At 42.8% G+C, this 72,089-nt stretch overlaps 1 protein-coding gene across 1 annotated transcript; it reads left to right on the top strand.

Annotated features, from left to right (window-relative positions):
* The first annotated feature begins 23,579 nt into the window (after positions 1-23,579).
* On the top strand, positions 23,580-70,987 carry LOC144260667 (ATP-dependent translocase ABCB1-like). The gene is made up of 28 exons (XM_077809351.1): positions 23,580-23,628; positions 25,108-25,192; positions 25,283-25,331; positions 26,198-26,351; positions 27,294-27,378; positions 27,572-27,763; positions 28,837-29,008; positions 29,731-29,855; positions 33,403-33,580; positions 35,455-35,568; positions 36,832-36,942; positions 39,277-39,402; positions 41,296-41,499; positions 42,729-42,899; positions 46,163-46,324; positions 47,173-47,418; positions 50,518-50,664; positions 51,622-51,726; positions 52,394-52,471; positions 53,741-53,824; positions 56,750-56,953; positions 59,516-59,616; positions 62,350-62,490; positions 62,981-63,137; positions 66,208-66,405; positions 67,944-68,150; positions 69,121-69,267; positions 70,790-70,987. Exons 1-28 carry the CDS (start codon positions 23,580-23,582, stop codon positions 70,985-70,987), a joined length of 3,990 nt encoding a protein of 1,329 aa, XP_077665477.1.
* The last annotated feature ends 1,102 nt before the right edge of the window (positions 70,988-72,089 follow it).

Genomic DNA, 72,089 nt, shown 5'->3' with positions numbered 1-72,089 from the left:
CTTTCTTATGCAATGATTCCAGACTACGTGCTACTGGCCAGCCGTGGTAGTGTCCTACCATGGAGGACGCAATAAGGCCGCCCTCCCCAGAAACCTTTTGCAAAGGCTTTAGGAGTACCTCCAGGAGAGCTTCATTGAGATGTCCCTGGAGGATTTCCGCTCCATCCCCAGACACGTTAACAGATTTTTCCAGTAGCTGTACTGGCCGCGAATGCATCCCAAGTCTTCAGGGCAAATTAATCATTAAACACACTTGCTTTTAAACCGTGTATTATATTTACAGAGGTACACTCATCAGAGGTGCCTTCTCCGCCTGCAAAGTCCGGGAGCCAAGGTTGGGAGGGTACTGTCTCCAAGGTGATAAACAGTTCCTGGCTGTCAGGGAGAATGGTTTCTCCACTTGCCTGGTGTGCGCTATCTTCCTCATCCCCAAAATCCTCATCCCTGTTGTGTGAGACTCCCTTGCAGGAGTCCATGTACAGGTATGGGGTAGTTGTAGGGGCACCCCCCAAGGAATTGCATGCAGCTCCTCATAGAAGCACATGTCTGGGGCTCTGACCACGAGTGGGCATTTGCCTCTTGGGTTTTTTGGTAGGCTTGCCTGAGCTCCTTAAGTTTCACACGGCACTGCTGCGGGTCCCTGTGATAGCCTCTGACCTTCATGCCCTTGGAGATTTTTTTCAAATATTTTGGCATTTCGTCTTTTGGATTGGAGTTCTGATAGCACAGATTCGTCTCCTCATACAGCAATCAGATCCAGTACCTCCCGTTTGGTCCATGCTGGAGCTCTTTTGTGATTCTGGGACTGCATCGTCACCTGTGCTGATGAGCGCTGCATGGTAACCTCTGCTGATGAGCTCGCCTCGCTGGCCAAACAGGAAATGAAATTCAAAAGTTCGCGGTGCTTTTCCTGTGTACCTGGCCAGTGCGTCCGAGTTGAGAGTGCTGTCCAGAGCAGTCACAATGGAGCACTCTGGGATAGCTCCCAGAGGCCAATACCGTCGAATTGCATCCACACCATACGAAATTTGACCCAGCGATGTCCCCTCGTCAGGAAGGGGTACAGAAATCGATTTTAAGAGCCCATTAAGTCGACAAAAATGGCTTCGTTGTGTGGACGGGTGCAGGGTTAAATCGATCTAACGCTGCCAAATTCGACCTAAACTTGTAGTGTTATCCAGGGCTACTAATTACATGCTTGGGAAAGAGAATGTAGGAAGTCATGTTCTCCCTAAAAGATGCCAAACACCCAAGTATGTGGTTGCTAAATAGAATATTATGAAAAGTAAACTCTTGTCATCCTAGGGGTCTGGCTGCTTACTGTGGACTGTGAATCTTTCTCTTTCTCTGTCACCTATTCTTTCTTCCATTGCTGTTATTGCAGGTAGGCTTCTTGCAAAGGGGTGTCCATGATCAAGGCTTTGAAAATGGACTGCCCTAGTGTTCTTATCTCTTCAGAGAGTGTGTTCCATTGTAAGGATCCAAGAATATCTTACTTTATCTACAGCACTGACAGGGTTTGCCTTCATTGACTGCACTTGCCTTAATGAGCTGCAAATTAACAGACAGTCTCTGAGCTAGGCTGGTCCAAACCACAAAGGGCTTTGAATGTGGATCCTGAAGCAACTGGAGAGCATGAAGTAATAGTCAAATGTGTTGTCAGAAATTTGGCCCACCTTCACTAGCATCAGTGATCTGTCCCAAGACTGTGCATTCTGGGCCGGACTTACACAGACCCTGTGTGATTGATAACTTTCACAGTTACAGGGGTCGTTGCAACTCCATCCCTTTCTGGTCTCTCTGAGAACAGTTGCATCAGATTTTGGTCCTCTTGCCCTTCCCAGTCTCAGGGTAGAATCCCATAATTCTCTCACTCCTAGATCAGGACATAGAGTCACTACCCTGGTAATGACAACCACTTATCACCCTATAAGCCGAAATGGGCTTGGGACACTGCATTTCTTCTCTTTGGAAAACTGAGCAACGATAATGACCAGTATCCTTCTTAAAACAAAGTATTTTTCTTTAGAAGTTGGAACAAAGCATTGGAGAAGAGGGTTTTAAACAAGCAATCTGTAGAGATGTCTATCTTATCTAAATACTAGTGTCCTATAAGGATGACCCTGGAAGGCTTAATTTTTTTCAGATGCCCTCATGGGTTCCTATTTTTGTGTTTTCTCAGTCTCGTTGCCCCTGAGGGAATGTGTCCTAAATCCTACCAGCATTCTTTGTTCTCCGAGAAGCTTCTTCGACTCTCAGAGGATTTTGGCCTCCCCTGTTCAAGCAGTTCAAGGCTTGGGGGGTGGGGGAGGGATCAAGCAAGAGTTGTCAGAGCTAATAGTTCTGGGCAGTCTCTTACATACCCTTAAGTGGAAGCCGTTGGGTGACTATCTTGAGCCACCTCCCCCTTCCTACCTGGACCATCCCAGATGGTCACCTTTTGGGCAGCATTTAATCACAGATCTTCGTGCAGAAACCACCCTGCCAGAGCCAAGCCAACAAACACTGTTAACCAGATATTAGAGTTTTCCAGTGTTTGTGACGATAACACTCTGCAGCTAAAGCTGTTTTGCCGAGTCTGCAAGTCAGAGGGCCAAAGAAAGCTAGAATTCTGTTTGAAACAGGACTACATAAACACAAACTAGGTACCTCTTCATGGCAGGGTGTATACGGGGAACACTTTAGAGTTCGCTACAATTTACACTCCCATAGATCGGACTGTGGAGCCATGTAGACAAACGCCGAGATTTCTTCCCTCTCACTTTTTATGTGTTGTGGATGCTTTGATGGTAGGTCTGAAGAGGGACCTGTTCTGTATCTAAAATCAGTTTGGAACATGATTCTCTCTCTACCTGTATTTTTCTACTTTTTCTAGTCATGTTCATAAACAGGGTTAGTGTTCATTGTGAGTTTTCTTTTAACATCCCAGAAGCTCCCGTTTTTTGGTTAGTATAACACTGCAGTACTCAGTGATGCAGTAAGGTTTCCTTGAAACCCTTGTGTTTAACATCAAGCAGACTCATTGTGCACCTCTGTGTCTTTAAAAGCCCCAAATGATACATGCTGTCAGTATTTAAAGATTCTCTACATGATAAAACAAATAAGAAATACCCTTTTATAGACCCTATACTGCAAACCTTCTGCATATGAAAGTACCATTGAGTACAATAGGAGTTGCATACAAAGGTTTTGCAGAATCTACATACATTTTAAAGATGGAGTTTAGTTTGGTTTCCTTTTATCGTAAGAGGATAACTGAGAAAACTCTCACACAATCCTAAGTTAATCATAATGTCTCTTCTCATCACACACTCCATCTAGGGGAGGTGAAAGTTGAAGCACAGTCACAAAATGCTGACTGCTAAATTCAGATCACAGCACTTAAGCAATGAGTATATCAGCTGTATAACTTCCTTTGCTCCAAGAATGTTCCCTACCAATAATAATGGACCTAACGTGGGCAATACCTTGTTGAAAATTGGCCCTTAATTAATCCATGCTGTAGAAATCTAAAATTGATTGCATGGAGCAGAAGGCCAATAGTTAATTATTTTCACATTCCTGAGTCACCTAAAATTGAAAAGGAAATATTATTATACATTATTACATATTAGAAGCAAGAGGAAGACCAAGGACAGGATAGGCCCATTACTCAATGAGGAGGGGGAAACAGTAACAGAAAATGTGGAAATGGCAGAAGTGCTAAATGACTCTTTTTGTTTCAGTTTTCACCAAAAAGGTTACTAATGATGGGACATCTAACATAGTGAATGCCAGTGAAAATGAGGTAGGATCAGAGGCTAAAATAGGGAAAGGACAAGTTAAAAATTACTGAGACAAGTTAAATATCTTCAAAGTCACTAGGGCCTGATGAAATACATCCTAGAATATTCAAGGAGCTGACTGAGGAGATATGAGAGACATTCATGATTATCTTTGAAAAACCATGGAAGATGGGAGAGATTCTAGAGGACTGGAAAAGGGCAAATATAGTGCCCACCTATAAAAAAAAGGAAATAAGGACAGCGCGGGGAATTGCAGACCAGTCTGCTTAACTTCACTACCCAGAAAGATAATAAAGCAAATAATTAAGCAATCCATTTGCAAACACCTAGAAGATAATAGGGTGATATGTATCAGTCAGCATGGATATGTCAAGGACAAATTGTGTCAAACCAACCTAATACATTTCTTTGACAGGGTAACAACCTTGTGGATAGGGGGTAAGTGGTAGACCTGGTATATCTTGACTTTAGTAAGGGTTTTGATATTTGTCTCGTATGACCTTCTCATAACAAACTAGGGAAATACAACTTAGATGGAGCTACTATAAGGTGGGTGCATAACTGTTTGCAAAATCATTCCCAGTGGTTCACAGTCAAGCTGGAAGGGCATAACGAGTAGGGTCCTGCAGTGACCAGTTCTGAGTCCAGTTCTGTTCAATATCTTCATCAGTGATTTAGATAATGGCATACAGAGTACACTTCTAAAGTTTGTGGATGATACCAAGTTGGGAGGGGTTGTAAGTGCTTTGGAGGATAGGATTATAATTCAAAATGATCTGGACAAACTGGAGAAATGGTCTGAAATAAATAGGATGAAATTCAATAAGGACAAATGCAAAGTACTCCACTTTAGGAAGGAACAATCAGTTAAACACATACAAAATGGGAAATGACTGCCTAGGAAGGAGTACTGAGGAAAGAGATACGGGGGTCATAGTGAATTGCAAGCTAAATAGGAGTCAACAGTGTAATTAATACTGTTGCAAAAAAAGTAAACATCATTCTGGGATGTACTGTACTACTAGGAGTGTTGTAAGCAAGACACAAGAAGTAACTCTTCTGCTCTACCCCATGCTGATTAGGAACGGGAGTATTGTATCCAGTTCTGGGTACCACATTTCAGGAAAGATGTGGACACACTGGAGAAAGTCCAGAGAACAGCAACAAAAATGAGTAAAATCATAGAATCATAGAATATCAGGGTTGGAAGGGACCTCAGGAGGTCAAAGCAGGACCGATCCCTGACTAAATCATCCCAGCCAGGGCTTTGTCAAACCTGACCTTAAAAACTTCTAGGGAAGGAAATTCCACCACCTCCCTAGGTAACGCATTCCAGTGTTTCACCACCCTTGTCGTGAAAAAGTTTTTCCTAATATCCAACCTAAATCTCCCCCACTGCAACTTGAGACCATTACTCCTTGTTCTGTCATCTGCTACCACTGAGAACAGCCTAGAGCCATCCTCTTCGGAATCCCCTTTCAGGTAGTTGAAAGCAGCTATCAAATCCCCCCTCATTCTTCTCTTCTGAAGACTAAACATCCCCAGTTCCCTCAGCCTCTCCTCATAAGTCCAGTCCCCTAATCATTTTTGTTGCCCTCCGCTGGACTCTTTCCAATTTTTCCACATCCTTCTTGTAGTGTGCGGCCCAAAACTGAACACAGTACTCCAGATGAGGCCTCACCAATGTCGAATAGAGGGGAACGATCACGTCCCTCGATCTGCTGGCAATGCCCCTACTTATACATCCCAAAATGCCATTGGCCTTCTTGGCAACAAAGGCACACTGTTGACTCATATCCAACTTCTCGTCCACTGTAACCCCTAGGTCCTTTTCTGCAGAACTGCTGCCGAGCCATTCAGTCCCTAGTCTGTAGCGATGCATTGGATTGTTCCGTCCTAAGTGCAAGACTCTGCACTTGTCCTTGTTGAACCTCATCAGATTTCTTTTGGCCCAATCCTCCAATTTGTCTAGGTCCCTCTGTATCCTTTCCCTACCCACCAGCGTATCTACCACTCCTCCCAGTTTAGTGTCATCTGCAAACTTGCTGAGGGTGCAATCCACACCATCCTCCAGATCATTTATGAAGATATTGAACAAAACCGGCCCCAGGACCGACCCCTGGGGCACTCCACTTGATACCGGCTGCCAACTAGACATGGAGCCATTGATCCCAACAATCTAGCCAGCTTTCTATCCACCTTATAGTCCATTCATCCAGCCCCTACTTCTTTAACTTGCTGGCAAGAATACTGTGGGAGACCGTGTCAAAAGCTTTGCTAAAGTCAAGGAACAACACGTCCACTGCTTTCCCTTCATCCACAGAGCCAGTTATCTCATCATAGAAGGCAATTAGATTAGTCAGGCATGACTTGCCCTTGGTGAATCCATGCTGACTGTTCCTGATCACTTTCCTCTCCTCTAAGTGCTTCAGAATTGATTCCTTGAGGACCTGCTCCATGATTTTTCCAGGGACAGAGGTGAGGCTGACTGGTCTGTAGTTCCCTGGATCCTCCTTCTTCCCTTTTTTAAAGATGGGCACTACATTAGCCTTTTTCCAGTCATCTGGGACCTCCCCCAATCGCCATGAGTTTTGAAAGATAATGGCCAATGGCTCTGCAATCACATCCGCCAACTCCTTTAGCACTCTCGGATGCAACGCATCCGGCCCCATGGACTTGTGCTCGTTCAGCTTTTCTAAATAGTCCCGAACCACTTCTTTCTCCACAGAGGGCTGGTCACCTCCTCCCCATGCTGTGCTGCACAGTGCAGTAGTCTGGGAGCTGACCTTGTTCGTGAAGACAGAGGCAAAAAAAGCATTGAGTACATTAGCTTTTTCCACATCCTCTGTCATGAGGTTGCCTCCCTCATTCAGTAAGGGGCCCACGCTTTACTTGATTTTCTTCTTGTTGTTAACATACCTGAAAAAACCCTTCTTGTTACTCTTAACATCTCTTGCTAGCTGCAACTCCAGGTGTGATTTGGCCTTCCTGATTTCACTTCTGCAAGCCCGAGCAATATTTTTATACTCATCCCTGGTCATTTGTCCAATCTTCCACTTCTTGTAAGCTTCTTTTTTGTATTTAAAGTAAAAGTCTAGAAAACATGACCTATGACGGAAGATTGAAAAAAAAATTGGGTTTGTTTAATCTGGAGAAGAGAAGAATGGGTGGAGGGAGTGACATAACAGTTTTCAAGTATCAGGGGGTAGCCGTGTTAGTCTGTATCCACAAAAATAACAAGGAGTCCAGTGGCACCTTAAAGACTAACAGATTAATTTGCGCATAAGCTTTCATGGGTAAAAAAACCCACTTCTTCAGATGCATGGAGTGAAAATTACAGATGCAAGCATAAATATACTGACACATGAAGAGAAGGGAGTTACCTCACAAGTGGAGAACCAGTGCTGACAGGGCCAATTCAATCAGGGTGGATGTAGTCCACTCCCAATAATAGATGAGGAGGTGTCAATTCCAGGAGAGCCAAAGCTGCTTTTGTAATGAGCCAGCCACTCGCAGTCCCTATTCAAGCCCAAATTAAAGGTGTTAATTAAAGACATTGAAAAACTGTGCTGCATGTCATATAAAGTCAATGTTAGGGAGACCTGTTTAAAAAAAACAACTGAGTGCAGATGAGGAAGGGACTGCCGCTAAGTTGTGTAACGCTTACAAAATCCCAGAGCTAAGCACAATAAGGAAGTTTATCTTATCTTAGCATCTCCATTCTTCTCCATCTCAGTTTAGTAGGTCATTAGACTACTGGAGTCTATACATGGCTCATTTGATGGGGTGGAGATCATGATGTGTCTCCTCCTTTCAGTTCAGTTCCACTGTGCCTGTGTTATGAACAGTTTCAACATCTGAATTTTAACTGTAACTTTTTTTGGGAAGTGTAACACTAACCAGAGATCTTGCGAGATTTACTAGCAAAGCTCATATTATACAGTGGTCAACCTGTGCATCTTTATCATCCCAAATATGCATTCCCTGCATACCTCAAATTGCCATTGACTTTAACGGGCAGATGTACAGGGCAGGATCTTATAATGGGAAGAGCCTCACACCCCAATCTCTCACTGTCTATTCCATGCATAATATACCAAATGCTTACTGATATGAATGGCAGGAAGGACAGCTGGCCTTGTGACTGCAGGACTGGTACACAGGAGATCTAAGTTCAATTTCATTTTCTGCCACTGACTTCCTTGACAAGCCATTAACCTCTGCACTTCAGTTCCCCCATCCAAAAAGTATTGCTACCTCACTGGAGAGCCGAAGCTAAATTAACCCCATCAAATGTGTCATATATAGACTCCAGTAATCCAATGACCTACTAAAAAAAAATTTTAATTGGTTCCTGTTATTATTTACTATTTCTATTATGCTAAAGACTATGGACCTCCGAGAGGGATAAGGGCCCCATTGTACTAACAAATAACACAGAAAGGCCCTGTCCCAGAGAGCGCAGTCTGACAATATACACCAGATGACGAAATAGACAAACAGGGAAGTACAAGGTAGCCGTAGAGACAAGTTATTTTACATTATTAATCACAATAGTTTATCTTGTCCAAGATACTTACAGGACCCACATTACCATAGTACCTGATTGCTTCACAAACGTTAATGTATTTATCTTCACAACATCTCTGAGGTGGAATCTGCGGGTGCTATCCTGACCAGAGGGAGGTTGTCACCATGTGTCCTACAACCCTAGGTACCTTACAATGCTTTGCTACTGTAGTTCCCATCCTAGGATCCTCACAACCAGCCTACAAGCGTTCAGGTCACACCCTGAAGTGTCTGTGCGCTAGACAACCTTAGTTCAGCAGCTCTGACCCCAGCACCCTGTCTACCACACTACAGCCCCACTGAGACTTCCAGCAGCCTTGGTTACAACCAGCAAGATGACCGCAACACACTCCTGGTCCCGAATTTTCCCAAAACTGTGTGCTATTATTCAGAGCTCTCCTGGATAGTTCAGAGAAATAACAAGGTTCCTGTAAAGACCAAAAAGTATATCACAGCCTATTAACTTTAAAGGGAAGGGTGTACTTATTCCAGTTAACACACCGTAGAGTTAGTTTATAGTAAAAATAAAACAAATGTTATTAACAATAGGACATAAGTTGAGTGATGCCAACTAAAGGGAATATAGTTAGAAAGGGTTACCAGCAAATCTAAGTGAAAACATGCTTCTAAAAGTCTAAAACTTAATCTAGCAAGTTACAGGCTTTGTTCAAGACAGTTTCTCATTCTTCTTCCCAGCCATGGCTAACTTCCTTCAGTCAGGATCTTCCACAAAAGTACAAGGTGCTGGCTTTCCTTTTCTTCTTAAGCTGAAAGATCTTTTCCTAAGCAGGTTTCTCATCTATATTCAGTTCCAAAGACTTCACCCACTCCCCACCCTTGGTTGAAAGACCCATCTTTCTTAGCTTGCAAGAGCTCGGTTGCCTTGTGTGTCTACTGATGGACGCCAAAGGTGGCTTCTGTCTATGCTCATATCTTCCAAAGTTCAATGACTTTGTTTCAAGAGGCAAGATGACCTCATCTTGTTCTTTGCTTCCTATGGGCTTCCCAGCCCCCTATATGTAACTGGAGTTTCCATTGTTTTGATTCCAGCATGCTTAATTTACACAGGAGACAGGTAAATAGTTGCCTTCTCTTCTGTATGGGAGGGAAACTTTTTCTCCCTGTTTTGCTGAAGAATTTAAAACATAACATCATTAAGTATCCATATGTCCTCAGATAGTGGTAATACATACATTTCATAACAACATTATCACTGGTGAGTCATTAGCTTTCATAAAAGACCTTAGTTTATACACTCTTATAGTACAGTAATATTGTATAGAATCCATTAATTCAATTGCTCGTTCACCTACACATCTATCAATGTGATATACGCCATCATGTGCTAGCAATGCCCCTCTGCCATGTACATTGGCCAAACCAGACAGTCTCTACGCAAAAGAATAAATGGACACAAATTAGACATCAAGAATTATAACATTCAAAAACCAGTTGGAGAACACTTCAACTTCCGTGGACACTCAATTACAGATCTAATAGTTGCAATTATTCAACAAAAAAACAAAACTTCAAAAACAGACTCCACTGAGAAACAGCAGAACTGGAATTAATCTGCAAACTGGACACCATTAAATTAGGCTTGAATAAAGACTGGGAGTGGATGAGTCATGACACTAACTAAAAACTATTTCCCCATGCTAATTTCCCCCCTACTGTTACTCACACCTTCTTGTCAACTGTTTGAAATGGGCCATCCTGATTACCACTACAAAAAAGGGGTTTTTTCTCCTGCTGATAACAGCCCACCTTAATTGATTGGTCTTGTTAGAGCTGGTATGGCAATCCCCATTTTTTCATGTTTTCTGTGTGTATATATATATATATATATATATATATATATATATATATCTTCCTACTGTATTTTCCACTACATGCATCTGATGAAGTGGGCTTTAGCCCATGAAAGCTTATGCTCAAATAAATCTGTCAGTCTCTAAGGTGCCACAAGTATTCCTTATTCTTTCTGCTGATACAGGCTAACACGGCTACCACTCTGAAACCTAATTTCCTTTGTTTTCTTTCTCAGCTCTTCCCTGGAGGTGGGGTGAAAGGGCTTGAGGGTAGGCCACAGGGAGGAATTCCCAAGTGCTCCTTCCTGGGTTCAAAGGGGTTTTTTTTTGCATTTGGGTGTTGGCAGCATTTACCACGCCAAGGTCAGAGAAAAGCTGTAACCTTGGGAGTTTAATACAAACCTGGAGTGGCAAGTTTTAATTTTTAAAATTTTTAATTTTTAAAATCCTTGCAGGCCCCACTTCTGCACTCAGAGTGACAGAGTTGGGAATCAGCCTTGACACCCTGTGTGAATTTCGCAGGTTGTCTTTAGAGGAAATATAAAACATTATTATCTCCTCAGTATATGGTGCACCCACCTATTGCTCAATTCAGGCATGCTGTACTTTCAGGTAAAGACCTTACTTTCTCAGGACACACAGGGTGTTTCCTCTTCTCCCCTTTTAAAGTAACAGATAAACTACATTGACCTAAAAAAGCCAGAAGACTACATCCTGCTTCTTTTGAGGAAGAGGTGATCTGAGACCTCTGCAGATTCTTTGCACTTAATTAAATTTCCCCTAGGGCCTACAGCAGACGTGTAAACTTTTCAGGAGGTAAACAGAATGTCATTTCTTTGTTTTTCTTCCTTATACAGATGTGAACTAAAGCGGATGTGAACTAGGAACTCCTGAAAGTCTCTGAATTATCCAAATACCTGTAAGTGATCATGGTGCAGAAGGAATTAATGGGTGAGATCATCCTCATGTGTACAGAGCCTGTGTGAACTGGTTTAACACAGGTGACTGAGGAAGGGGTTGGGCTAAGAGGGGCAGAATCTTATACCGTGACTGCGGCATCAACCCAGAGCTGTTTCCAGGCTGAAATTTAGGCCCAGCAGTATGCCATGGACACCCACCATTGCTGCTTAGACAGCACAACCCAGAGGAGTTGGGAAACAGTTTTTTAAAGTAAACTAACGTCAGGCAGAATTGCCTTAGCTACAGTATCCATCTTGAATCTAAATTGCCAGAAAATTAATAAAGTATATATAAAAAATTATCAGTGAAAAATCAGTCATGTATCCAGGTCTACATACATATCATTATGTATTGATCAACATTTTTAATGAAAAGCTTGTGATGACAAGCTGTTTAGGAGGGATCATCTTTAATGATATCTGTGTACAGTATTTAGTACAACGAGGTTATGTTCTCTGGCTGAGGCCCTGAGGTGCTACCTCCAAACTATAAATGTCATAACAAATGTTGTGTTTTATGTTTCACAATAATGCCCTAGAACTAGGGAAGGTGTGTGTGACAGTGGGGAACGCTGGGATTGTGGAGGTGATCTAGGAAACTTCAGAGTGCTGTGCCATCAGTTTCCTCCTCAGCTCCTGATTTTTAACAAATATTGGAGCAGAAGGATTTTTTGTTGGTTGTGGTGGTGGAGTACTAACTATGTCTCTATTTAAAATGTAGTAGCTTACTCTATCAACTAGAATTGGTACAATGGGCTAAATTCTGCCCTCAGTTACACAACTCTAACCCCGCATGGGTTGCATGGTTGTAACTGAAGGTAGGATTTAGCCACCAAACTCTTAACTCTTTAACAGTTGTCCAACACCAACCAGGTCTGGGTACTGCTGTGAGAGGCACCCAAGAAAGGAATTCTATCTTCCTGGTATTTGCCTACTATCTCAGGGGTGGGTGTGTTAAGCCGAAAACGGTATCTATTATTTTACCATTGCCATATGCAGATATATCATTTTGAGAGTTGCCACACATTGTTGTATTTTCAGCTTAATCACTTCAGGAAAACAAGGTGTAACTTGTTTTTTATTAATATTATAGTGGGTATATTCCAGTTGTAACCAATATTCCCTTTTAGCAGATACCACCCTCCAGTCTCGCCAGTTAGGGCTGATGCTCAGTTAACTCAACTTGACTGATGCTGCACTCAAGTGATTAGGCCCTTCCCATTAGCAGCTGCCTCTCGGAAGGGCAATCAAATACAGTGACATTCTGGAACAGCCTCAGAATAGGAATTGCTGGGACAAGCAACTTAATTTTCAGAGAGAGCTGGACAAATTTATGAGTGGGATTGTATGATGTGGTTGGTTAGGGGATCTGGCTTCCCAGCCCTGAGCTTTCCTTCTGGTTCATGTTTTATGTTCCTAAAATATCAGGCTTAAGGGCATCAGCTGGTCACCCGCAGGCATCTCCCCCCCCACCACCTTTTATTCTGGTGTTTATCTCCTTCCTCTAAAGCATCAGAGATGGCCATGGCTGGAGATGGGGCACTGGATGAGGTGGGCCGCTGATCTCAGGTGTTACTGAGAATTTTCTTATCTGTTTAGCCAGCTGGCTCTTGCTCACATGCTCAGGGTCTAACTGACCATCGTATGTGGAGCTAGGAAGGCATCTTCCCCAGGTCAGATTGGCAGTGAGCTGGGGGCGGGAGGTAGTTGCCTTCCTCTGCAGCATGTGGTACAGTTCTTGTGTTAGAATCACCAGGGTATATCTTATTAACTCAATTCCTTGCCATGCCTGGTGCACCTCCATGCCTCCTACTCTCTGCCTGTGACAGTTTAATCTCCTGAGGGATTTAATACTTTGGTCTAATTTCAGTTGGGGTTTAATGCCTGGGTTTTGGTGGCCTGTGATACACAGCAGGTCAGACTAGATGATCTGGTTGTCGCTTCTGGCCTCAAAGTCTGACATTTTGGACCTGAAGATTGTCTATTTCTAACCAAAGATGATTTTTAAAATTAATTGAGTGGTTTCAGAAAGTAGAACACCTAAAAAGGGAAACGGCATTCTTCCTTCCAAAGTGCACGCTTTCCTTAAATCATAAACAAAACAGTCTACAGCAGGGGCGGGCAAACTTTTTGGCCTGAGGGCCTCATCGGGTTTCGGAAATTGTATGGAGGGCCAGTTGGGAGGGCTGTGCCTCCACAAACAGCCAGGCATGGCCCAGCCCCTGCCCCCTATCCGACTCCCCCACCCCTGCTTCTCACCTCCTGATGACCCCCACGGGACTCCTGCCCCATCCAACCCACCCTGTTCCCTGATGCCCCCCTGGGACCCCTGCCCCATCCACCCCCCCCCCCACTCCCTGTCCCCTGACCGCCCCTGGAACCCTCACCCTGACTGCCCCCCACTGCCCCATCCAACTCCTCTTTTCCTTCTTGACTGCCCCCCAGGACCCCTGCCCAATCCAACCACCCCTTCTTCCTGACTGTCCCCACAACCCCTGCCCCCTGACTGCCCCCCGCTGCGTCATCCAACCCCCAGTCCTTCCTGACTGACCCCCCGGGACTCCTGCCCTCATTCAACCCCCCTGTTCACCGCCCTCTGATCACCCCGACTCCTATTCACCCCCCTGCCCACCACCACCACCCCAAACTCCCCTGCCCTCTATCCAACCCCCCCACTTCCTGACCCCTGACCGTGCTGCCTGGAGCACCAGTGGCTGGTGGCGCTACAGCTGCACTGCCCGGCTGAAGCCAGCCACGCCACCGTGCAGGACAGAGCACCGGGTCAGGCCGGGCTCTGCAGCTGCGCTGCCCCAGGAGCTCGCAGCCCCGCTGCCCAGAGCATTGCGCCAGTGGCGCAGTGAGCTGAGGCTGTGTGGGAGGGGGAATAGCGGGGGCGGGGGGCTAGCCTCCCAGGCCAGGAGCTCAGGGGCCAGGCAGGAGGGTCCCGCGGGCCAGACGTGACCCGCAGGCCGTAGTTTGCCCACTTCTGTCTACAGTATTCTACAGTAATGGCCCAAAATACTGCAGAGACACTACTGTAAACTATAGTGTTGTGGATCACGACAGTTAAATACTGAAGCTTTATTTAGAAGCTTATGTCCGTTCTAGTTGCCATCGCATTTATTTCAGTCCACTACCAGTTCTGTTCAACTTTTAAATAATTATGGTAATCTTTTACTTATAAAGGAGGTTTAAAAAAATAATGCAATTTGCTGTGACTTTCCCTGGTCTTCTACCAAGTGATAAGTGGGACCCTTATTTCTCACCAGGTTACTGCAGGAATTATTTGCCAACTCTTCCCTTTCTCCTCCTCTCACTTTCCCTTTGCTTCCCTGGTTTTGACTTTTTAAATTTGCTTATTAACATTATAGCTGGTCAAAATTTTTTAGATAGAACATTTTTCTGTCATAAAATGCCATTTCATCAAAATCTAAACTTTCTGTGGGACTGTGTCAACCCTGACAAAATTTTGTTTTGAGGCGGGAAAGCATTTTGATAACACTGAACAACGTGTATTTACAATGCCTAGCACAATGTGGCTTCAATCTTGGCTGGGGCTTCTACACACAAAAACAGCAGACTAATTGGGGACTGAAGAGTTCATAACATTGAAAAGTTCATAAAATTGAATATCTCACAATGACAGTAGGTACAGTGTGCGTTGCATTCCTTTCTTCTTGTCCTTCAAACCACAACAAAATATTTTCCAACACACTGAAGGCCTCAAAATGTGAAGGGATGTCAACTTGTTCTTCATCAAATCACATGCATGCTGTGATTTTCTACTTCCTCCCCCCAATCATGGGGAAGGGTGGGAAATGATTCCTGTAACTGGCTGTTCATCAGATTGGTGGTCATAAAATCAAGGTTCTACTGTAATAGTAAAACGGCCTGATTTTCTGATGTGCCAAGCACTCAGCAACTCCTCGAGATTTCAAATAAGAGTTGTGGGTGCTGTGACAGGGTCGGACCAGATGGTTACCGGAGAGTTATCGAAAACAGATATATTAGCCCCAGGTTAAGTAGGTCCCTTTTCCCTGGGTAAGGTAACAGGGAAGGTTTCAGAACAATCAGGAACTTTCTGGAAACAATTAAGGCAGACAGGCTGATTACAACACCTGCAGCCAATCAAGAAGCTGCTAGAATCAATTAAGGCAAACTAATCAGGGCACCTGGGTTTTAAAAAGGACCTCACTTCAGGCTGTGGTATGTGCGAGGAGCTGGGAGCAAGAAGCTGAGAGTGAGAAGGCGTACTACTGGAAGACTGAGAAGTACATGCGTTATCAGACATCAGGAGGAAGGTCTTATGGTGAGGATAAAAAAGGTGTTGGGAGGAGGCCATGGGGAAGTAGCCCAGGGAGTTGTAGCTGTCATGCAGTTGTTACAGGAGCCGCTGTAAACAGCTGCAATCCACAGGGCCCTGAGCTGGAACCCAGAGTAGAGGGCGGGCCCGGGTTCCCCCCAACTCCCTACTTGATACCAGAGGAGTTGAACTGGACTGAGGGTTCCACCAGAGGGGAAGGTCTCTGGCCTGTTCCCCAATCCACTAGGTGAATCGGCAGAGACTGTGGGGATTGTTCTTCTTCCTTTCCCCATGCTGGCCAGTGATGAGGCTAACTGAGTGAACGGCAGATTTGAGCCACGAAAGTGGCCAAACTGAGGGCTGCCGTGAACCTTTGAGGCGAGAAAATCCGCCAATAAGTGCAGAACCCACCAAGGCGGAGGAGGAACTCTGTCACAGTGCTTAGCATCTTCAGACTTCTGGTCAAGACTTTCCTATTTAATTCTGCTTATATTCTTATATGGCATTCATTGCTATAGTATCTGAGTTCAACCATGACCACAACTAAATCTATGGCCAGGTCTACTCTTGAAAAGTCTTTGCCAGTAAAGCTATACCAGTATACTACACTGGCAAAACGCTCCTAGTCTGGATGCAGGAGTTGTTCCTGTGCCTACTGAAATGGCAAAAATCCCACCCACTCCACTGGGATTAACACAGCTGGGGACAATCATGTATTTGTGCTTCTCACCTCCCCCCCCCCCCCCCCCCAAGATCTACAGCCACAGACTTCTGAGCTATGGAAGCCAAGGAGTTTAGAAACTCTTAGGAAGAGTCAGTCCCTGTCCGTTTGTTTTATACAATGCCTATGGGGACTGAAGCTGAGTACTGTAATAAACTTTACAACAAAAAAATAATGTAATGAGAGCGTGGGGCCCGAGAAATAAAGAGATTTGCGGTGTAGGGTTTTGAGCAATATCTAAGTCCAGCTGTAAAGTAAAAGGTGGTGTGGTGAAAAAAGCGAGGGGAAATGTTACCTTTTCTTTCAAAGGATATTATAAATTTTTACCCTGAACGTGGGTGGGGGGATGAAGAGAAATCATCAAACCGGGCCCATTTCTGAACTCTTTAATCAGGCAAAACTACCCCTGGTTTCGCTGACTTTCCAAAAACCCTAGGCACTCAGATTCCAGCATGCTGAGGATGATATCAGCACCCAGATGGTTGGGAAGATAATTATGGGATTTTGTTTTTGCACAGTGGAAAGGAATGGGGGAGCCCCAGGGCATGTGAAGTCTGCTTAAAAGTTTTACCATAGTAACTGATAGAGGTCCCTACAAGTATGAGCTTTGGGGTGCTTTTCTGAATCAACTCTCTGAACTTTTTAGAAGACGTTTAAAATCATTTAAGCAGGAAAGAACCACAATTGGAAGTTTAATCCTTCTACCCATTTCTGGTCCACCCAAGGGCATGTCATCACCAGAAATGGTTTTCTTGTTTTTGGGCAGGGGGTAACTGTGGGAAGGGGGTCACTGACAGGAGATGTGGAAAGGGGCCCGAGCGCATTACCTTGAAACCTGATCCTGCGGGAAACAAGCGAGCTGGAAACGGGGCGGCAGGAAGCAGCCTGCTGTTTTGGGGCAGGGTAAAGCGGGCACTGAGGTTTAGGGAGAGCAGCGTCTGGGACACACCCACCCCGGGCTTGGCTCGCGCGCGAAGGAAGGTGTGGGCACTCGGCGGACACCCCTGGTCTGGGAGCAGCGGGCAGGCGAGGCGGGCTGCGGGAGGGAGACTCGGAACCGCTAGGACGGGGAGAGTCTCCTGCCGAGGAATCTCTCCCGTCCGCCGAGAGAGGCTTTACCCGGCTGCCTCCACAGTCACCCCCCCACCCGGGCCAGAGCGATGGGGGCGCTCCAGCCACTCTGCCGCCAGCAGCGCGTCTGAGCAACCCCCTCGCCCGCCGCAGGGGCGCTCCCCGGGCCGCCGCACGCGCCTCCGGGGCGGGCCGTTAACTGGGGGCTGCTCGCTCCATGGCCAATGGCAGCGCGGAGTGACACGCGCACCAAGGGCGCGCGGGCAGTGGAAGCGAAGGGGTCGTGGCGCTGCGGCAGGGCGCGTGGCTGGTGCCGTGGTCACTCTGAAGCGGGGGGATGCCACGGGTGACCGTGTTGCTGCTGCTCTGACGCTGAGGTATCTCCCAGGGGGCAACACCTCTCTCCAGGAGGCACTGAAGCTGAGAGATCCTCAACTATAGGGTCACTAGTTCTACCTTAGGTTGCACTGAAGCTGAGGGATCCTCTATGGATCCCCTTAAAAAACAGGTGCTACTTCTGTATGCCACTGCCCTGGAGGATCCTTCTGGTTTTTTTTATTTGTCTGTTAGTGGCTGCATGTAAATGTCATTAGGAACCAGGCTGTCTCTAGAAAGTCTGTAGGTACATGGCAGTTGAGGCAATCCTGTAAAGTTCTTTGTCTCTGTGCCTCTTTCTGTGCTTACTTTAGAGCTGAGGGGACGTTGCAGTTGTAGAAAACTCTCATTATGGTTCTATTTATGGCTATATTGAAGCTGGAGAGACCCAACAGGGGGCCTTGTGTCTTGCACTCTCTGTCCCTCCTTTCATCTCTCTGTGGCAAGAAGTAGGTTGGTTTTGAAAGTGGCTGTGATAAATGAGCACATAAATAAGTGTAATCCCTTTTTACAATGGTCATTTGCATCTGTATGGTTGTCCTGGCAGTAATCTATATCCACAGGAGTTTGTGGGAGTGTCCAAACTAAAGGTGAGACTACTGGCCATTACAAAGTTAAAAGATAAACTGAAATAAATTAATTCCAAAATCCAGACAGCAACATACACTAGAAATTGATCTAAAAGGAAGCTGAAGGGTAGAATAAGGATTTTGCACACAATGTTCTTGTTTAGATGTATAGGACAGCTTTAGTTTTGTTTAATTTTTAACATGCCTGGACAGCTGTTGGACCCAGAGTCAAATGTATTGTTCTGTAAACATACGTACGTGCCATATAAAGGAACAAAACCCTGGGGGTAGAATGTTGGTCATCTGTAGAATGTTGGTCATCTGTTTTCTAAGAATTCCACCATTATTTAATTAATTCACAATGCTTTATCCTTTCCAAGTATTATTTGGATCTTTGCACAGTTATCATGATCATGATATAAATGGAAAAAATACTTTAGTCAAACACAAGTTAGTGGGCTCAATACAGAGGTAACAGGGTGACATTTTATGGCCTGTTTTATACAGGAGATCAGATTAGATGATCTAATGGTCTTTTTTGGCATTTAAAATCTATGAAAGTGGTTAGCTGAGTGTGACCAAGGAACCCCTTGGTGCCAACTGACATAGGGCACAGGGTATGCACAGGGTTTTGCAGTGGTCAGATATATGCATATTAAATTACTAAATGGTTGCCTGTAAGATCTCTGTCAAGAGCCAGTAGTCTACTAGCTAATCATTTTGCAATGTATGGGTGGATAATATTTGAGGAGTTATGTATCTGTATTGGAAACTATGATCTCAAAGCTTTGGAGTTAAGACAGGTAACCAAGACATCATGTCTTACATAGGTTCCTTTTAAGCAGGAGGTTTCAGACATAATTCCTCTGTCTGGTCATGTGTGTATTGGCCATTTTATGTCTCCCGTGGATGCCTGTTTGCACACTGAGCCTGATACCACTTGAAAGAATGCGAAATCTACCAGATTTTCAGGAAGACATAAACAGCGGCAAGGGATCCTGTTTATGTGTCCAGACAATGGATTGTGGGGGAATATCTGGGAGTGCAGATGGACACGCAGCATCTTCACCTAGGAGACAAGCTGACAGCATGTCTTCTCTCATGGAAAAGGGTTCATGCCTGGAAGGAAAGCACTGGGGAGCAATCATTTATTAGACATGAGAGTATTTAGTTAATTAAGTCTGGTTTCTAGAATGTGTGTTAGGGTTTATTTTATATGTAAGTATTTGTTTCCAATAGTTCTGCTGGCTACCACTTGACTATGTAGTGCCACTCCCTCCCCCCTTAGCAAGTGGGCTCTATCCCAAAGGAAGAGACATACCTGTGAGGTCCGCAACAGAGTCCTGCACTGTTGACTTCCCCAGCAGCAGGAGGGAAGGGGAGTAGGATGCAATTCTTACCCTGGCAACCATCCTTTTTCAACCAATTGGAGGTGGAGACAACAGCAGTTCTCAGAGGCCAGGAGACAGCTAGGCAAACTGCAAGCAGTCGCTGACCCTGTGGAGAGCCCTGGAGGCCTGGGAAAGCAGGAGGAAGGCTATGAATAGCTCAGCTTTCCCTCCAGGTGGGAGAGACCAGTTGGGAAGCAGAGGGGAGAGCAGGTCTGCCTGCAGTTTGCCAGCACAGCACTTCCAGGCCCACAACTGGCCTATCTTGTAACCCCAGCCTGCAAAAAAGCCCTAGGTTAGGACAATCCTCCTGTCACCACCTGCCAGCAACTGGAGGAGACAGCCTGTCTCTCCTGCCATTCACTGCCTCCAGCCTGCCTGCCCTGCAGCCAGCCCATACCAGATCCGGGATTTTGGATCCAGAGGCCTCACCGGCTTCCAACTCAGCCCATGGGTTTGAAACTTTAAAGACTGTCAGCACTGTTTCAGAAGAGAGTGGTTAGTTTGTCCATTTCCAGTGATCCCTAGGCAGGACCCACTTGCCTGAATCAGTCTCCTAACTCCTCAGCCAGAAATGGAACCTGAGGCAGTATCCTGTATTAGAGTTATATGGGCAGTTAGGTTGTAATTTTGCACCATGAAGGCCCATTGCATCTGCAGAAGGATTTTCATCTACCTGGATCATCAAGACCTGCCCTGCCAATTCTCAGTATAATAAAGTGTGTTTCTAACAGCATCTCCTTACAGACCTGCAGCATGTCTCCACATGCACCACCTGAGAAGTGGGGGACAGATTGAACTGGGAGTGGGTGTGGGAAGAGACACTTTTTTGTTTAGGAACATGGAGAGTGTGTGTGGTCACGTGACCTAGCGTGCCTCTTGGCAGAGCCTTTAGTAATTACAAAGCATTGTTGATTTCTAATCATTTAATATTTTCACTGATTGCCTATTTCTCTTTGGTCAAGTCCTTACATAAAGTTTATAGTTCTTGTTTTTAATGTGTGTGCTTGTGTGAGTTTGAATTATTCATGAGTTCAAGTGCTGTAGCCACAGCCTTAGTGTGGTTATCCCTCGTCTCACTGGAAGCACTGCCAAGTAGCTTAATCCTTTAGCATACAGGAGGGCAGGCGGGCAGGCACCTACCAGCAGCACTGCAAAATGAGCCCAGGGTGACCGAAACTTTGGAACTGTCCAAAAACTGTGAGATACCCCTCTCCTGTTTGCACTGCATTCAGGTATTAAGCCAGCACTGAAAGGGGGGTGGGGGGTTACATCTATTCTTTTGTTAAATAAACTTTTGCTCGTTTTCACTGAAACGTATCGAAGTGCTGTGTGTTCAGCAAAGAGGTGATCCAAGCTGGAACTGGTAAGCTGGGGTGTACTGTTCCTTTCCAAACAGCAAATCTGTAAATGCTGTGAGTTTGCAGTGGAGCAGGGGCTTCACACTCCAGGGAGATGCTCGGAGGCCTCAGGGGTTGGAATGTGCCTATTGCTAGGGTGACCAGATGTCCCGTTTTTAAAGGAACAGTTGCATATTTAAGCCTTCCCGCAGGTGGCCCAACTTTTTCTTTAAAAATGAGAAAATACTGGACAATTTGCCATCTCCCTCCCCCATCAGTACTGGCACATTGGCGCAAGAACTAGGGCTGCTGGCTTCGCGTGCCCAGGGTCCCGGCTGCTGGCCTCGCATGCCCAGGGTCCTGGCCTCAGCTTTGGGGGGTGGGGGTGGATAGGGGTAAGGGGGGCTGGCTTTCTGCTGTCCACCCATGATGTGCCCTTTATGTGCTCCCCCCCTCGCTGGCCCCTCCCTGCTTTGCCCCCACCCCGAGCCCCGCTGCTCCTCCATATGCCCGGGCTGGGAACATCCCACTCCCAGTATTTGTGGAGAACCAGCCCCTGGTCGGAGCGCTTAGCTCACCAACAGCCAGGCTGGCAGGCTCCTTCCTTTCCCCACTGCCTCTGGCTGGGCTGGCACCCTGGGAAAGCCCAAGACCCTTCGGCTTGAGGCGCTGGCCAGGAGGAGCCAATCCCTGTATGTGCCAAAGCCCTGCACAGTGCTGGCATGGGGAAGCCTCTCTGCCCCTCAGCTAAGCTCTGGAGTCAGGGGAAGCGATTTCCAGCCTGTTCATGCCCCAAACCTGCAGGCTCCACATCAGCCCCCAGGGAAGGGTCTTAGCACCCTCTTCACCTGACCCTCCCCCCCCCCCCACTATCCTGGCTGCTCTGTCCCCTAGGCACTTTCCTGTGCTGAGCCACCTCTCTGGCCAGGTTCACTTAAGCCCTTATAGTCAGGTTCCCTGGGCCTCGTGCACAATGCATCCTTCTGGCTTAATCTGTTCCTGCCCGCGTTGTAGCCAGGGGTGGCTGGGTTATGTTGATGGCTAGCAGCAGCTTGGAGGTGTTAGCTGCCTTTTTGACACTGTGTTGGCAGGAAGGGACAAGCTGTTTCTATTCACACGGAGGGTGGGGTGGGAAAAGAGATGATCTCTGCAAAGACACAAGCCAGATCATCCCTTCCCCCTGCCCTCCACCCCACAGCTGGAAGCAGCTCCCACCCCTTCCCTCCTGCAAAGTGATGAAAGGCTGCTGCTGGCCACATTCTGGTGTGAACCCTGGCAGAAATCTGGGGAAGGAGGCATGTGACTCTGCATGCCCCGCTGCATGTTGCCTCGGAAAGACACAGTGCCAGGTACCAGCAGAGGCAGGTCCGTCTCGGGGGCCAAGCCTGGCATGGAGGAATGAGTGTGTGAATAAGAAATAAATGCTTCAGAAAAAGATAAGGTGTGAAAGCCAATGTTAGAGCCAGATAGTCAAGGGGGGGAAAAAAATTAAGGAAGGGCAAATTGACGACTCTGAAGTGGAGGCTGGCACCCTTAAACACAAAATAATTAATTAAATCGAAACAGGACAGAATGACCCCATCCCCAGAGGTGTTTTGGAATGCTAACATAAAAAAAAAGCCATCAAAAAATAACACCAGCTGAGAAGTAACTGGTCGTAAAATGACAGAGCAAAATCCATAAACTTCAACAACAACAAAAAACTATAAAAACAGAGTGCTTTGCAATGGGACTTTGGGTTTGTCTTGCCAACAACTCCAAAAGCCTCGGATCATGACCAACAGAGCCCGGCTCCCCTCTACAACCAATCTGTCTGGCAACTAAATCAATCCAGACTCTAAACTGGTAACTATAACATCTGCTGGCGGGACTGTGTGCATGGGGTGTGTGTGTGTGTGTGTATGTGTGTGTGTGTAATTAAAAAGCATATGCTAACGGCTATATTCTCAATAAATGTGGCGTATTGCCTTTTCCCCTATAGAAAAAGATCTTGTGTACTTTTTATAAGCATAACATGGGGGGGGGGCGCTAGGGGTGTATGTGTGACCCCTAAAGCCTTAAGGATAAGAAGGTAACTAAAAAGAATCCAGCTATGCAGTATTTCTTGTTAACCAGGGGCTCAGTCAACTTGATATTAATTTGAATGTTTGTACTGCATAGTTCCGATTGCCATTGAACTTGCTTGAATACGAGTAATTTTACCAGGTGTCCCATATTCAGCATCAGGAAATATGGTCACCCTACCTATCGCTAACCTGTAAAGAGACAGCAGGGCCTGCACAGGCCTTGAGGGGAGTACTTGTGTTGCCTGTGGCCGCTAGAGTTGGGGGGCTGACCCCCATCAGGCACAGACAAGGCTTTCTCATGCTAAGGGCAGGTGGCTACAGCCCTGGGTACCCCCAGGAAGCAGGCCACATTGTTGTTCTAATTTTTAAAAATTAACATAGCTCTTTAGAAAAATAACTTACCCTGATGTAAAAGTAGCATGTAATGATCAATATTTTTTCTTCCCTAGGAAAAGTTGTTGAAAGGAAACAAATAATTAATAAAGAAACATAAAAATATCTTGATGTGAACTCTTTGAATGGCTATTGTCTCTGAAAGGTTGTGCTATTCTCTTGTGTATGCAGATTTTACCCAAAGTGATTTACTTCTGCAAGTATAATAACCATACAGCGGAATAACACAATGAAGGATGATTTCATAAATCACACAGAAAATGAACCACCTAATCCTAGTAAGTTTTTCCGTTAGTTGTTTCTTCTTTTTAATGTTAGGCTAGTTGTTGGAAAGATGTACTCCATTGCCACGAAATTAAAGCCACATTTTGAATCCTGCCTGGTAGCCATGAGGGATTTCTATGGAAAAACAGATCAGCCCTCCCATCATCCTCCACAACTCATGCTTCTCTGGCTATTAAGCTTCCTACTGTGGTGTCTTTACCCAGCAAGAATGGACCCTTCCTGGGGATCTATGTGGAGGAAACAGCATTCAGAAAAAATTCTTAGCTAGCACTGAATACATGTATTCTCTTAACTTAATCAGAGCACTAGCTGGGCGTAGCTCTGTGTGGCCTTCTACCAACTTCAATGACCCTGGTGTGCCGCGTGAGACACTCTAGTTTAAAAATAACTAAGGCTCCCATCCTGCGAGCATTTATCCACATGAGTAGTCTCATTGAATTTCAATGTGACTGCTCACATGCCTAAAGTTATTTACATGCATCAGCAATGGGGCCTAAGTGTGCAAATGCTCCATTATGTGAGTCAGGAGTCAGTTAACTGCATTTGAATTGTTCTATAATCAAAACAAACATAATAGTGTCCTGTAAGTCTCTACAAAGTTGTTCTAAAAACTAGTGATGGAAAACACAGTAGTTATAGCTCAGGTTGAGATAGAATAGACAGCTGGTGTGCTGTGACAATCTTTTATCCTGTAGTTCACAGTCACCTCACTATTCCATTGTGATTCCTCTGTCCGTTTCTTTCATCCACATGTTACTTCTCATCTTATTCTTTGATTATAAACTCTTTTGGGCGGAGATCCTCTTGCTTGTGTTTGTACAGCCATAGCACAATAGGGTTGAGGCCTGTAGATACTACTGAAATACCAACAAATAATAAGTATGCCTGTTGCACTTTAAGGCCCCAATCCTACAAAGGCCTGAAAATTAGGTCCACCTTGATACATTTCTCAGAGGTGTGAAAAATTCATGCCCTTGCGAGACATCGGTAAGCCGACCTAATCCCCAGTGTAGACACCATTAGGTTGATAGAAGAACTCTTCCATCAACCTAACAGGTGGTTTCACTAATCCCTTCCATCACTGTAGTAAGTGTATAAGCTACAGCAGCATAGCTGCAGCTGTGCCACTGTAGCACTCCTAGTGTAGACATACACTTAGGCATACACTCAGTTTTTTGCAAGACTGAGGCCCAAGTTAGTCTTTAATGACGTCGCTTAAAATTAGCTTTTGGGGCTGAAAATGATGTTTGTTCTCAGCTTGGATGTGATCTTTGGGGAGGAAAACATTGAAAGTTACTGAGCTGTTTCAAGAGCATGAGAAAAATGTGGTTTTCCTGCTTTTTTTTTTTTTTTTTAAAAATCAACTGTTTTGGTGCTCCGATAATTCAGAAAGGGATTTACTGTGCTTCATAAGAAGCTGGCTTAAAAGACCTTACTATTTGTGAAAGCAAAACCTATTTTCTCCTCCACAGAATCTGCAAGTAATGGCTATGACAATCCTGCTTTCCAACATGATGAAAAACCTGAGCAAAATGACGAGTTAAGGAACGAGAAAAAGTAGGGGTTCCTTGATCTTAATACGCTGTTGAATTTCTTGCCCTGCCTTTCAAGAAAGGGCCTGGATTAATTTTGCATTAATCTCTTTAGAAAGAAAAATGAGACGTCAAAGGAAAAGATGGTTGGCATTTTGAAATTGGTTAGTGCATAGTTTATTGGCTTGATTTATATTTCACATTGTTCCTTTTCTTTGCCTGTTGTACATTATGGTAGCAGACCAATTTACAACCACAATACTGCATTTCAAAAGCGAAGAAAGAGGTCTGAGCCAAATTTAGTATTGCCGCACAGCCATTTTTGTGCGTTGATCTCAGGCTTCCCTCTTTAAAAATATGGCCTGTTGTGCATAACTGCCAGTGCTTGACAATGTTTCAGCAACAGGACGGAGTGAAATTCACCCTTGTTAAGGACTGAAGTGAACCATATGTGGTAAGTAGGGCCTTTCCCTGGCTCTCTCGGCTGGAGATGATTTTACCATTCGTGCACAATGTCTCATGAATTATCCAGGGAAACAAGTGCTGTGTTTTTCTTAAATGTGGTAACTGCTACATACCCGTTTCTATTGGTAGGCAGCAGCCAAATGTTTGTCAACTACCTGTTCTTGTTTACATTTTAAATGCGCTGAATAAATATGTGAGGTAGTAGACTGCACACAGGGAGGCAGTGAGTTGCACAGGTGATGTTACCACTTTATGAAAAAATGTAAGATATGTTATTTTTTCTGCAGATTAGGGGATTCATCCTGTCATTCTGCCAACATGTCCTAACTCCCTCAGTAAAAACTGGCCTAAAACTGTGTGTACGCTTTTTCAAAGTGCATCCCAAGTGTTGTGTTTGCCTTCACAGTATCTAATTCATCACTTCATAAAGTGTTTTGGGATACCCAAATTGCGAGCAGTGCTATGTTAAAAACAAATCCTATTCTGTGTGTCTTAGTAGGATATTGTCACAATTATGTGACTTTGTCAACCTTCAATTAATTCCTTTTTCTTTATACTCATGTAGTTTGGGTATGCCGATTGGCTGGATATCATTTTGATGATGATAGGCTTAATTGCAGCTGTTGCAAATGGAACAGGGATGCCACTTCTATTCGTTCTCTTTGGAGGTATGACAAACCGCTTTGTGACGATTGGCCAAGCAGTAAATATGTCTTCAGGTAAAGTTTGTTCAACTTCTGAAAATATTTGTTAGGGTCTCTTATTTACTGGATTGGCAGAGGTTCAGAATGGAGTGCTGCTGTGGTGTTAAAAGCCATGAAGAGCATAGTGAATTCTGAGCAGTCCTTCCTTTTTACCCTGCTGTATAGTACAATACAAAATAGACACTTGATAAATTACAGAGCAGTACATTTGGTAACTATAAAATGATTTACTACTTTCTATAGTTCATCCATGGAATTCACTGTCCCAGGAGGTCACCAAATAAAGTTCTGTGACTGGATTTTTAAAACAACAAAATAGGATCGTTAACACTATTTTGCCTCTATATGAGCTAAGCTTAAGATAAGGGCAATCATAACTTACCTTAAAGTATATGTGCTAACACCTGGAAGGGGTCTCCTATTTCTCCCAGGTCTGAACAGTTTTGCACATTCGGTTAGGTGCATTATTAGTGAAATTTACCCTTTTGCAGACAGCCAGCAAAAGGCTGAGCCACCACTTGGACCCCACTTGGGCCCAGTTTTGAGGCTTGGGTGGAACCTAAGTGGTGCATAAAAGTCAGACTTATGGTGTCTGCATGGATGAATTTTGCCTTATGTGAGGTAGAAGGGGGTGTTATCAACTTCTGAAAAATCAGATATTGGCCACTGTTGGAATCAGAAGGTCAGATCAGATGAAGCTATGATCTGACTAGTGCCCATTGACGTAGTGAGTTAAATCCATGACATCACTGTACAGTAACTCTCTGAGCTGACTCAAAAGTCTGCCCTGTTTGATCCTCCACTGGAAGGATGATAGCTACCATGAAGGTTATAAATCGACAGAGCTGTTGCAGGGAGTGTAGTGTCATGCAAAACGCGCATAAGATTATGACCTAAAACTGCCATGATTTGTTTTATGCCTGTTCTAATAAAACTGAGTATTTTTCTTTGTTACAGTTAATCTTTCAGCTGTGATGAATAGTAGCTCTACTTGTTCAGCTTGTTCAGTTCCAGGTTTAGATATAGAAGCTGAAATGATAAGGTAAGAACCTCTGCAATTATTTTCATAAGAATAGCACAGTGTAGTTTCTATTTGTTTGGTCCATTAGACCGTAAGCCAAATTTGGCCCTCAATGACATCCCATTGACTTCAGCAGGGTTAAACGTGACCTGATGTGTCTGTCTTCTCTTGCAGGATGCAATTGACCTTATGGACTTTTACTGTTTTACTACAGGTTTGCCTACTACTATGTGGGTATTGGCTTCGCTGTAATAATACTGAGCACCATCCAAGTCTGGACATTTTTGACCTCAGCTGCAAGACAGACAGCAAGAATCCGACAAAAGTTTTTTTTCGCAATACTTCACCAGGAGATGGCTTGGTTTGATGCCAGCCAGATGGGAATGTTGAACACACGACTGACAGAGTGAGAAGGCTCTATTTATCTATGCACTAGAAACATGAGCCAAAAAGATGACTGATGTTTATCTTTATAGAATTAGCTTCAGGGAATTTCCAGGAAACCTTTTTAACTATGACCCAAAATACTACTGCTATTTGAGGGAGGAATTCGTTATCATTTTTCACTTCATTTTCAGGTTTTCAGTGACATTTCCATTGTGAGGGCTTATGCTGTGAAATACAATATCTTACTCATCTGACATTGTCTTTGTAGTGTCTGAGCTATTTTGCAAACTACTGTAGATAAACAGCTCTGCTGTTTCCAGCTAGTGTACAAACACAGAAAACCCTGACATTGTATGAAATGAAACTGCACTCATAGTGCCCATAACTATGTTATCATTTTGAACCTGATCCAAAACCAATTAAAATAATTAGGAATCTTTGGATCAGGTCCCTTGTGCAGGGATTCAGAGGAAGGTGTGATCCGGGTATGCAGAGTTTCTCCAGATTTAATTTTTGCAGAGAGGGATATGCCCAGTTTTTTGGAAGATGTGAGTCCTGAAGGGAATGAGAGAGGCTTGATTTCACCAATCCTAGCTCCCACATATGTAAATAGCAAAGGAAAATTAGTGTGACACACAATGGTTTTCCAAATAATAATTTACTAACACTGTGCTTGTCACTGTATAGGATGCAAAATGGAGGTGTTCCTTGCTTCAAAGATCTTAAAATCTAATAACAAAATTGAAGACGATAGGATACATAGGGGAACTTGGAAGAAAAACTAATGAAAAGGTTTTGGGGGTGAATTTTTTTGGTTTTGCATGGATTATTCCTTTTGGATATTGCATAAATGAATTGAGTCATGTGTGAAAGAAGTCTATCTAGAGGTTACATCACAGAAAATGAGTTGTGATCTGCTAGTTCCTAGACCCACAAAGAGCCATTACTGCTGTTCAGTACCCATGTCCAAAATTTCTACTACCCAATGATTTGAACAGTTAAACTTCTGACAAGCTTCTCTCCAGCAAAACAGAAAAATGTGTGAAGAGGAGGCACTCATCAAAGTTTACAAATCTCTTTTTTAATTAACAGTGACATTAACACCATCCATGAAGGCATCGGAGACAAGATCTGTATATTTGTACAATTATTTGCCACGTTTCTGACAGGGATTATTATAGGATTCATCTACGGGTGGAAACTGACTTTGGTGATTTTGTCACTTAGCCCTCTCCTTGCTGCATCAGTAGCAGTTGGATCAATCGTAAGTGCTGGGGAAAAGCAAATAAGAATTCTACCTCTAAAAACAGATTGAGAGGGAGTGAACCTCAAAGCAACATGACCACAACATTTGGAGAGCTGCCTTTCTCCTACTCCATTGGCTCCTGCCCCAAAACTTGCAGAGCTCTGTCTACACTAAGCATCCGCAGGCAGGCATTGGTATGCCATGGAGGCTTGGACTGCTTCCAGTCACTACCACTCACCACATGAGAAGAGGGTGGTCGCAGTTGATGAATGCAGATCATATTAGTAGATATTGCTTGTAATGCACAGAAAAATTTACCAAGTGTTTCCATTTATAGGTTGTCTTTTGTTTTCTCTGCCCATTTTGCCCCACCCAAGCACTGAAAATGGTGGAGGAAAAAAGAGGATTGTGGTCTATAATTAAGATAGCTAAGTTATTTACATGGCGTCCACTACTGTAGTTTCTGAGTGCCACACAATCTTCATTGTGTTTAGCCTCACAACACCATGCAAGATAGGGGATTCCCATTTTACACATGGAGAAGTGAAACACAGAGAGAAGTTACTTACCCAAAGTTGCCCAGGAAAACGGTTGGAGTGTTGGAGTGGGGACTTGAACCCACGTCTCCTAAATTCTAGGCTCTTTCCCTAACTGCTTCATCACCCTTTGTATCAGTACATAATTTACATCACTTAAATAGATTTCGATAATGTACTTTCCTCACCCTCCCAATTTTCCAGTTCCTGGCATCATTCACTACAGAAGAGCTGACTGCTTATACTAGAGCAGGAGCCGTGGCAGAAGAAATTTTGACTGCTATCAGAACAGTTGTTGCTTTCAATGGACAGATGAAGGCATTAGCAAAGTGAGTTTTTTGAACTAATTATTGATTGTACATAATACTGGGGAAAGTTAAGGTGGTTATTTTAAAAAAATAAAAATCAAAGATCATCTGTCAGTTTATCCCCCAGACAGCTGAGAAGTTCAGATGAAGATAAATATGAGCGTATGGAAGGAGATGTTTTGTCACCCATGAACATTTGCAATCACTCAATTGATCTACATTATGGAGGGGCATTGTAAGGCCCAATTTCCCTTTGACACTAACCTGAAGTTGAATTTGGAAGCTGAAGCTATAGAAAATGCAATCTTATCTAAGGCTCCAGCCAACAAAGCACTTCTGCAAATACTTAACTTTAAGCACATGCACGCTCCCACTGAACCCATTGATTAAAGTGTTTACAGTTAAGCTCATGCTTTACTGGATCATGACCTTTAGGTAAGATTGCCTACCACTTTCCTATGTCATCGACTTCAAGGGGGCTACCCACATGCTTAAAGTTGAGTGCGTGCTTAGTGCTTTGCAGATAATCCTCTTCTTGATCTAATCTGAACAGCACCAATGATATCTGAGCAGTTTATGTGGAAGAAATTAATTGCACATCATTTTAGGATCTCTTCACTACTGCGTAAACTGTGCCATTCGTTTTGGGCCTTCCCACTTTGGTCAGGGCATTTTTGTACACAATGTGTGTGTTGAGAGGTTCCTACAAAGCTTCTGAGCATGTCATTTAACAATAAAATGATATGCATGTCCTCCTGAAAGGTTCTGAGAACACTGCTGGGCTGAGTGGTGCTTTCTGTAATGCCCTTGAGAAGCTAAAGGAGATTAGCTAGCTTCTGAGTGAACAGAAGCTGTTAGTGATTGATAGAAAACCATAAGCTTTTGTAAAGGATTCGCAAGCAAAAAGAGTGATTTTTTTTCATTAACTAACTGTTAATCTTTGTCCTTGTATCACAGGGTTTAACTAGCATAATATGGTGCTTAATTTGTATTTGATTGCTTTCTATTGGCATATAACTTGGTAACTTAGTTTATGAGAATAATTCCTGGCTTCCAACAGCGTTCAGCAAGAGAACTACTGCCAGGTTGTGGAGTCAAAGGAGATTGTGGCTTCTGTTTACTTGTTTGGTTTTATCTAAAGCACTTTTTCTTCAAAAATTGAGTGAGCACTAACTCTTACCTTTTGAGAGCTGATATTCATAGAATCCTAGAAATGTAGGGCTAGAAGGGACCTTGAGAGATCATCAATTCCAGCCACCTGCACTGAGGAAGGGTCAAGTGTACCTCGGCCATCTCTGATAGGTATTTGTCTAACCAGTTCTTAAAAACCTCCAATAATGGGGATTCCACAACCTTCCTTGGTAACACATTCTAGTACTTAACTATCCTAATATTTAGACAGTTTTTCATAATATCTAACCGAAATCTCCCTTGCTGCAGATTACCCTGATTATTTCTTGTCTGTCTTCTGTGGATATAGAGAACAACTGATCACCATACTCTTTGTAACACCCTTAGCATATTTGAAGACAGTTAGCCAGGTCCCCGCTTAGTCTTCAATTCTCAAGACCAACATGCCCAGTTCTTTTAACCTTTCCTTAGGTTTTCTAAACTTTTTATCATTTTTGTTGCTCTCTTCTAGACTTTTTCTAGTATGTCTACACCTTTCCTAAACCGAAACTCTACTCTGGCAGAGGCCTCACCAGAGACAAGTAGAATGGAACAATTGCCTCCCGTGTCTTAAATATGATACTCCCCTGAGTACACCCCAGAATATTTATCTTTTTTCACAACTACATCATGTTGTTGGTTCATATTCAACTTGTGATATATTTGAATTCCCAGATCCTTTTCTGCAGTACTACTGCCTAGCCAGTTATTCCCCATTTTGTATTTGTGCATTTGATTTTTCCTTCTTAAGTGTACTACTTTGCACTTGTCTTTATTGAATTTCATGTTGTTGATTTCAGGCCAATTTTTCCAATCTTACATAAGAATGGCCATATTGGGTCAGACCAATGGACCATCTAGGCCAGAATCCTGTCTTCTGACAGTGTCCAGTGCCAGATACTTCAGGGTAAATGAACAGAACAGGGCAATTTTTGAGTGATCAATCCCATCATCCAGTCCCAGATTCTGGCACTCCAACATTTAGGGACATCCACAGCATGGGGTTCCATGACCAGCTTGGCTAATAGCCATTGATGGACCTTATCCATGACCTTATCTAATTTGTTTTTTGAACGCAGTTATACTTTTGGCCTGGCAATGAGTTGTTGACTGCATTATGTGAAGAAGTACTTCATTTTGTACGTTTTAAACCTGCTACCTATTAATTTCATTGGGTGACCCCTGGTTCTTATGTTACATGAAGAAGTAAATAACAGTTTCCTATTCACTTTCTCTTCATTCATTATTTTCTAGACCTCTATTACATCCTCTCTTAGTCATCTCTTTTCTAAGATGCACAGTCCAGTCTTTTTAATCTCTCCTCATATGGAAGTTGTTCCAAACCCCTGCTGATTTTTGTTGCCCTTCTCTGTACCTTTTCTAATTCTAATATATCTTATTTGAGATGGGGCCACCAGAACTGCACCCATTATTTGAGGTGTGGGCATACCATGGATTTACACAGTGATATTATGATATTTTCTGTCTTATTAGCTATCCCTTTACTAATGGTTCCTAACATTCGGTTAGCTTTTTTGACAGCTGCTGCACACTGAGCAAATTTTTTGGATAATTGTTCATGGTGTCTACAAGATCTTTCTTAAGTGGTAGCAGTTAAATTAGACCCCATCATTTTGTATGTATAGTTGGGATTGTTTTCCAATGTGCATTACTTTGCATTTATCAACACTGAATTTCATCTGCCATTTTGTTGCCCGGTCACCCAGTTTTGTGAGATGACTTTGTAGTTCTTTGCAGTCATCTCTGGACTTAACTATCTTGAATAATTTTGTATCATCTGCAATTTTTGCCACCTCACTGTTCACCCTCTTTTTCATATCATTTATGAATGTGACCAGCACAGGTCTCCATACAGATACCTGGGGGACCCTGCTATTCCCCTCTCCCCGCTGTGAAAACTGACCATTTATTCCTGCCCTTTGTTTCCTATCGTTCTTATCCCATGTCTTCGCTTAAGAGCGTTTGGTTTCCCTTGTCAAATGCTTTCCGAAAGTCCAAGTACACTATATCAACTGGATCACCCTTGTCCACATACTTGCTGAAACTCTCTTAGAATTCTAATAGATTGGTGAGGCACAATTTCCATTTACAAAAGCCATGTTGACTGTTCCCCAACATATCATGTTTATCTGTGTGCCTGATAATTCACTCAGAGCAGCCACATTCAGTGAAATAACACCAGAAGGCAGACTTACTGTTGACAGTTATTGGGCCAGATCCTCTGATGTAAAATCAATGAAGCTGTGTTGATTCACACCATCTAAGAATCTAGATAATTGATTTTTATGGCAGAAAACCCTGGAAGCATGAAAGGAAGCTAGGGAACTGAATGTCATCTGGGTACATACGAAATTTAACATTTATCACCTGTTTTCAGATATGATATTAACCTAGAGAATGCTAGGAGAGTCGGAGTCAAAAAATCCATTACTACCAACACAACTTTGGGTTTCACAGAGTTTGTTTTATTTGGAACCTATGCGCTTTCATTGTGGTATGGAACCAAACTCACAGTGGAGGAGAAAGAGAATTATGACATTGGACGTGTGTTAATTGTAAGTACAGCACAGTATCGCCTGATTAGCTGAGGCAAACTTTTTCAAAATGGTCTATAAATTAGAGAAAATGCTTTGTTTAAGTACTGCATAAAAAGATCCATAATTTCTACTTGGGCACAAAGTACCCATCAGACTAAATGTTAAAATATGTTTAATATAAATCAACAGAGATGTTGAATCTACATATTTAAGACCTCCAAGTTCCATAACAAATATCTCATTTGGTCACTGTCATGCTGTCTGGAGTGGTTCACAACCATGAGTGCCTACCTCAGGGCAGGCTGTCAGAAAACAGGGCAGACACCCCAAACTGGTGGTGTGTTCTATAATTAGATTTCACCAAGCCAGTAACAAATGTGAATTCCTGGATCACTATACCGATCTTATCATGGAGTCACAGAAGGACTCTCCAGTCTATCTTGCCACCCAGACAAACTTGACTTAGTGATAAAAGGTCATTTATATAAAAAAATCACACCACATTCGGGTTGCTCAGACTAATCACTTGCCGCAGATCAATTGGTGTCCTAGATTTTTATATCAAAGACCACACTGATAGTTTACTATAGAATCGGCTAACTAAAGGTTTATTAGCCAAACGAAGGTAATAAGAGTTATTGAGAGATTAAAGCAGATAAAATATGTGTACAGATGAGTCAGTCTATAATTCCAAATGGTAGCAGAGATATAGTGATCTGCCAGTTTCTCAAAAGTCTCTCAAGCCTACCCAGAATAACTCAGGGAATCTCCATCTCCACATTCATTTATTCTGCCCTGTTAAAATCCAAACAGTGCAGAGATGAAGGATTTTTCCCTGAATCCATACTCCTAGCTTCTCACAGAAAACAAGCTGACAGGGTCACTAGTCATGTGGGCTTTTCCTTTGATGGTAGAGAGTGAGGAATGCATCTGGAGTCTTTGACCATCACATGCAATGACCACTTGCTTTGAAATTAACACTTTTTTCTGTTTTAGTTCTTCATGTGCATTCTGCAAGGGTTCTTTCTTGTTTAATGGGTTATTTACTGACAGGGGCATACAATATGTAAATGTTTGCTACAGCAGTATAACGGGATCCGGATAAGTAAAAACAATGCATTAGTGAAAACAATGCATTAACATTCCATTACTTTTCATGAAGTTTAAACACCAAGTAGATTCTTATATATTTAACAATCACTTTGATCTATACTAATACACAAGTAAATTGTCCTGGCTTCCAGCTATGCATCTGTAAGCATTCAGAGGTCTGGTGCTGTGGCATTAGCTGGCACCTGGTCTGCCAGTGTCACAGCCATGTGATCATCTTTCATTTGTACTTTTAGATTATTATTCGTTTCCAAAGGAATAAGGCTCTGATCCTGAAAAGACTTGGGTATGTGCTTCACTTTATGCACTGTGAGTAGCCCCCTTGACTTCTGATGAGAACTTGACTTCAGTGGAACTAGTCACAGTGCATCATGTTAAGCATGCGCTTTGCAGGATTGGGGCCTCAGAAACCAGATTAACTCTCTTTGAGGACGCTGAGGTTTTTAATATTGCAAAGAGATGGTGAGATGTCTAATTTCCCTATTTATCCTCTTAATGGGAGTTAGTGAAAGCAGCAGCAACAAAAAAAGCTAATCCAACAGTTAAAGGGCATGTGGCTGCACACAATAGCTATATTCACCACTTCCTGTGTCAAATCCAGCATAAGAATAAAAACCGGGGGAGCTGGAAAAATGCAGCCTGAAATCTTAGTTTTGATTTTGATTTTGATTTTTTTCTGGAAAAGCTCTTACAGAACCACCAGGATTACCATGGCATTTAGCACTAAGGAAACTGCAGGTCTGGAACCACTGTACACTAGCTCCTGTTTTTGTTCCCTGTAGATATACTTCTCTGTGCTCCTTGGTGCATTCTCTCTCGGGCGGGCCTCCCCTCACTTGGAGAGTGTTGCCAATGCTCGAGTTGCTGCCTATGAAGTGTACAAAGTTATCAGTAAGGTACTTAATGTCGCTTTTCTAGCAGTCTGAAATTTCTGACTTATTTCTTGAAAGATTCAAAAAGTGGATGAACTCCATAGACTCCTATCTCTGAAAATAAAAGTAAGAAGACCTTTCTAGTCCTTTTAAGGAGACACGAGCCTTAACCAAAGTCCTAAATATGCTTACTGCAAACTTGGGGGAAATTCAGATTGGGGCCCCCTTTCCTGTTAGGTTTATCACGCCCTCATTTATTTATTTTTTAGAGAAGTGGTGAAGAGCTAAGTGAAATGACATTGCTCTTTAAAACACAAGTATATGGAGTAGACATGATTTCAGTTCAACTGCTTTTGATTTGGAGATTAACAGTGCTGGTGAAAGCTATGGTAATACTGTTGCTGGGGAAGAGGGATGCCATACTTTCAGTAACTAACTCTCTTAGAATTTTGTACAGCAGTTTGTTATATATCTGCAGTCTCAGGTTCATATTAGGTTAGAACAAAGGGCTGAGTTTTTTGTCCTCTGTTATGGCCATAAATGCCTATTGGTTTCAGTGAGGTTGTGTGGTTATAACAAAGGGCGGAATTTTGCCCGGAGGGACTAAAATAAGGGTGATAAAACTCTGGGTAATGACCTCTGGAGTTGGTTGTTTCTGACCTATTACAGTGAGCAAGTCTTTAGGGGACTCATCCCGGACGACAGCAACAATGGCTACAGAGGCTCAAGATTCTGTTTCCCAGATTGCCTAGAGTCAGAACAAGCTGGAAGCTACTACCAGAACCAATCGGAAACCACAACTCAGATAGACCAGGGAGCCTCAGAATGATATCTTTTTAGGGGTGAAGACTTTGTAATAAATCCCCAGTTTGTTTGTTTTTGCTTGTGCATTTTAAGCCAACCAACAATTACAGGCTGCATCACTCCTCCAAGAGCTGATTCTCAATTCACATTCTGCCTAGGTAGACGCTGGGAGGGAGCTAAGGGATTTGGGCCCGTTGTAAATGTTGGGAGGTGGATGATTTAAGGTATAGTTGATGTTTTATTATTCTAGTTACTCCTATTCTTTCCTTGTTCCCTATCCAAAAATGCTTTGCAAGATATACACAAGGATTGCATTTCACTGATATGCAGAATCCTCTGGGGTGAAATACTGCAACCATTGATCGGTTAAACTGCTATGTAGTGTTGCAGTGTTTCTCTTACTGTGCTAAACAACTTATCCATCTAAAGCCACAACTGTAAAATCACAGAAATGTGTAATACATTTTCAAAATCTCTCTCCAGCACCGTCTTGTAGATAGCAGTGCCAAGGAAGGATACAGACCAGACAAGCTCAAAGGAGAGATTGAATTCAAAAACATCCATTTCAGTTACCCATCTAGACCTGATGTTAAAGTAAGTGATCTTTTTAAATTCATCTTTGCAGTGAAAAGCTGCTGCCGTTATCTGTGTGACCAAAAAGAAAACTGATATTTTATCAATTTAATGTATTTATTTTTAATTCAACTTTTTTTTTTTAAAAAAAAGTGTCCATCCTGTACTCTGGGCATTTATGCACCACAGTGTGGTCTAGTTGAAAGAACACTGGATGAGGACTCAGGAGACCAGGATTCTATTCCCAGTTCTGCCACTGGCCTGCAAAGTAACACTTGGCAAGTCACTTCACCTCTCTTCCTCAGTTTCCCCATCTGTAAAATGGGGATAGTAATACTCACCTCCTCTTTAAAGTGCTTTAAAGATCTATGGATGAAATGTACTATGTAAGAGCTAATTGTTGTTATAATAGTTATAAAAGTATAACAATAATGCAGGATTAATGTCCTTCCAAAACTAAACCCTATCTTCACCACCATCATCCACCTTTTCTTCATTTTCATGTGCTGTAAAAAGCAAGGGAGAACAAATGGGGCTTACAGCATAACCCGAAGGTGAGTAAATTTGGCCTCTGGTGAATTGAATCAAGCAAATTCTTCTTTCGAGCTCTCTCACCAAGAATGCCTCACCTCCAGCCCTCATGTGGTTAAACCCAGAAAGCTGTTTGTGTCAGTGCTTAAGAAGATCTAAGCTGCTGTAGTATCCCATGTCGGGAGAGGTGATCTTGGAGATAGGTTGAGTCCTGGCTATTTTAAGCCCTATTTGTTAAAGCCATTATTCTAAATCACTCCTGACAATGAAATGGAAGCCAATGTAGATCACAAAGCATGGAGGTAAGATTCTCCCTACAGAAAATGTCCTCTAAGAAACAGACTGCCATACTCTCCACCAGCTGAAGTTTGTGAGGGGAGTTATCTTATTGTACAGTCCCATGTATGGTACTTTGCAGTAATCCAATATTTCTCTCTGGATTGACATCTGTACTAGAACTGAAAGTTCAGAACCTTCTGGCCAAGCGTAAAAGACAAACAAAATGCTATTAGCCACTGCTGCTTCCTGCATACAAAAGCAGCTGTGGATCCAACAGGTTACAAACTCAATTGAGCGTGCTGCTGTTAGCACTGCCATTTCTTCTGATGGGTTCCTCCAACCTACAAGCATAAACTCAATCATCTCTGAGGTGAGTCACAGCTGACTTGCCTGCATCAAACCCACCCTGTAAGTTGCTGGCTAAGCCAGTCAACTTCTCCCAGCTGGGTCTAATGAAACAGAGACCTGGAGCTATATTATCTGAATACTGAAGACAGTGTAGTCTGTCCTGTCTCACTATCTTTCCCTAATGGTCTTGCATTCAAATTGAGCAAGAGGGTGACAAGACAGAATCCCACATCAGTCTACACAAGAGAAATCCTGGGCTGGATGAGCCACTCTTTGGACCTGTGGCTGGAATGGGATGGAGTCAGCAGTGGCTCGTTATCAATGGTATCAGAGGTAGCTGGCAAAGCTAAAAGAATCATCCTGGATACCTGGTTCTCATAAACGCCAGCCAAAGATGATCAACATACAAGATCAAGGCAATCTCCATTTAGTACCTAAATTCGGAATGAACTGGGTCACAGAGAGCTGAAGACTAGTTATTGTCAGCGTTCCCTTAACATGCCCTTTCCTGCCTTACCTAAAAAGGGAGGTTAGAGATGGGATGGTCATGATGAGAAATGATGTAAAAGGGGTAGAGAATGATCCTCTTGCTTGGTCAATCAAACATCAAAGCTTATCTGCTATAAGCTTACTGGAAAACTGGAGCTCTTCCGGTATAGTATAAGGAGATGAGAACAATATTACTGTTGTTCTGATCTTCTATTGCAAAAAAATTGTGTAGTTGTAACTCAGTCTAAATATAAATATACATAAGAATTCCCATAGGAGACCAATATTTTGGCCACTAATAATATTAGACATTTATAAGATGGGATAAACGGACTGAGGTCAAATGTTCCTAAATGCGAACACAGCAACAAAAGTGTCATTCTCCATAACTAATCTCTAGTAAATTCTAGAGATTGTCGAACCCTGACTCTTCATTCCATTGGGGATATTAAAACACCCACTCTGTTTTCAGAGCCAAAGGTTTTTTTCTTAGGGCAATCTTTATGGAATAGGAATAGAACAAAGCAAGATTGTTAGTAATAAAAACTTTTTATTGTCACCTTCAAAGTGCTTTCCAACCAGGACTGGAACAAAGGACTAAAAGCAGACCTGGGAGTTCAGGCATCTTAATGGACCTTTTTCTAAACAAGCCATTTATTTAAGTAGCTCTATATTTATTGGACTAACATATAAAGATTATATTTCCAGATTCTCAACGGCCTGAACCTGAAAGTTCAATCGGGGAAGACCATAGCTCTGGTTGGCTCCAGTGGCTGTGGCAAAAGTACTGCTATTCAGCTGCTACAGAGATTCTATGATCCAGTCCAAGGAGAGGTTAGTTTGGATATTCGATATTCATGGCTACTAGGATGAAGATTAATTTCCTGAATAGATTAAACCTACACTTTAAAAGGACGTTACAAAAAATTGGATTCTTAAAAGAACAAAAGATATGTAGCACCCAAAGAAATTCTGATACTTATTTTTCATTACTTGTATGCCATGATGATGAGAATATTGTAAAAACCTAGATAGGATTTTACTGATATTAAGTTTCAGAGTAACAGCCGTGTTAGTCTGTATTCGCAAAAAGAAAAGGAGTACTTGTGGCACCTTAGAGACTAACCAATTTATTTGAGCATAAGCTTTCGTGAGCTACAGCTCACTTCATCGGATGCATACTGTGGAAAGTGTAGAAGATCTTTTTATACACACAAAGCATGAAAAAATACCTCCCCCCACCCCACTCTCCTGCTGGTAATAGCTTATCTAAAGTGACCACTCTCCTTACAATGTGTATGATAATCAAGGTGGGCCATTTCCAGCACAAATCCAGGGTTTAACAAGAACTTCTGGGGGGTGGGGGGGGGTAGGAAAAAACAAGGGGAAATAGGTTACCTTGCATAATGACTTAGCCACTCCCAGTCTCTATTCAAGCCTAAGTTAATTGTATCCAATTTGCAAATGAATTCCAATTCAACAGTTTCTCGCTGGAGTCTGGATTTGAAGTTTTTTTGTTGTAATATCGCAACTTTCATGTTTGTAATCGCGTGACCAGAGAGATTGAAGTGTTCTCCGACTGGTTTATGAATGTTATAATTCTTGACATCTGATTTGTGTCCATTTATTCTTTTACGTAGAGACTGTCCAGTTTGACCAATGTACATGGCAGAGGGGCATTGCTGGCACATGTTGGCATATATCACATTGGTGGATGTGCAGGTGAACGAGTCTCTGATAGTGTGGCTGATGTTATTAGGCTCTGTGATGGTGTCCCCTGAATAGATATGTGGGCACAGTTGGCAACGGGCTTTGTTGCAAGGATAGGTTCCTGGGTTAGTGGTTCTGTTGTGTGGTATGTGGTTGCTGGTGAGTATTTGCTTCAGGTTGGGGGGCTGTCTGTAGGCAAGGACTGGCCTGTCTCCCAAGATTTGTGAGAGTGTTGGGTCATCCTTCAGGATAGGTTGTAGATCCTTAATACTCTCTGGTCTTGTGATTACAGACATGAAAGTTGCGATATTACAATAAAAAAACTTCAAATCCAGACTCCAGCGAGAAACTGTTGAATTGGAATTCATTTGCAAATTGGATACAATTAACTTAGGCTTGAATAGAGACTGGGAGTGGCTAAGTCATTATGCAAGGTAACCTATTTCCCCTTGTTTTTTCCTACCCCCCCACCCCCCAGAAGTTCTTGTTAAACCCTGGATTTGTGCTGGAAATGGCCCACCTTGATTATCATACACATTGTAAGGAGAGTGGTCACTTTAGATAAGCTATTACCAGCAGGAGAGTGGGGTGGGGGGAGGTATTTTTTCATGCTTTGTGTGTATAAAAAGATCTTCTGCACTTTCCACAGTATGCATCCGATGAAGTGAGCTGTAGCTCACGAAAGCTTATGCGCAAATAAATTGGTTAGTCTCTAAGGTGCCACAAGTACTCCTTTTCTTTTTACTGTTATTAAGGGAAGTCAAAATTTGGATTTAAATATTTGGGGATATCCTTTTTGTTTATCCTGCTCCTTCCATTATTCTAGTCTGAGGTGATAGTGAAGACACATTTTTAATTTTTCCTGGTCATGTTTTAAATTTTCTTGCTTTATTCCATGTGAGAAGCTACTAAACAAATACTTAAGTCAATTATTATATCATTATTATACCATTATAACAACTAATTATTTTAAACATAATACATTTCCTCAAACTCTTCATTTGTCTTTCCACTCAGATTACCTTAGATGGACGAGATATTCGGACACTTAATGTAAAGTGGCTAAGAGAACATATTGGCCTTGTAAGCCAGGAGCCTATTTTGTTTGCTACAACAATAGCTGAGAACATTCGCTATGGCAGAGAGGGTATTACTGATTCTGAAATTGAGAAAGCAGCTAAAGAAGCCAATGCTTTTGATTTTATATCCAGACTGCCTGATGTGAGTTGATGTACTTTTGAGCATCTTATAACAATGACAAAGTCTTTGGTTTCTCTCTCAGTTCTTCTGAAATTTTGTGGCCGAAATTCTCTGCTGGTGCAAATAAGTAGTGCTTCACTAGCTTTTCACTGATCTTTTGCCATTTCTTCCAATTGACAATTTGGCTCACAATGTTCTTAATTTAGAATACTAACTGTGTGTCATGTGGCAACATTTTTTTAATAGGGTAGATAAGGAATTTCTGTGAACAATGAGAGATTTTTCAATTTGCCAGATTGTTTTTATTCTATTTTCTTCTGCTAGGTATTATCTATCTTTTTCCCACTTCCAATATTCCTGTCTTTTGTATGTATTTTTTTAAACTGGCTTGAGATTGGCAAACAAAATTGCTTTAAAGTGCTCCTGAGTAGTCACTGGTTATTATTGTTTGCCAATCAAATGGTTGGATTCCTTCATCCAGTTCTAGTTTGTCTGTTTTTTCACTTCAGTTGCTTCTTTTTTATAATAATTGAAAAATCTAATTTTAGAGTACATTCTTTAAGCTAATAGAAAACCATCACACCACATACTAATTCCTGGCCAACTAGAAGGTGAGACCGAGACAAAAATGTAAACCGATCGTTAGATGTTGCAGTTCAAATACAAGACAGCACAGAGCTTTTAGCAAGCAAGCGAGCTGGTCTGCCAACCGACTTCTGCCTGTCAGCTTTCCACCTTCCCCTTTATTCTTTCTCTCCCCCCGCGCATTACATTCTCCAACAGATAAAAGGAATACACTGGCTTTGTTTAACATTCTTATTTACCAGTTTCTATCTACCGCATTCCTTGCTCTCGGGCCTTGAGCCCAGTCCTGGGAGGCTTCCCACGGTTCATGTCATCTGGGCAAGATTCCAAGGTTCATGCCCTTGAGAAGAGCTGTGTGTGCACAGCTCCTATACAACACTCCAGGTGTGCCCTAAATGTTGCCAAGCGCATGAACCTTGTATGAATCCTACAATTAGACATTTTAAACTGTCCTCTGCCTCAAGGGGGAAGAAACACTGAATGTAATTGGCCAAGACCGTTCTTTTAGAAGTAATTTTTCTTAAAGCATTTATTTGACCATCCATCACAAAACTTTTGAAGAGGGAATTTCTGATTGTGATAGTAACAATAAGATTGGGGGAGGGGGGTTAAAAGGATTTTAACTGACCCCTTCTGCAATCTCTATGCTCCTCTGGTTTTCTCAGAAATTTAACACTATGGTGGGGGAAAAGGGAGCTCAGCTGAGCGGAGGGCAGAAACAACGAATTGCTATTGCTCGTGCCCTGGCAAGGAATCCCAGGATTCTGCTGCTGGATGAAGCCACGTCTGCTCTGGACACTCAGAGTGAATCTGTAGTGCAAGCAGCTCTTGATAAGGTAGGAATCCTATTGCTGGTTATCAATCAATATTAAGAAGCACAACAACCATATGGCAAGCTTGACATTTAAAGACTATAGCATGCAATCAGTTTTTAAGCATAGCTCTCCACTGGTTTCAAGAAGGGCATTGAAATCCATAGGGATGCATGCTCAAATTTTGGTGTCATGATATGACCCTGTAATAATTAATCAAAACTCCATTAAGCAATCTTGGGTTGCCGCCCCGTCTTCTGCCTCTTCCCCTGAGGCCCCGCCTTCATTGCTCGCTTCTCTCCCCCTGCCCCCATTGCTCTCTGGACCATCTCAAGGAGCTTGCCTGCAGGTAGGAGGCGGCCCGGCTGAGCAGAGGCTGGTGCACGTTAATGACCCAGCACTTCTCCCCACCCTGCAGTAACTGAGCTTTTGGTTCAGGTGCCATAGGGTTGCCAGGTCGCCAAAAACTGGGCACCTGGAAACCCTAAATGGCACCTGGACACAGAAGCCAAAAAACAGACTATCCAGATAAAAACCCAGACAGGTGGCAACCCTAAAGCAATCACAGGCTCGATTTCTCTTAATGTCATTCCTGATTGCCAAGATATTTGCATGTAGACAGAAGTTTTCTTTAATGCTGGCCTCTACCACAGACAAGCAATTGTGATGTAAGGCAGGAGGTGGTGAACTGTGAATGTGGCATCAGTAATTTAACTCCTACATTATCAAAGCAAGGTGCCAGAATTGTATGAATTTCTTCAGGGCAATAATAAAAATACATTGTGCTTCTACATCACTGTATCTTATCCAATGATTAGACAGATGTTTTAATAATTTTCATAACACTGCTGGGGTTTACGGATTATTTTCTCCATTTTGAAAATGAGGAGACTGAGGCACGGACAGGTTAAGTGGACACACGGTAAGTCAGTGACCGAATATGGAGCTTCACCTGATTGTGGCCTACAGGACTGGGCTGCAGCATTGCTTTAGGTTTCTGACATTTATTTGTATATAACCAGTGGTGTATCATAAAAATAAGCTCTATGAGAAAGCTTGCCTCCCATTAGTACTCAGTAATAGTAAACACAGAATAGCATAAGTTCTATGCTTGGCTCAAGGGCACTTTATGGCCCACAGCATTTATCTGCAATAAATTTTAAGTCGGTGGGCCTAAATTCTGCCTTCACTTATACCCATCTGACCACACTGATATCAGTTAGGGTTGCCAACCCTCCAGGATTGGGCTGGAGCCTCCCGGAATCGGCATCCATCTCCTCGTGACCATAGAAAGCAATCCAGGAGATTTTAATCGGATATTTTAAGAAAATTAAATTGTCATGTTGGAGAGGTGGAGGGGGAGGAATTCTCCTGGAATAGCTTCAGTCAGAGTTGGCAACCCTAATATCAGTGGTAGCGCATGGTGTAATTGAGGGTAGTATTTGGGTGCTGAGCCTTTATATTATGCATAGATATCATTATTTATACTGAATTTTACACACACACACACACAAAACATGAAAAGAACATTAAGGTTCCAAAGTCAAGCACTCCAAATTTAGGGAATGACAGAATTAAAGTTGCCTGGTCAACATTCATTTGGTCCCCGTGTGTGTCTGCATTAAGGGATAGTCTTCAATTAAATGATCACATACTATTGTTTTCCACAGGGCCCCTGCTTCATTCAGTGCACAGGATGGTGCTTCATTCAGTCCTAGTGAATATTTCTTTTTATCCTCCTCATTCAATGTATGCCCCCATGCCATTCAAACCCTGCTCTGAAAACAAAATTATTAACTTCCTCCTGGGCTTTTCTATACCTCTCATCACTCTAATATCTGAGTGCTTCATAAACACTATCTTCACAACACCCCTGACAAGTAAGGTGGTAGTATTACTCCCATATTACAGAAGGGGAACTGAGACACAGAGATGTTAATGTTGAAAGTGCATACTACTTTTGGGTGCCTGATCCGCGATGCCCAGGACTCAATATTTCAGAGAGTTTTGCATTATACAGCGCTATATATGTTAAAAGCACATATCCCATTGACTTCAGTTGCAGCTGTGAATGCTCAGCACTTCTGCAAATCAGACCCCAATGCCTCAAGTCAGGCACCCAGAAAATGAGGACCACACAATTAGTACCAACGTGTGAAAAGTTTGGTTTCACTGGCTTGCCCAGCATCATATAGTAACTCTATGGCAGAGACAGGGCTAGAATCCAATTCTGCAGGGCAGTATTCAGCTGCCATAACAATAATGAGACCATCCTCTCTTTTCCTGCAGTCCCCTGCCTCATTCACTACACAACATACAACTTCTGCAACAAATAAGGCGGGTTTCCTGCAGACAAGAGCATCCTTTACTGCATAACTTTGATTCCTTCCACAATGACTGTTCATTCTGCTCTCCCTACTCTTGTTTTGTGCCTGGAGCCACAACTCCCCCTGACTATAGGGAGGAGAAATTGCAGGCAAAGTGCTGCTCAGTCCCACCCCCGGAGTCCTGGGCTGGAACATGGTTAGTCACACTGTGGGGATGGTGCATGTGCACTCCTGTCATACAATGCAGCGTGCTTAAAGCAGACTGTTTCTTTGGAGAATTTAGCTGCTGAACACTAACAAGTCTTTACTGAGCACGTGCAAACTGAGATTTTCAGAGCCTCATAACTCGGCCAAATTTGGGCAGATTTTCATGGGAATGGTAAAAGGCACATCCCTGATACCAGTGAGACATGCCCATCTCCTCCAAATTTCAAGTCCCTGCTCTCAAGCATTTAGGTGATAAAGCTTCTCAATTAAAAAGTTATAAGAATGTTTTAATATGGGCAAAACAACATTATTTTCCTCTAATCTCATTCTGAGAAACCATTGAACCATTTTTGCTGAAATTTAAAAAACAAAACAAAAAAACCACCACAGCCTGAGGCAGATACCAGCATGGAAAGTTTCAGCCCAAATAATTAAATCTTGGCAAAGTTATAAGCATCTGACAACCAATCTTCCAATTGGAAGGGTCAGGCAACCTTAGCTATAGGCATTGGTACCTACACAGCCTATAAAATTAATTCACTTTTCCCTGTCATTATTATAAATGTGGATTTTGTAATCAGAAGTGTCCTTTGGTTGTCAAATCAGACCGCATGCATGGAAATAATGATCAGCTATAAAGGGTCAGCAGGGCATTTAAGCTTGCATTTTCCACACTATCGCTGTGCTGTTAGGTAGGGATTTTTTTTCCCCACCTCATTTTAAAGTACCTTTTTTTTTTCTCCCTCCTGTAAGGCTAGGGCTGGACGTACCACCATTGTGATAGCTCACCGGCTCTCCACAATCCAGACGGCTGACATTATTGCTGGATTTCACAATGGTGTTGTTGTTGAACAGGGAACACACAATGAACTCATGACATTGAAGGGTGACTACTGTTCTCTTGTGATGCGGCAGGTAATGATACAGCACTCCTGACTAAATGCTTCAGATTTACTGGCCGTCTTTCTACTCCAGAAAATTATCTGTATATCTCACTCACAGGTGCTGATTTTTGTATTTGCCAGTGGGTGCTCCTCTCCCACCCACCCCCCCCCGCCCCACCATGTGTGACCTGTGGGAGGGGCCTTGGGAGAGAAGAGGCCAACCAGGGGAGGGGCCTTGGGGGCAGTGTGATGGGCAGGGCCTTGGGGCAGAGCCACAGTCCAGGTGCTGGGACCCACAAAAGATTTGTCCAGCCCTTCAAGTGCTGAACACCCCGTACTTTTTTTTTTTTCCCAGTGGGTGCTTGAGCCATGGAGCACCCACAGTGTCGGCGCCTATGATCTCACTGGCACTATTGCTGACACATGCAGGTTCTGCACTCAAACAGCTGGGCCATTTTCGCTTTGCAGTTTCTGCATGTTTTCTAGTTGAGTGAAAGTTGATCAGTCAATCTTGTTTATAAGTTGGAAGTGGTTGTTTTTCACTGGTAGCAGTGCTTCACATTTACCCAATGTAATGAGTCAAAAACATAACTGAGCAGAGGAGGTGGATGACATCATCACAGAACTGTTAGTTCCCAGATTTGACTGAGCTATGTGGCGGGGGGGGACATACAGAACCAAATTCTCTGTAGGTGTAAGTTGCAACTGCACCAACTTATACTGGCAGAGAACTTGGCCTATACAAATTACTATGTGAAAGTGACCACGTAACCAAAGTGGTGGTGGTTTTTTGTTTGTTTCCATACCACGTATACTGTTCCTTCCCCTTGTGGCAAACTGTCTTGTGACTGTGTATCACTATTCCTTGCTTGTTACTAGGGTCATAGTGGAAACACTCAAAATGAGATATCAGAATGTGATGAAGAGACACAAAATCTAGATGATCTCAGGATGGAGAACGTGACTGATCTTGGCGGTTTTGAAGAACCAGGAATCCTTGAAATGGAAAGCATTCCTGGTAGATTCAGAAAGTGTAAAAGCAGAAAGACCTCTTCTAAAAAAAAGTCATCTGAAAAGAAGGAGACAGAGAACAACAAGGAATCCGGTGGCACCAAGGAGAAAGAGGTTAGTGTTAAAATTCAGTTTAATCCTAAAGTTTAGTGATAGCTTGTGAGAATAGAAACAAAGGTAATTTTATTTTCTTTTTTAAAAAGGCCTTAAGCCATGCCACCTTTGCTATGATCCTGTCATATACAACATTGACCTGGATGAATTCTTGAAATTGGGAATCTTCAGAGAAAACACAGGGGTAAACAAATCAGTCTGACCTCTTGAGACAGAATTAACCTGATACACAATATGGTGGTAAGGAGGTTTATGCTTGTTAGTTATCTTTTTATTAAGAAGTTCAAACAAGTTCTCAACCTCTTGTCAAACTTCATAAGATTAGGGTGTTAAATCCACTGTCCTGGCCAAGTTCCTACTCAAGTAATTAAATTATATCTACTTATACAGACATGGTGTTTTACCAGTGGATGACACAATCCTTGTGATATGTATCCCAGTTTGTAAAGCACTTTGGGATGAAAGGTGCTATATAAATGCAAATTATTATAATTAATAATAGTGTTGGCCACACACTAAACAGAGAAAATGTTCAAATCTCTATTTTGAAATGCAGCCTAAATTAAAACAATAGAAAAGATTTACCTTTTTCTCCAACCACCTCTCTCTCTGTTTCAATAGGGCCAGCTCCGGAGGTCCTTACTCTGTTTTTATTCAGACAAAATTCCCCTTCCTGTTAAGGTATTTTGCCTGAGTTAGAACTGAATAAAAACCAGGTAAGGACTTCAGGTTTTAGGCCCTGCTTCAATGGAGTCATTGAAGTTAATTAAAAGAATTTCAGTGGTCTCTGGATTAGACCTTGTCCATAAGGCCAAACAAGGACTTTATTGCAGAATATGTATATATATTAGTTTGAACTGCACACAATATAATTATTCACATCCTTGTATGAGGCTGGTTATAGAAGACCTACAGAACTTTTTTCAATGATCTGCCAGTGCAAAGAGCTAGAATATAAACGTAGGGTGAAATCCTGCTGACATTGAAATCAATGGGAGTTTTCCTGGAATTTCTTCTATAATATGTTTGATTAGTGAATATAATTTCAGAATCCATAATGTACCTAACCTTGCCAGATGTTTGTGTTTTGTTTCTCAACCTTTCTCAGCTCAGACCCTATGTGTAATGGTCTGTTGTGACCCAGAGACTTCCTGAGACACCCCTAGACCCAATGCCACCCGACCCTGCAGGGATCCATCAGGGGTTTGGTGGGACTCGGAGCTAAGATTCCAGGTGTTCTAGCCAGATGTAAACAGGTGGGGAAGTCCCCCCACCAACAACTGGGGGGAGGGGTGGTAAACCAAGACATACCCTCCAAAAACACACAAACCCTGCCCCGCCCCCCCCACACAGCCCACTGGGGGGTGGTGAGAATAAGGGGCTGGTGGTAAAATGGAGAGATTGGGAGTCTGGGGATGTAAATGAGGAAGGAGTTGGAGGGTCTGGGGAAGGAAATGGTAGCAGAGGGGTGTGGAGGTGCAGTTGGAGGCTGGGGGAAGGATATGGAGGCAGACAGGTCTGGGGGAGGGGGGTCAAACTGATAGCTCCCGGAAAACCACAGACACCTCATGCAGCCCCTGGAGAGAAGAGGGTAAAGGAGTGGAGGGATTTGGGGTCCAAGGGTTACAGTGAGGGGTGGGGGGGAAGGAGTTGAGGGAGCTGGAGGCCACAATAGGTGGTATGAGAGAGGGAGAATCGCTTGACTGTGGGGGAAGGCTACATCAGGGGGTCCAAAATGGGGTGCAGGACAAGGGTTATGGAAGAGGGAGTGTTGCCCAGATGCGAGGTGGGGGTTACATCAGGGGGCCAGTGTTTGCCAGAGATTGTGTTCCCAGCTGCTCTCTCCCAGCTCCTGTCCCACTGGGCTGGCTGGGCTTGGCTTCCCACTCTGGGTGTTGCAACCTCAGAGGTTGCAGCACTGCTCAGGTTTGGCCTGGCCATCCTGATGAGGGGGCCAACCAGGCCAAATTTGTGAGAGTGGCATTGCAGCCATGTGCACCAGGTCACAAAGCCCAGAGGGGGAAGCTGAGCCCAGCCAGCCCTGTGATCCTTAAACGCATTCAGATGACCCAATTTTGGGTCGCAACCCACCAGTGGAGAAACCCTGTTCTAGGAGCTCTTTTTTTTTATTATAGTACAGTCTTCTGGTAGAACATGATGCAAACAATATGCAGCAGCTGGATGCATTCTTACAATGTATCACCCAGAAGTCCAGAACACATTTTTTATCTATTCATAACTATTGCATTTGGGCCTTGTCAGAGGAAATAGATGGCAAGATGCATGGCTTCAGAATTCATACTGTTTGCAGTAAAGTGAAGAAATTAGATGGGAAGCCATGAAATTATTTGTCACAAAGTTCAGCATGCTTGTATGGTTGAAATGTGGACAGGCTTTTCCAGTATCTGAAACACAGGCAAAGCTAACCAAGCGAGGCCATCGCAACTGGCCAAAACCTCATCTAATAATCTGTACCCGTTCCTATGTTTTCATTTCATTTTCCACAACTTCCTCAACAAATGTGTGGACATTTTGAATAGTTCAGTGAAGCTGAATTGAGCTGCCATGTATTTTTTTAAGGGAGATGAAGCCTAAATCACTGTTTCATATGCCTTTTCCATGCATCTGGTAATGATTCATAGTCTGTATTTTGTAAAAGACAAAACAGACTAACTGACATAACGAGACCCAATTGTATCCTTGCCAACCCACTAGCATTTGCAGAGGCTGAACTAGACTGGTCTTTTTGTGCTCAGAACAGTGAGACTTTTAGGTCGCTATAATGATTCATGAGTTAAAGTTGCAATCCATGGTCACTGACCCTATCTGACATTTCACTGAACTATATAGACCCCACCCACTTAGACTTTTGTGAAATTTATGCCTGCAGATTTTTTTGACTTGCAATTGCAGTTTTAAGACCTTAAATTACAGAGTGGCAAATCTTCAGTCTGTTTGCTTATTCAATGTGTACATTGGAGGCTGGGGCGAATTATCTGTGAACAGTTGCTAGGACAGTTTACTGATTTACCCCTGAGCTGGGGAAATTGTCATGTTCCACAACTTTCAGTGAACAGCTGAATTTTATCTCTTATGTAGGAGGAAAACCTTCCTGCTGTGCCTTATTCCAGAATTCTGGCTCTGAACAAACCGGAGTGGCTGCATATATTCTTTGGCATGATTGCTGCTGCCTTCTCTGGTGGTATCTACGCTGTATTTTCTGTTATATTTGGAAAAATCATTGGGGTAAGTTCAGAACTGGATGGTAAACTAACTTGAACCAGGCACAAATGCAGAACTTTAAATCCTGCCTGACCCTCCAGCTAGTCCTCTCTAGTGATGCCTTAGAGCCTCATTCTACTCCCACTGTCATTGAACTCTACAAGAGTCTTTCCATTGACTTGAGTAGGAACTTGATCAAGCCCTTGATCTCCTCTCCCCACTTGGGACTTCTTGCCTATTTTCCAGCCCCTGTATGTGGAATGACTTCATCTTTCCAGTGAAGCAAATCACCTTCCCTTATCAAACTCAGTTTTCACTTACCACTCTCCACTGTTGTGCAGACTCTCTGCCTTGTACCTGACCCTGTTCTTTGCACAGTACCCATTCTCTTTGGACAGTAAGCTCCTCCAAGGTGCCTTGCATTCCACCATGTTTGTAAGTACCGGGGGCATCCATGGGACTGTCTGAATAATTAACCCCTTGATTCCTGAATCATTGCAGGAAAGAAATGGAGTCTTCCTTTGGATTCCAATATATGATTGTTGGAAGCTGCTGAGAGTTGGAGCAGCAGCCAGGAAGAATAGTTGGAGCAAGATGTTGAGGGAATCTTTTATCTTCAGGCAAGAGAAGAGGGGTGTTGTAGTCAGCTGGAGGGGAGGTGGATGGTCTGACGGAGTGACAGCATTCAGTGGAAGGCAGATAAGAGCTGGTGAAGTGGCAGCTTGGAGGCAGGGTTTAGTGGAACTGCAGGTCACAGGCAAATGAGGAGAGGGTCTGGTGGAGGATTGGAGAAGGAGTAGCTGATGAGAGGCGGGTCAGCTGGGAGAGATGGAGTGACCTCCTGGCCAGCAGCGGAAAGCTGAGAGGTGGCAGAGTTCAGGAGCCGGGGAAGAGCTGAGAGAAGGTAAAGTTCAATTATTTCTACAGTGTTTGTTTCTGAGATATTGTAACTGGTGGTCACTTTGTGCTTTTCTTACATAGGCTTTTCAAGAAACAGATCCTGAAAAAAGTAGCAAAACCACCACATTGCTTTCTCTAATGTTTCTTGTACTGTCAGTGATCAGTTTAGTAACCCACATAATCCAGGTAAACTTCACTACATTGAAAAGTCAAAGCTAAGTATCTGGTCACATACATTATGGTCATGATTTTCAGATCTCCTTGAGAGGCTGTTTTGGGAACATAATGCAACTTTGTATTCACTATGTTTCTTATAAACTGTTCCAGAGCCAAGCCACTGAATGACTTAATGACTGGGCTGGTATGGAATACAGAACCTCACTCTTCTTGATTGCCAGTTACAAAGCAGCCCAGGGCACCAATGCCTGAAAGGTGCTGCTGACCGGTCTGTGTCCTGGGGGAATGCGTTTGGGCACAGCCCAGTTCCACTACATTTGTGCGTATGTTACAAAAAACACCGGCACAGTCGGCACTGTTAGATAGTAGAGTGAGTAGTGAGGCTAAGGAATGAGTAAGCCAGGAAGGTGACTTCACTGCTGACCTCTGCAGCTGGCTGCAGAAGAATGTGGGTGGGGCAGTATGATGAAACTTCAGTTTCCAGAAATACATGTAGTACCTTTCACCAGCTTTAAACTAACCTCTGAAACCATATCCCAAAACACTGTGTAGTTTCTGTAAACTGTGTGGCTGAACAGTTGAAATATCATCACATTTACAGGAGGTTGTTCTAAATATGACTGTACAGCCCAACACATACAATTCAACTGTTTTATTTCTTATTCTCCCTTTTCAGGGATTCATGTTTGGAAAGTCTGGGGAAGTTCTGACCAAGAGATTGCGATTTTTATCATTCAAAGCATTGATTCAGCAGGTATGGGTCACATTTCTGGGTAAGAGCAATAGACAGCAAATATACAGAACTCCTGCCATGTGAGCCAGATGCCTTTTGGGGCTGTTTGTATAACACCATGAAAATTCCTGGTTCCATACGGCCTGTCTAGAGCCTCCCTTCAATACGGCTTCAAGAGAACCCATCCTTTTAGTGAAATTTTAACAATGCACAAGCGGCAAGTCTCTGAGCACACATGCAAAACAAAATAAAGCAAAAGCATGTACAAATTAACTCAGTGCTGCTAGGAGAGCTTTCTAATTTTGATGCCATCTCTTTCAATATAGACCATACTGAAGAGTGTATAAAACATGCATGTATCTGAGTGCATTGGTATATTTGCAAAGATTAACAAAACAAAATCTCTATCTGCCCCGATGGTCATGATATAAATGTTTAGATAAATAGGTTTAGGTCTGTTTGCATCAAACTCCATAGCAAACGGACCATATCATAACAGGTATAGGTTCTCAAAGCATTATCTTTGCTCACTAGAGTGGTTTCTCTAGTAAATATGACCAGTTGGATCAGAAATGATTCACAATAATACTATTGCAACATGACTGTCCTTGGATACTCCCTGTTGATGGATCCCTGGGAAAGGACACACTTCTATTTGTTCCTGGCAGAGGATTCTCTGTGGGTGGACAATTTGGCACCTAGCACACCCATTGGTAGCGCTTGGTATCACAGGGTCCTGCATATGCACAGGAGCATTCAAAGGAGATAGGGGAGGAGAGGGAAAATTACAAAAAAACCCCAAATATCTCCTTCTTTTCCACTACCTTTAAGGATAATGACGCTGATTCTCCTCCCACATGCACCCATATCAATCAGGACTAGCTCCACAAAAGTCAGTGTAATATAAAACATGTAGGAGAGGAGCACTGTGCCCATCAGATGTTGATATGGGCGTGGAAGGCACTTCCATTATGGTGCATGACACATATGTGACTACATTCTAAAATCTTTGCAGTTAATAGCACCTGGATTGTTACCAGTTTAATGTTCTGAGGGTAAGAATAGTTTATTTTAAGATCGTTTTTAGTTTATCTGACAAATGTTACGCACTCTTTTTTTGTGATGAACATCTTAGTGCTTATGTTGTCTCTCTCTCTTCCCCCCACACACACATGCTAGTCAAGCTTTAAATGTCCATACACTGTACTAATGACCCTGACAAGTCTGAGTTACTATAAGAACATTTCATTTACAAAAGCAAAAATAACTGAACCATCTGTTCACTTTCAGGAGATTGGGTGGTATGACGATCATAAAAATGCCATAGGGGTTTTGTTAACCAGACTAGCTACAGATGCTTCACAAATCAAAGGGGTATGTTTATTTTTGTTTTTACGTTTTGCTTACAAATATGAATTGCTGTGTTGGCAAGGGACGATGAAGTTATTTTGGAAAACGAGTTGGTAAATCTACTCTAGAGACTGGCTGACACATTTAAATGGCACACTATCAATGTCTTGGAAACCGTTTCAGTAGTCCCAATTTATGACGACTATCAAAGCTTCAGCAGATGTTCGTATACCTTCCATTTCCTTGCTGTAAGCTGCTAAGTAAACAACTCAATAACTTTAAAAGTAAGCCATATCCAAGGGCCAGTGTAAGCACTTCTGCACCACTTAAACCGCATAATGGAGCAAAGTCTTCAGTGTATCAAGTGGCCGTAAAGCCCCACTTCGGTTGCTTGGAGGAGCTATAGTTGTGGGAGAGTTGCATTGCAGCCCATGCCTTGGCCTCTTGTTGACATGGGTAGATTTCTTCTTCCCAGCTCTATCCACTGCATTTCATGCACAGAAAGCCTGTTTATGTGGGCTTTAGGGGGTGAAGTGAGTGGTCATTAATACAGAGTGTCAGTGATAATAGAAGCTTGAGGGACTGTGTGATTTCGGGAGTGGTATAGGATAGGAGCCACTGAAAATCCTGCAAATAAGTATGGCAAATTTTGCAAAATTTGCCATAATCTCCCCTTTCCTCCCCACCACATCACCCAATTAAAAAAATTCTGGAACATCAGCCATACTTCTTAAAATCACTCCTGAGAAATGATAATGAGTTTCCTGATTTATTCACTAGTTTAGTTTAAAATTAAATTACATTTTTCTACTTCACCTGTCTTTTAAAAAAAAAATCCTTCTTCAACTCCTGGATTCACTAGATCCTCAGACTCACTAGATTTCATACCCTCCCATCTCTTCTTTACTGGCCAGCACAGAGTGGGAATCAATCAAATATTTGACTGAACATACAATTACTTGAATCTTTAAAAACTGCAACGTAATTCTTGAGGATAAGGTCCATCATCCCAGCTGTCAAGGTAAAACGGGAAGAAGGTGGTGCACAGGATCCAAACTATAAAAAAAGAGCTTAATAGAGCAAAATGAACATCAGAACATTGCATTCTCCAGAGCAGTGGTTCTCAACTGGCTGCGAGCAGGTTTCAAGGGGTCCGCCTAGCAGGGCCAGCATTAGACTCGCTGAGGCCAAGGGCAGAAAGCCAAAGCCCCACCTCCTGGGGCAGAAGCCCAGGGCACTGAGCCCGCCACACAGGGATGAAGCCAAAGCCTGAACAATGCAGCTTTGCAGGGCCCCACCCAGACAATTGCCCTGCTTGCTACCCTATAATGCTGGCCCTTGCTTTTATATGCAGAAAACCAGTTATTGTGGCACAGGTGGGCCATGAAGTTTTTATAGCATATTGTGGGGGGGCTTCAGAAAGAAAAAGGATGAGAACCCCTACTCTGGAGAACAAAGAAATATCTGTGAGTGAGAGACGAGGTGGGTGAAGTAATATCTTGTATTGGACAAACTTCTGTTGGTGAGAGAGAGAGGCTTTTGAGCTTACACAGAGCTCTTCTTCAGGTCGTCATCTTCACGAACAGAAGTTGATCCAATAAAAGATATTACCTCACCTATCTTGTCTCTCTAATACCCTGGAACCAACACTGCTACTGCTAAGTAAGTGGGCAGCCATATGTTATGCTAGCTGAAGTCTCAAAGTGATCTTTATGTGTAAGCCCCTAGAGTATATGGCAATAATTCATCTTGTTATTGGTTTGATTTTATAATTTTATTGACCATAAGTCTCTTGAGGGCAGGAAAGCCTCTGGCTAGCGAAGAAAGAATCATACTTCCCACCCAAGGTTTTCTTGATTTGTCCACAGTGCAATATTTGAAGATGGATTGTTTCCACAAAACTTTCCATTTCATCTGCAGGCGTGAATAGAGCTGGCCAATATGTTTTCAGTGAATGGTATTTTTGCTGAACTACGTATTTTTAGGGATCCCAAATCTATTCATGAATTCAGGTCAAATTTGACTAATCGTCAAAAGAGATAGGGAGGGAGATTTGTTTTAAGTCTAAATGTTTTATTTTGACTATTTAAAAATATGCCATTTCTACTTTTGTTCTGAAATGGCATTTCATTTTCAAATTTGACCAAATAAAAAAGAGGAGAAAAACACAGCAAATGGCCAAATCAATACAAAAATTGGGGGGAGTTTTTAGTCCACCAAAATGTTTTGGGCAATTTGAAATTATTATTTTTTTATTCAACCAAAAAAAAAAATTTGTAATTGGTTCAGTTCTAATCAAATCAATTTTTCCCCGATTTTTCCAATTTGGCCCCCAGTCTGAAGAATCCACTATTTGCTCAGCTCGAGCCATGAGTATTGTCACAGTTTACATAGATCCAGTGTGCCAGTCATCACTTTTAAATTTCTTGATGACATGGATGTGCAGATCCTCAGGGAGAGTAGAGCTCTTTGGTGTGAACACTCATATCCTGCTGCTAACACTGCTGAAAAACAAAGTGCCTAATTAAAGGAACCTGCAGCTTCCATTATCTTCAGCTGATACACAGCACCTCTGAAAATCAGGCCCTCGGTGCCTTAAACTAGGCACCCAATAACTGAGATGCCCCAAATTAGAGGCTGTTGGCTCTTCATGATTTCTGTGCCTTGTTGTGGCACAGGAGGGCCCTGATATTTTTGTTGAAAATGTGGCCACATGGGCTCAATTCATCAGGCTTCCTGAACCTAACCCACAGATAGGGGTATTTTGCATATGTAATTGTCCATATGAGTTTTTGCATATATAATTGTCCATTTTAAACGCATAACATTTATGATTGTTCTCCCTCTGAATATTTAATCCTGAGGAAACAATGATTTCACACATTTGATCTATATTTTGTGTGTCAAGAATTAACTCTAACTTTGGACTGTTTTGTTTGCCTTTGGTAGGCTACTGGAAGCCAACTTGGCCTGTTCACTAAGGCTGCCTGTACCCTTCTGACCGCCATCATTATTGCTTTTGTATATGAATGGCGATTAACTTTGCTTATCCTGGCCTGCATTCCTTTCATTATTGCTTCAAATGCTATTAGACTGAGCTCTGAGGCTGGTCACGTATTAAAAGATCGAAAAGCTTTGGAAGAGGCCGGAAGAGTAAGTTCTCCCAATATAAACTAAATGGGTATAATGTTATATTGTTTTAATGACATTGTTAGTGATGATTTTCTACAGAAATTACTCTGAAAATATATGAAATAAAGCAGTGATAAAGAGAGAAATTCTATTATAGTGGGATGCTAGCTCCACTCTAGCTAAGGTTGAGGATGACTTTTCTTATTGCCTTAAAATCCACACAGTTACTCATATTGCCTTGTAATTTAATGGCAAAAAAAATATGTTAACACAAAGTTAAGGTTTCTTGGTGGCATGTCGTCCCCTAGAGATCCTTGAGTTGAGCAAAACTCAAACTTCTGAACATCAGGAATTGCAGAGTTAAGGTTGTCCTCTTTCAGTAATTCCCCAGTACTCTCTGTTAACACACATACCTTTACTCTGCCAACCCCACAGTTGCTGAAATGTTCAAGCTTTCACTTTCTTCTACAGTCCATTCAGTGTCACCCACAGGATTCCGTCTAACACTATGAAAGGACAAAAAAGGGTAGGGGAAGGTTGACCATGCTAGCTTCCCTCTAGCCTCTTTCAGCTATGCCTCACTGTGCACGTATTCTCACTGGCCCTTGGCACTATAAAGATTCAGAAGGTTCCAGATTGTGGCATACACAATCACACTTAGCCAACTTCCCAGAAATAATATCATACAAGTATAATGTTCGAACTGCTTTACAGCCTTTTACAGCTCCCGTGCCCTGATGGTACATCTCAGCTGGGAGGTCTGACTCCCAGCTCTCCTAGACATACCCATGCAACTCTGCTCGAGCTAGTGCACTAAAAATAGCAGTGTAGCTGGGGTAGCCAGGATGGTGGCTTGGATGAGCCTAACAAGTAGTATGTACCCAGGGGGTCTGGGTGGGTTTGTGCTCATGTGGCTAGCTCAAGCCACTGCTCGTGCCACCCTAGCTATGCACAGTGGGTACATCTATGCGAGCTGGGACTCGCACCTCCCAGCTTAAGTGTAGGGCTATGTGTCATGAAAGCATAGGGTAGGGTGAGTGATCAGAAGGTGGGGTCATTTGAGTAAGGAGTTCCCCATAGCCTCCAGGGGGGAAAAATGTTCACAGATTCTAGAAGCTTTGAAGTTATAAGCCCACCTTGAGCAGAAATCTGAGAATGAAATGTAAACTCTTGTTTTGTTTTAATTTGGAGAAATGGAATCTGAGCACAACAGATAGTTCGAGAGCCTTCTTAATTATGTTTGAAAAGAAAATTAATTACAAGGGGTGATTTGCAGTGCAAGAGTTAAGTGGGAAGAAGGGAGTTGTTTGGGGCCTGGAGCAAGGGATGGGGGAATAGGCGCCGACTCTGTAGGTGAAAAAAATTAGTGGTTGCTTAGCACCCACTGGCAGCCTCCCCCCTCCCGCCCACCAGTGGCCCCGCCAATCAACTCCTTCCCCCTCCCTCTCAGCGCTTCCTGTCCACCACGATCTGCTGTTCCGCAGTGTGCAGGAGGTGCTGGGGGTAAAGGGGAAGCAGCGGAGATGAGGTGCACTTGGGGGTGGGGGCAGAATAGGGTAGGAAGAAGCGCAGCAGGGGGTGGGAAGATGGGAGTGGGGCCTTGGGGGAGGGGGGCCTTGAGCAGAGGCAGGAAGGGGTGGAGTGGGGGGCAGGGCCTGGAGCTGAGTGGTGGTTTGAGCAACCCCGGGGAAAGGAGGAACCTGGCACATGGTGAGGGGGGATAAATGAGGATGGGTGGCAGGGGAAGGAAGAAGGGTTGGGGGCTCAAATAAGGGGAAGGGAGAGGATTAGAGGAGTGTGAGGGGTGGCAGAGGAAGCTGGTGATTTGGGGGTGTACTGAGAGCCCTGAATTCTCCCCTTCTGTGTATATGCTTGGATCTGGGGGAGCCCTGCTCCTCCATGTGAGCTAGGATCTAGGGACCCTGCTCTTCCTGAAGTGTCTGAGCCTCTCACCTTGCCCCCAAATGAAGACAGGATCGGGGGGGGGAGCTAAAGAACATGCAAATTTAAACATCTGAAATCTAGAAAATGAAAAGTTAAGATACACGTAACCCTTGTGGGAGTGCTGGCCAAGGAGGGGTGGACTGGGTGGGCCTGGCATATGGCTGGGAAAGCCTGGCAGGAGCAGGAGTCCCCACTGGGGGTGGGTAGTAGGAGTGTGGGGCTCACCCAGCTCAATGTGCAGTTCAGGCTGCATAATCAAGGTAGCATGCAGCCCTCCAGTGAGCTGCTGCCTGGAATAGGTGTACTCAGAGAGCAAGGAGCAACTTCTTACCTTTTAATGGCTTCTATAGTGCCAGCTAATGCTGCTGCACAACAAAATGTACAGGTGGTGGGAGGAGTACTTAGGAATCACATATCAGCCATGTTGGCTTAGTAGAAAGACCTCTGTGTGACCTTAGGCAAATCATTTAATTGTTGTGCCTCAGTTTCCCTGAGGGTGATACTTGTTTTTCTTTTTTAAAAAAGAAAAACACTTGGAGAGCAAAAAATGAAAAGTATTACAGATGTGCTAACTACATAGTGATAGGAGTAGACTCAAATAAGAGAATACTTCATATCTGTCTTGTCTCCTGATTTTAGATTTCAATAGAAGCAGTTGAAAATATAAGAACTGTGGCTTCATTAACTAGTGAAGATGCATTCTGTGAGAGATATAGTGCAAGTTTGAATGGTCCATACAGGTAAGATTTGCTTTCAAACAATTCTGTTTTTTAAAAGCAATGAATACATGTTTTCTTAATTTAAAACAACTCAAGATTTATTCATATTACATTCATTTGCAGACTGAAAATATTAAACACATAAATGATTTGAAAGGATTTTGGCAACCTTTTAAAAAGGGTTAAAATGTGTTTACTCGGTTTCTTTAAAATACCTTCTTAGATGTTATGTGTGTGTGTGATGTAAAATTTGTATATATAAGAGAGAGGGGAGAGAGAGAGAGAGAGAATGTAATGACCTGGTATAAAGTTTTAATTAACATGCATATGGGAGGTTTACTTGCTTCACAAGTACTGCAGCAGAATGACTTGCATAGGTCAAGTGGCAAAGACTTTATACTACATAACGTCACCATGTATTTCAACTTGCACTGCAAGTATGGACTTGCAGATCTTGAAATAAGGTGCATTTATTTTTCCCCTTTGGCCTTTTCGGTCACATTCTACAAGCTAATCACTATAGGGGCTAATTTCTAATATCCAAATATGTCAGACATTTTCATAGTCTCCATTTTATTTAAATGAAATGATCTACCATCCATTTTGTTTCTTTCCTCTCAAATACAGTATGTTTTAAGTAAAAGCAGGGATTGAAAATGATAGTCCCCTGCCAATGACAGTTTTATGATTCAATATTCTATAAACCATCAGTATGAGAAAAAAATCTATATTTCATTGGAGAAATGGGATTCTCAGCTTTAGCGCTTGTCTCTGGTCCTGGCAGGTCATTGTATTACAATATTATGATTTATGGAGAAACTATTTTGGAAAACATTTTAAAAATATATGACCACTAGAGATAAGTGAAAATCTGAATTTCCATCCTGTGGGAAATTCTAATATTTCAAACTCTGTTTTGCTCTGAATTGGGACAAAAAGTGAAAATATATCAAATTTTTTCTCGGAAAGAAAACTTTTTATAAAAATGTCAATTTGGGGGAGGAATAGCTCAGTGGTTTGAGCATTGGCCTGCTAAACCCAGGGTTGTGAGTTCAATCCTTGAGGGGGCCATTTAGGGATCTGGGGCAAAAATTGGGGATCGGTCCTGCTTTGAGCAGGGGGTTGGACTAGATCAGGGATCTCAAACTCAAATGACTATGAGGGCCACATGAGAGCTACTACATTGGGCTGAGGGCTGCACCACTGAACACCCCCCTCCCCTGCTGCCCTGGGTCTGCCCCCACTCCGCCCCTTCCCTGCCCCACCTCAACTCCCCCCCCCTCGCCCCCAGGGGGTGCAGGAGAGGTGCAGGGTGCAGCGGGGGCTCAGGGCAGGGGGTTGGGGTGCAGTAGGGGTGCAGGGTGCAGCAGGGGGCTCAGGGCAAGGGATTCGGGGGGTGGGTCTGGCAGGGAAGCCTGGGATCGGGGAACCGCAGCCAATGGGAGCTTCAAGGGAGGTACCTGGAGGCGCGGCCAGGGCAATACACAGACCCCTGTGCACCGTCCTCCCTTCCCCGCCCAAGGTCCTGAGGCAGGGCAGGCAGGCAGGCAGCCTGCCCTTGCCCCCGGTGCACGGCAGGCCGGACCCGCTCTCAGTAAATGCTAGGGGGGCGGGGTGCCGCGGGGAGCTGGCGGGCCGCAGAAAATAACCCCACAGGCTGCGTGCAGCCTGCAGGCCGCACGTTTGAGACCCCTGGACTAGATGATTTCCTGAGGTTCCTTCCACCCTGAGATTCTATGAATTTAGAAATGGCAAATCCATTCCATTTTTGCATTTTCTCTCCAAACAAAATATTTTTATATTCCCAGATAATTGAAATATTTAATTTTTTTTTCTTTTCTTTAACTGACCTGAAACTTTTTGTTTCTATCTAGTTCAACATCAAACTACATTTCCCTGTTTTGGAACATTGTCTCTCTTATGGGCCAGGCTCCCTGCTTGGACTACATCTCCCATGATGCAGTGTGGTCTCCCCTCTGACTGAGTGGCATAATGCTTTATCGGAGTCACATGGCTATGGGTGCAAAGCAGAACTATTTCAATTCAGGTCAAACCAACCCAGAATAAAATATTTTGTACTTTTTTTCCGAATGGAAAATTTCAAATGTGCAGAAATTGCATTGTCAGAACTAGTACCAGTTTCTTTGTCACAGCAAGGTCTGCACGTAATTAAGGTAAACCAGTTTTACCATCCCACATAACAACATTGGTCACCACTGCACAGTGGGGTCTGAATTGCTACTCCCCTTCCTCCCTCTCCCCCCCTCCCACCCCTGTACTCAGAACAGGCAATATCTGCAGTGCTTCAGTTATGCTGTGTTGTAAACATTGACTTTTCTATGGTGACCACTACATTTATCCAAATTGTCCAAAAATTCAAGCATTCAAAGATCATAAGAGACTTATCGAAATTATCAGTTTGCTTTGTGTCAGATTGCTTTGGCCATCCATAAACATTTCTTCTGGAAACCAACATTCAAGTGTTAAAAGTTTTTGCCTATTAAAGGTAATTTTATCCTAAGGTCCTATCCAACAAACAGCTAGTTGTAATGAAGAGATCTCATTTGCCATAAGCTCTCTCCAGAGACACCTTCATGGAGCCCCTAGCATGCAGCTTTATTCATTATTATTTGAGTGAGTGAGGTATAGGGTTTGCCACCCCTAATCCAAAGGTCTGACCTTCTCCCAGCCAGTCTCTGCTCTTGGCATTTCTTGACCATTTTTTCCTTTAACATAAATCTTTTCTTTTATCAGGGACTCTCTAACAAAAGCCCCCCTATATGGATTTACCTATGGAATAGCCCAGTGTACACTCTATTTTCTTGATGCAGCAGTCTTCAGGTTCGCGGCCTGGCTCATTGCTAATTGTTATACAAACTTTGAAAATGTATTTATGTGAGTATACATCAGTCCAAAGACAGTGATTTCAACACATGTTAATTGTATATAAGTCTAATTACTGAGGCAATGGTGCAAAAGGTCCTACAGTTTAGAATCTGGTCAGGAGTTCAATTCAGGCAGAAGGGTTATTTCTTGGAGAGGAAGCATGGGAGCAGTTGTGTTGGCATGTATAGAGCCAGGCTCAGTTTATTTACTATGGAGAAACTTTTACTGCTGACACTTCATTGCAGACAATGGGCTTTGTGAAATGCCTCTGCGTGGAGAAATTACATACCATTAGCCACCCATTAAAAAAATATTTGTAGCTGTAATCTGTTTCTAATCCTGTGTGTGTAATTTTTCTAAGCCATAAAGTTCTTGGATTTAGAGATAGTGTTAAGTCTGTTTGTTTTAAATAACAAAAACAACATTCGTAATTTATGAACAATAATAAGAAAGTATCTCTTTAGATGAACTGAAAGATGTTTTGTGTTTTGGTTTTCAGAGCCTTTTTTTCAATTCTATATGCTGCTTTGAATGTTGGGCAGTCCATTTCTTTGGCACCAGATTTTGGCAAAGCTAAAGTTTCTGCCCAACAAATCTTTCAGCTTTTGGATCAGAAACCCTTAATTGACAGCTATAGTGAAGAGGGGACAAAACTGGTAAGGCCATTTAGAAAGTCCTTGAAACTAACAAACCTGGTGGTACTGTATTGTCCTTAATTGTATTAATCTTGTTAAATTGCCTTTTGCGATGTCACAGAAGACAGGACCAGACGGGTAAGGTAAAATTTAATAGCAATAACTTAATTTTATATTTGCTCAGTGCCATTTAATACCTTTTTGCTTGAGAAATTAACAGAATACTTTTAAGTGCAGTTCTAGTCTGAAAAGTGACTGAAAGAATGACATTTCATTCACCTGTTCTCTCCGTTGGGGCTATTCTGAGGCCTTGTCTACAGTACCGGGGTAAGTCGACCTAAGTTACGCTACTCTAGCTACGTGAATAATGTAACTGGGTTCAATGTAACTTAGCTTAACTTACCGCGGTGTCTTCACTGTTCTGCACTGATGGGAGATGCTCTCCCATTGACCTACCTTACTCTTCTTGTTCCGGTGGAGTACCGGAGTCGATCAGAGAGCGCTCTGCCATCGACACCCGCTGAATCAATTGCAGCAGTGTCAGTCTCCCCAGGAGTGAAGACAAGCCCAGAGTTCTAACTGCTCTGTTTGAGCAATACAAGTATGTTTTCACTGCTTTTTACTCCTGTCTACTATGCAGCTGTGTCGGAGAGTGAGTTAGATTCTGTTCCTTCTTGTGCATCGTCCGCAGACTTGTTTGCTAAGTTCCAGTCAGTTACATCTGTGTAAAAGAGAGTCAAGGTGGGTGTGTTAATATCTTTCCTTGGACCAAATTATGTCGGTGAGAGAGACAAGCTGTTGAGCTTGGACAGAGCTCTTCTTCAGTTCTGTGAAAGCTTGTCTCTCTCACCAACACAAGTTGGTCCCATAAAAGCTATTACTTCACCCACGTTGACTCTCTAATAACCTGGGACCAACATGGCTAAACAACACTGCATACAACTTTTGTGTAACCTCATTTAAGTCAAAGGGGTTGCACAAGTATTACTGAGGACGTAACTTGGCCTGCAGAACCTTTTGTTCCTGGTGATTGTATGTGAGATGGAAAGAACTCAGCTTGTCTCTCAAAGCCCAGAGTTGACAGAAACTCATCTTTGTATTTATAAACTGAACACATTTCATACGGAAAGCACTGAGAGACCATAAATGCTTTTACAAGCAGAACCAGCCTTTCAGAAACTTGAAATTGCTTTTGAATTCTAGCTTTTGGATAGTGGCCTTGATTCAGAAAAGGGCTCGGGCACATACTGTAAGCATGCCAGTAACTCATGTGCACAACTTTAAGTCACACATGCTTGACTACTTTCCTGAGTCAGCTCCACCTGCCCAGACAACTAGTGGTCCAGGGGAAATATCTTCTTGCAAATAAAGACGTTAATTGAAAGTGCAACCACTCTAGGCCAAATCTTGATGCCAGTGAAGCAGCTGCCTTTGACTTCAGTGAAGCTAAGATTTGGCCCAAAGAGTTTAAACCTTGAAAGTCCACTTGTCTAGGTGCTGTGACAGTCCATTGTACTTACAGTGCTGGTATTGTGGTCCTGGAGCTGTGCCACCCCCAAGGCATCAGACGAGGCTCCCACAGTCTCTCCTAACATCTCCTCCTTCATTCACCATTGTCTTCAAGTCTTCTTCCTTGCTACCTCTTATACTCTGAGCTCCCTTCCTACATAAAAGAGCCAATCAACTACCCTTTCCTTATTCAAACCACCACTTAAAACATAGTTGTCCTTGAAAACTATGAATAATCCATCAAAGTAAAAATGTTTAACCCATTCTGAGATCTGATGTTCACCTTGTACTATGTTCATCCTGTGTACTGTGTGTTTAAATTACATTATTTAGAGAGGTTTCAGAGTAACAGCCGTGTTAGTCTGTATTCGCAAAAAGAAAAGGAGTACTTGTGGCACCTTAGAGACTAACCAATTTATTTGAGCATGAGCTTTCGTGAGCTACAGCTCACTTCATCAGATGCATACCGTGGAAACTGCAGCAGACTTTATATATACACAGAGAATATGAAACAATACCACCTCCCACCCCACTGTCCTGCTGGTAATAGCTTATCTAAAGTAATCTTCAGATTAGGCCATTTCCAGCACAAATCCAGGTTTTCTCACCCTCCACCCCCCCACACAAATTCACTCTCCTGCTGGTGATAGCCCATCCAAAGTGACAACTCTTTACACAATGTGCATGATAATCAAGTTAGGCCATTTCCTGCACAAATCCAGGTTCTCTCACTCCCTCACCCCCCTCCAAAATGGAGGGGGGTGAGGGAGTGAGAGAACCTGGATTTGTGCAGTTTGGAGGGGGGTGAGGGAGTGAGAGAACCTGGATTTGTGCAGGAAATGGCCTAACTTGATTATCATGCACATTGTGTAAAGAGTTGTCACTTTGGATGGGCTATCACCAGCAGGAGAGTGAATTTGTGGGGGGGGTGGAGGGTGAGAAAACCTGGATTTGTGCTGGAAATGGCCTAATCTGAAGATTACTTTAGATAAGCTATTACCAGCAGGACAGTGGGGTGGGAGGAGGTATTGTTTCATATTCTCTGTGTATATATAAAGTCTGCTGCAGTTTCCACAGTATGCATCTGATGAAGTGAGCTGTAGCTCACGAAAGCTCATGCTCAAATAAATTGGTTAGTCTCTAAGGTGCCACAAGTACTCCTTTTCTTTTTATTATTTAGAGAGTGAACTCCCAAGGGCAGGAACTATGTTTTCCACACACAATGATAGTGTCTGGATTATATGCATTGGTGACATAAAAGAGAGGTATTAGGGTTGTTTACTTACCTAAAGTAATGATAGCTCTCGTGAACCAGGCTGAAAAGGAATGATAGAAATGAGAAAGAGATGCGGAAAAGAACCCCTCAAGAAGGAGGTCCTGTAAACAGAAGATACCAACCCAATGTCATTGCATATTTAAGCAATAATAAACTGACAAAAATGCTCTGGGTTTGAAAATGCCATACCATTTCCAATTGACTTGTCAACACCTTCATTTAAATGACCATACTGAGTTGTGTTTGATGCTTCTGTACAAGATAGACAGTCTTCTGTCATACATTTGTATTTTCTACCGTTTCCAGAGTCAGTTTGATGGCAACATTGAATTCAGGGATATCCATTTTGTATACCCTACAAGACCAGAAGCTCAAGTTTTGCAAGGATTCAGCCTGAAGGTTAATAAAGGACAGACGCTAGCCTTGGTGGGGAGCAGTGGTTGTGGCAAAAGCACATCCATTCAGCTACTGGAGAGATTTTATGACCCTATGGCAGGACAAGTGGTAAGAAGAGATTTGTGCAGCTATTAACACTTAGAGCTTATAGAACTGTTCTTCAAACTATTTCACAAACATTAAAACATCCGCACAACTGCCCTCTTGAGGTGGATAAGTGTTATAGGTCCCGGTTCTGCAGAGAAGACTTGGGACTTGCTTAAGGTAGAGCCGGGAGTAGAACTCAGGATCTTCTGACTCCCCATCCTGGCTTTAGATCACTAGATTGCATCTCTTTGTTGATTTACTTGATATATTGGAGGGGGCATTAGAATATACTTCCCATAATGTAACCCTTGTCACTAGTCCTGTACTCATGTTAACGTGACACAATTTGACATCTAATTCATCACTTGGTGAGACTTTCGATGCAAGGCCTATTTATGATGGGAGCTCCAAAAAGAATAGCCTAGAGATGGGTGAGTCAAAGGATGTTTGAATAAATGCCCAAAGATTTGGATTCTTATCGGAGCTCTTCAACCATCTAGATCTAAGAAGCTGATGAACAGACTTTCTCATGAGATCCCTGGTACCTGCCATCATCAGTAAAGATGGAAATTCTGTGGGCACATCTCGTTATAGATTGGCAATTCCACATCTATTACGGAAGCTAGCAGAGCTAGACATGCACAAAAAATAATTCTCAGAGGAAAAGGTTATCTGAGATTCTCTTGAATTTTCGAAGAGTTTTTTTTGGTTCAGTTCAATTTTGGATGAAAGATCTGGTCATCTATTATTAAATCAGAAGTGGTTCACCAACCACTTTACTTTTACTGCTGAATTGGAATTCATTTGCAAATTGGATACTATTAATTTAGGCTTAAATAGAGACTGGGAGTGGCTAAGTCATTATGCAAGGTAGCCTATTTCCTCTTGTTTTTTCCTCCCTTCCCCCCCCCCCCCAGATGTTCTGGTTTAACTTGGATTTAAACTTGGAGAGTGGTCAGTTTGGACGAGCTATTACCAGCAGGAGAGTGAGTCTGTGTGTGTATGGGGGTGGGTTTTTGGAGGGGGGTGAGGGAGTGAGAGAACCTGGATTTGTGCAGGAAATGGCCTAACTTGATTATCATGCACATTGTGTAAAGAGTTGTCACTTTGGATGGGCTATCACCAGCAGGAGAGTGAATTTGTGTGGGGGGGTGGAGGGTGAGAAAACCTGGATTTGTGCTGGAAATGGCCTAACCTGACGATTACTTTAGATAAGCTATTACCAGCAGGACAGTGGGGTGGGAGGAGGTATTGTTTCATATTCTCTGTGTATATATAAAGTCTGCTGCAGTTTCCACGGTATGTATCTGATGAAGTGAGCTGTAGCTCACGAAAGCTCATGCTCAAATAAATTGGTTAGTCTCTAAGGTGCCACAAGTACTCCTTTTCTTTTTGCGAATACAGACTAACACGGCTGTTACTCTGAAACCTTTACTTTTACTGTAACTCTAACACAGGTCAGAGGATTTTTATAGATTCGTGTTTCACATTTACATTGTATGCCTGAGGAGGAGTATTGCATTCTGCAGGGAATTATTTTTCCCTTTTTCTGTTTCTAGTTTGCAGATGGATTCGATATCAAGTCTTTGCATTTGCAGTGGTTAAGGTCCAAATTGGGTATTGTGTCACAGCAGCCTATTTTGTTTGACTGCAGCATTGCTGAAAATATCCAGTACGGAGACAACAGTAGGGTTGTCAGTCAGGAGGAGATTGAAGAGGCAGCTAAAGCAGCAAATATTCACACCTTCATAGAAAATCTTCCAGAGGTAAATGAAAATGTCTTTCCATTCTCAGTGTGGGGTAAATATTCACTGGGACCTATCTAAGCAATTCCCATTAATGCAAAACAATATGCTTTTTTGTTTTTTAAAAAAAGCTTATTTTCTTGTGTGTCAATTCTCAGAGAGGAAAATAGGAAGCTGATGTTTAAAAATGTAACTTGCAATATGTTTTAACACATTCACAGTCATAATTAGCTAATTCAAATGCAAAATCTGAGCTCCAGTTTTCTTGTTTTCCTCTATCACAGTGATGTTATATAACAACTATAAAAGAGACATTTGATTCTAAACCTTTATTTTCATTTCCTCATAAACTTTGCCAATTCTTTTTCCGTTTTTGGCTGAAACTTTCTCTAGTTTTAGTCTTATCTGAAAGGTAAAATGTTTCAAGTACATCTTAACCTTCATGTTTGCCGTAGACTTAGTTCTCAAAGTGGAGAAAGACCTTGGAAAAGCCCAAAGAAATCAGGCGTACTGTAAAGTTACATAGAATTGAAAATGACAATTGAAAATTTAAAAAAACAATATTTATTTTTCATTACCACCTAGTTTTTGAAAATGTACATGGAAGAAAGTTTTGGATGTGTAAGAAATAAAGGATCACCTCCTGAGTGTGGGTCTTTAGGGCCTTGAAATTATAAATGTCTCTTGATCTATATGTATAAATACAGGTGTCTTTGACTAGACACATCAGTGGTTGCATCACTTGGGAGTTAGTCTTTTTCTAATGCTGCGATGAATTTTCATTACAGAGCAGTTATCAATATGTATAACTGTAGAGATGCATTTTGATTCAAACAGTTACTAAAATCTTATAAAATTTTAATTATTAAAAACAATTACATTATTCTTTTTTCTTTCAAGGTGGAAATGCGTAATATAGTATATTTTTAATAGCAGAGAATGTAACTTCCTGTTTCTAACTTTCCTTCATAACGAATACTTACTTATACAGAGGTATAATACTCAAGTGGGTGACAAAGGAGCACAACTTTCTGGAGGTCAGAAACAAAGAATAGCAATTGCTCGTGCTCTAGTTCGTAACCCAGCAGTTCTGCTTCTAGATGAAGCCACATCTGCTCTTGACACGGAAAGTGAAAAGGTTAGTAATATGCATTATACCATTTGTAATACACACAAAATTATGGGGTTCGAAAGCTTCAATGCATGAACACAGACGCTCCGTCTACAATACAATTTTGGAAGTTCCACACAACAATCCTTGGCTCGCTCTCTGTCTACGGCCTGCTTTTTGTAGAGTGCCCTCAGCTCCTGGTGTCTAAATTGGGAGTTTATGGTGTTCAGCAACACTTGGGACTGGAGACAAAGTGGGATTTTCAGAACTGCTCAATTGTGGCCTGCCTCAGTTCCGTTAAAGTCAGTTATGAAGTCAATGGGACTTCTAATGCGTTCACAGTTAGGCCAATGCTGAGCATTTTGGAAAATCCCATTCATAATTAGCAACTCTGAGTCTGTGAGACAGGTGTCTTCAAACAATAGACTGTGATCTACTAGAGGAGGCCTTGTAAGGCAAATCACCAGTTCCTTCCTCTTCCCTTCAGCCAGCAGCACTAGCAGCAACGGGGGTCTCTTTCTGCACTATTTCCTGCTCTGTCTGGGTGAACAGGTGTTGCTACAGAGACCGAGAGGGATCCACTCTGCCAGTAGAATTGCTGGCTGTCAGGACAGAATGGAACAATGAAGTTTAATGTTGTCCTGCCTCTGTCGTCGTCCCAGTCCTTTGATCCACCTGCATTCAGCGGGTAAGAGATGACATGCAGGAGCAGCTGGCTTAGAAAAAAGGTTTCAGCAACACCTCCTACCGCTCAGGAGATGCTGTGCAGTGAAGAGAGAGTAATTAGCTATCCTCTGCTGCTCAGCTGGCTGAGCTTCCTCACTGCATCCACCATCTCCAGGAGAGGAGGGAGACTCCACAGGGACAAATAAACTGTTCATTTGGATAGGGATGCAGTAGAAGTGAAAAATGCAACCATGCAAAATACCATCCAGTTGTGAGGCAGATGTCGGGATCCTGAATTTTGGATTTTTATGGGCAACAAGAAGTATCTGGCATTGCTGGTGCTATCGGTGAACGTGCAAGTTTTATTCATGTCTGTGTATTTGGCTGGTCTGCTTTCTGCAAAATGATCTCAGTACTGTGCATGTCTGACTGACAAGTGCATATCCGGGGGAGGACAGAGGTTGTTTCCAACTACATGCCGAATTTAAAGAAACTAACAGACAGCATGCAATGTCAAATATAACACACACATTTGGTAAGCAGCCAATATCACAGACAGTTCATTACACCTCTGCAAATTAGTTGTGTTGCATGGTAAATCTAAGTTTTATGTTGGTCCAAACAAGTTCCTTATGGACCTCATTCTGCTAGCCCTTGTTCATGAGAGTAGTCTCAGTGACTTCAGTGGAATTACTCACACAAATAAAGGTTGTAATATCAGGCCCCTGTGTTTGAGGCCTCCTTCATGCATCGGAAGTACTGACTCCTAAACCCCAGTGAGGAACACCCAAGTTCTAACGTGAACTATAAAGGCAAAGGTGTAACCTGTGAAAGGGAAGATTCTCCAGGAAATAACAAGTTTTTTCACTGCATCTGTCTGCAGATTGTCCAGAAAGCCTTGGACAATGCCAGGAAGGGTCGAACCTGCATTATTATTGCTCACCGCTTGACGACTGTCCAGAACGCTGATGTCATAGCAGTGATTCATAATGGAAAAGTAGTGGAACAAGGGACTCACAGCCAGTTGCTGGCAAAGGAAGGACATTACTATGCACTTGTAAATGAGCAAGTTTCTCATTAACATTAATGTTACAACTAATCTATTTTTATAAATACACACACAACCCACAGCTAAGTAATATTAAGGATGAGTGCATCTCATTACTGAGATGTCTGCAGGTTCAAAACATAGGCACATAGTAAAAAAACAGAGAACAGACATTTATTTTTTTCTTGTGTCACAGCTTTAGTTTACTTAATCCTATTGGTAAGATCCTTTGGGGCATGTTGGTTTGTTTTAAACTGCTTTTATATTAATGACTACAAGCCTTTCATGGAAATATATATTGACAAAATAGATCACAAACTGTTTGTTTAAAAATGTATTGTTAAAACCTGTATTATTGACCTAACAGAACTTACTGGTTCTTTTGAAACCATTAAGGCTATTTCAAAAAGACTTAAAAATAATTATTATTGGCCCAATGACTATGATGGCTCCTTTTTGGAGCTGATTAATGTCAACTATGTAAATAGCTATTTAACAAAAAACGGGGGCGGGGGTGGGGGTTCACCATACGAAGTTAAATTTAAGCATTTTTTTCAGCTTTTTAAATGGAGTTTTAGAAATGTTGATCCATCTATAGTCATAGTGGTTTACACAGCTGTTATAATATTTTATTCTCAGAGTGTTTTTCCCTTAATATAGTCAACCATCATGCTTACACAACAGTTGAGGAACATATGTCATCTACTTATTAGAGAGACAGACAGACTCGGTCAGCCCTGTTTTGGGTTTGCTTCTGGCAAACTCACCTTTTGGTTTGCCAAGGACAAAATCAAAACCACCTTTGGTTTTGATTTAGTATTTTCACCCTACAGGAGCTTGGAATATTTCATACTTTCAGATGCCACTACTTACTTGTGACAGACAAAATTTAAAAATAATTATAATCTCCTTTGCCCTTTTGTTTCCCTGCTTCTAGGTCTGAGGGAAACAAAATATAAAAACACATAAACTTTGCTCTCAACCTCACCAAAATACATGTGGCCACTCTTCCCCATTCATCCTCATCACCAATCAGCTTTTCTCAGCAGCTACCAGGAAGAGCTACTCCCACTACGGGCCATTGAGCCTCTGCAGACACATGGGGAGGGGCTGGTGAGTTTCTGCTGGCACCACC

Source organism: Eretmochelys imbricata, chromosome 2 (genome assembly GCF_965152235.1).
Source record: "Eretmochelys imbricata isolate rEreImb1 chromosome 2, rEreImb1.hap1, whole genome shotgun sequence".
Lineage (NCBI taxonomy): Eukaryota > Metazoa > Chordata > Testudines > Cheloniidae > Eretmochelys > Eretmochelys imbricata.
Note: the sequence above shows the minus strand (reverse complement) of the source record. Positions and strands in the feature narration are given on the sequence as shown.

Coding starts and splice junctions, on each gene's coding strand:
- LOC144260667 (XM_077809351.1), top strand. CDS start 23,580: ATGAAGGATGATTTCATAAATCACACAGAAAATGAACCACCTAATCCT. Junction 23,629..25,107: donor AAATGAACCACCTAATCCTA/GTAAGTTTTTCC, acceptor TCTCCTCCACAG/AATCTGCAAGTAATGGCTAT. Junction 50,665..51,621: donor TATTTGGAAAAATCATTGGG/GTAAGTTCAGAA, acceptor TTTCTTACATAG/GCTTTTCAAGAAACAGATCC.